Source organism: Phoxinus phoxinus (genome assembly GCF_949152265.1).
Source record: "Phoxinus phoxinus genome assembly, chromosome: 1".
In the NCBI taxonomy this organism is placed as follows: Eukaryota; Metazoa; Chordata; class Actinopteri; order Cypriniformes; family Leuciscidae; genus Phoxinus; species Phoxinus phoxinus.
In genome coordinates, this window is record NC_136876.1 from 954,567 (window position 1) to 1,026,655 (window position 72,089).

A 72,089-nucleotide genomic window follows, 5' to 3' on the forward strand; every position below is an offset into this window, starting at 1 on the left:
GAGCTGTAACTATATATAATGAAGAGGAAGACTGACAGAAACAGAAGATGGCTGATAAGTGTGATCTGTGTCTGCTGGGACTGATCCTTCTCTCTTCACTTCTCACAGGTAAAGACATCTGGATTTTCTCTAAACACATCTAGTGGAATTAGTCTGGAAAGAGTTCATTTGAACATGCTCACTTTATTCTTGCACACATTCACGTTGTGATCTCAGAGTTGTGTATTGATACACACAGATCATACTGTATTATTCCTGATACTGGACATAGTGTCACTCAAACATCTGATGATGAAGATTATCTTCATATTAAGAGTGTGTCAGTGATTTGAACAGCTCTCTGATAAAGACTAATAGTTTATTCTGGAGAGTGTGTTGTTTGCTTTAACCCTCTGGGGTCTGAGGGGTTTTTGGGGCCCTTGAGAGGTTTTGACATGCCCTGACATTTGTGCTTATCTCAGCTACTTACAACATACCTTTGGCCAACACATAATTCTGCTGTATTCAGCACAAACTCTGCTACAATAATATGTGAGCAAGATGGAAGTTACATGTTTGCATTTTATAGAAAAAAAATATTATGCGTGGTTAGTAAGTTTTGGGGAAAAATGTGTCACTGCAATGAGCTCATATAACTCATACTGAATAGTTTGGCACAAGACTTCTGAGTTACCATTCTTGTAGGCTAGAATGTTTACTACAAAATGATGTGAAAATCGTAGGGGTGTTGATGGCCATGAATATGAATGAGGGGAGACAATAGACACTCCCCCAATGGCTAATGCCCCGTCACGGTGCTGTGAGGCAGAGAGGAGCATCTGAGAATGAGAGGAGATTCAAAGCTTCTGTTTTTCAATCTGTTTTATTGTGTGGAGGAAGCCTCTATGTGGAGGAACTAAATGGTGTGCCTCACAAGACCACAGTGCTACCGTACATATATAAACATTCAACTCAATTCAATTCAATTCAAATTTATTTGTATAGCGCTTTTCACAATACATATTGTTTCAAAGCAGCTTTACAGAAAATGCATTTCAGAAATGGACATACAAAAATACAGTTAGTTAATCACAAAAATACAGTTAGTTAATCACAAAAATATAGTTAGTTAATCATAAATTTAGGGCATAACATATCGCCGGCGTTGGGTCGTCTCTTCACAGGCGTCGAGTCGTCTCATCACAGGCGTTGGGGCATCTGAAGTCTCCATGAGAGGCTGGATACATAACTGGAGCTGACGAACTCTATTTGAGTTATAGGGACAGGCGTCCCGAGATAACAACAAAAAAGGCAGATGGGAAATAATTAGCGTAGCTGCTGTTCATAATATGAATGCATTTGATCTGATTTAACTGTAGTATAAAAGGTATGAGATGCATCATGTGAATGCTTGGCTAAAGAGATGCGTCTTTAATCTAGTTTTAAACTGGGAGAGCGAGTCTGAGCCTCGGACAATATCAGGAAGGCTATTCCAGAGTTTAGGAGCTAGATGTGAAAACGCCCTCCCTCCTTTAGTGGACTTAGTTATCCTAGGTACGACCAGAAGCCTCGAATTTAGCGATCTTAAAGAGCGCGATGGATTATATGGCTATAGAAGATCTCTTAAATACACAGGAGCTAAACCATTTAGGGCTTTATAGGTCAGTAGCAATACTTTGTAATTGATACGGAACTTTATAGGTAACCAGTGTAGAGATGATAAAATTGGCGTTATATGATCATATTTTCTTGACCTAGTAAGAACTCTAGCGGCTGCATTTTGGACTAACTGTAGCTGTACATAAACATATAGTACCAGTCAAACGTTTGGACACATTACCATTTTTAATATTTTTGGAAGAAGGCTGCATTTATTTGATCAAAAATACAGAAACAACAGTAATATTGTGAAATATTATTACAATTTAAAATAATGATTTTCTATTTTAATATACTTTAAAATGTAATTTATTTCTTTGATCAAAGCTGAATTTTCAGCATCCTTACTCCAGTCTTCAGTGTCACATGATCCTTCAGAAATCATTCTAATATCATGATTTGATAATCAGGTATTATCAATGTTGGAAACCGTTGTGCTGCTTAATATTTTTTTATAACCTGTGATACTTTTTTCAGGATTCACTGATTAAAAAGAAAAGCATTTATTCAAAATAGAAATCTTTCCTAACAATATAACTTAACACATCCTTTAAAAGAAAGAAAGAAAGGTAGTGTATACTGTTACAAACAGACTCATGGGCGAATGTGAGTCAACAGAGGTCAGTTGCGGTCCAGTTTCCCAGGCAGGAATCACACAGTCTGTGCAACCATGTCCACATCAGGCTCGGTTTTCCATGACAGGACTTGGACCTGTTGCTTGTTTGCCATGGCTCTCTTCGGGACCGGTGCTTGGACATGTTCATTGTCACATCTGTTGATAACACAATCAAAGAAACTGTATTATTATCATTATCAATCACTATGGCCATGGATTAAAAAAAAGACAACAGTTTTTGTAATTTCACACAAGAATAGGTAGGCCCTGCTTGTATATTATGACGATGTAAACACAATTACATTTCATCAGTAAAATATTACGTCTGTGCACTTACTCTCATTCTCGATTGAGAACTGAACGACACCTGCGTGTCCCTCTGCGGTGCTGGAGAAGGAGATCGTGATGCAGACACATTCCTAAACAAATAAAAACAACTGTTAGCATACATTATCAAAAGATGGGCGATTAATGGGTATGGACGCACAATGCATGTAGTCTATATATCTGTTGATGGGCCATAGGACGGAGAAATATCTATTTATGGGCCATAGATCGCGTCACCACGAGTGTTGATGGCCATATAGACGCACGCATTTAGAGCATTTCAAACATTTACACCTGTATTCACAATCATCTGTGGCAACATTTTAGCAAGATACGTGTCATAGGCTAACCAAAACCGAACATTTATATATAAAAATATAATGTAGTATTTAGACAGTATCACATTTTACTGAGACTGAAATATATTTGCACGAAATCATATTTACACCTAAGCAGATATTCTCAAATAACATTACACAAAAGTCAGTATTTTTAGCATGATAATCAGTGTCATAAGCTAATCAAAATGCAGTGAAATATATATACAAATATGTTTAGAGAGTAATATCACATTGAAACGACCATCTACACGAATGTTAGGGATATTGTAAGGCAATCTTTCCTGTAAGATGTCAAAAGCTAATCAAAACTAAGCAAAATATAGTCTGAAAATTCACATGAGTTCTATATAATCAGAAAAATAATTATATAACACTAAACAACTTACTCGAACTTGTGTCCTCTGTGGGATCAATTCTCTTTTGAAAATGCAGCCGTTCTCCGTCTGAGATGCGATCTTTCTCTGAGGTTAGGCACTCGGCCTGGGGCATATAGATCACCTCAACTATTACCATGTGAATATAGACCACCTAAACTATTACCATGTGAATATAGACCACCTAAACTATTACCATGTGAATATAGATCACCTCAACTATTACCATGTGAATATAGATCACCTAAACTATTACCATGTGAATATAGATCACCTAAACTATTACCATGTGAATATAGATGACCTCAACTATTACCATGTGAATATAGATCACCTCAACTATTACCATGTGAATATAGATCACCTCAACTATTACCATGTGAATATAGATCACCTCAACTATTAGCATGTGAATATAGATCACCTCAACTATTACCATGTGAATATAGATCACCTCAACTATTACCATGTGAATATAGATCACCTCAACTATTACCATGTGAATATAGATCACCTCAACTATTACCATGTGAATATAGATCACCTAAACTATTAGCATGTGAATATAGATCACCTAAACTATTACCATGTGAATATAGATCACCTAAACTATTACCATGTGAATATAGATCACCTCAACTATTACCATGTGAATATAGATAACCTCAACTATTACCATGTGAATATAGATCTCCTCAACTATTACCATGTGAATATAGATGACCTAAACTATTACCATGTGAATATAGATCACCTCAACTATTACCATGTGAATATAGATCACCTCAACTATTACCATGTGAATATAGATCACCTCAACTATTACCATGTGAATATAGATCTCCTCAACTATTACCATGTGAATATAGATGACCTAAACTATTACCATGTGAATATAGATCTCCTAAACTATTACCATGTGAATATAGATCACCTCAACTATTACCATGTGAATATAGATGACCTCAACTATTACCATGTGAATATAGATCACCTCAACTATTACCATGTGAATATAGATCACCTCAACTATTACCATGTGAATATAGATCACCTAAACTATTACCATGTGAATATAGATCACCTCAACTATTACCATGTGAATATAGATCACCTCAACTATTACCATGTGAATATAGATCACCTCAACTATTACCATGTGAATATAGATGACCTCAACTATTACCATGTGAATATAGATCACCTCAACTATTACCATGTGAATATAGATCACCTCAACTATTACCATGTGAATATAGATCACCTCAACTATTACCATGTGAATATAGATCACCTCAACTATTACCATGTGAATATAGATCTCCTAAACTATTACCATGTGAATATAGATCACCTAAACTATTACCATGTGAATATAGATCACCTAAACTATTACCATGTGAATATAGATCACCTCAACTATTACCATATTACCAACTATTACCTAAACAGGCATGAGATCTAGTGTTTGTATTAGGCTTGGTCTGGCGCTGCTCGAGTGGCTGCCTGTTGCTGCAGCTCCCGTTACGTGTCTATGTTTTCCTACATTTTAAGTATTTGTTGCGTTAAATCATTACAGTGGAATGGATATCTTGTGGAGTTGCCATTTTCTCGGTTTCTGTTTGGCACTGATGATTTTTTTACCGGGACACTTTGCTTATGGGCTGAATGGTAACGTCAGGCCTATTGTTTACCTTCGCGACCAGCTAATTGCGCTATCCAAGCCTTCTCTACTGCAGCCCGATGTCAGATCCTCGATCCCAGTGGAACTGAAAAGGAGACGAAGGGGTTGTAGAGCTGGCGCCGTTCGGAGAATAAGAAGGAGGAAATATAAACCTTTTCTCCCCTCTATTGTAATGGGGAATGTGAGGTCCCTGGCGAATAAAATGGACGAGTTGAACGCGCTGACGAGGACACAGCGGGAGTATCGAGAGTGCAGTGTTATGTGCTTCACAGAGACATGGCTGCAGGAACATATTCCCGAGTCCAACACCACTGTCTCCGGCTTCCAGACGGTACGGGTGGACAGAGATCGCCGTCTAAGCGGTAAGAAGAAAGGAGGGGGGATTGCTGTATTTGTAAACAACAGATGGTGTAATCCTGGCCATGTTACTGTGAAGGAACGTTTCTGTAGCCCAGATATCGAACTGTTAGCTGTGAGTCTACGTCCATATTATCTGCCAAGGGAATTTACTTGTGCGATTATGGTGGTTGTTTACATTCCACCGTCAGCTGATGCTGACGCGGCGTGTGACGTCATCCATTCAGTTACTGCTGGATTACAAACAAAACATCCGAACGCTTTTATTGCAATCTCTGGAGATTTTAATCATGCGTCTCTCTCTGCTACTCTTCCAACATTTCAGCAGTATGTTAACTGCCCCACTAGAGACAAAAGTATTTTGGATTTACTGTATGTTAATGTCAAGGACTCATACAGCTCTGCAGCCCTTCCCCCTCTTGGAAAATCAGATCACAATCTGGTACTTCTTACCTCCACATATACCCCAATTGTTCAAAGGCAACCGGTTACTTATAGGACTGTGAGAAGATGGACACATGAAGCGGATGAGGTTCTGCAAGGGTGTTTTGAATCCACAGACTGGGAGGTACTCTGTGATCCCTATGGAGATGACATTAGTTCCATGACAGAGTGTATCACAGGGTATATTAACTTCTGTGTGGATACTGTGATACCAACTAGGAGAGTGAGATGTTTTCCAAACAACAAGCCATGGATAACCAGCGACCTAAAGGAGCTGCTGAATGGGAAGAAAAGAGCTTTTAGGCAGGGGAACAAGGAATTAATGAAGACTGTACAGAGGGAGTTGAAAGTGAGGCTGAGAGAAGGCAGGGAGGTGTACAGGAAGAAACTGGAAAACAAGCTCCAGCAAAACAACTCAAGGGATGTGTGGTCAGGAATGAAGACCATCACAGGATTTAAGGTGACTGGCAACCAGGCTGAAGGAAGCCTGGATAGGGCTAATGAGCTAAATGTGTTTTTCAATAGGTTTAGCTCTCCCCTAGCCTCCCCTGCCGCCTGTCAAATGGGCCACACATCACCCCTCTGCTCCTCTGCTGCTTCCCTCTCCCCCCTCCACCCCCCTCCCTCCCTACTCTCAACTTTCCCCTCTCACACCTCCTCAGAGATCAAGACTGGTGATTCACATGGTGCCACCTCCCCTCAACCTTCAACATCATCATCTATATTCACTGCTGAGAACACCATGCCACCCTCTATCTCTCCCACACCCTTGTATGTCTCAAGATGTCAGGTTAGGAGGCAGCTGGTGAAACTGCATCAGAACAAAGCTCCTGGACCGGATGGTATTAGCCCCAGAGTCCTTAAGGTTTGTGCTAACCAGCTATGTGGGATTTTACAACACCTTTTTAACCTCAGTCTGAGCTTGAAGAAGGTTCCACTATTGTGGAAAACAACCTGTCTTGTTCCAGTGGCTAAAAAGTCTGCTCCATCTGCTCTCAATGACTATAGACCGGTTGCTTTAACCTCACACATTATGAAAGTTTTAGAGAGACTGGTTCTGGCCCATCTGAGACCACAAGTTACTACCTCCATTGACCCATTGCAGTTTGCCTACTGCCCTGGGGTTGGTGTGGAGGATTCTATCATCTACCTGCTTCAGCGAGCTTACTCTCACCTGGATAGAGCTGGCAGCATGGTGAGGATCATGTTCTTTGACTTTTCCAGTGCTTTTAACACGATCCAACCGTCATTGCTGCATGAGAAGCTTCAAGTGATGCAGGTGGACACCTCCACAATTTCCTGGATTATTGACTACCTGACAGGCAGACCTCAGTTTGTGAGACTGAGGGGTGGTGTGTCTGAACGAGTGGTCAGCAGCACAGGAACACCACAGGGGACTGTTCTCTCGCCATTTCTCTTCACGTTGTACACGTCAGATTTTCAACACAACTCAGAGTCCTGTCATCTTCAAAAATACTCAGATGACTCTGCAGTTGTTGGGTGTATTAACGGTGGAGATGAGACTGAGTACAGAGATGTGGTGGATCGCTTTGTGTCGTGGTGTGGGATAAACCACCTTCTCTTAAACGTGACTAAGACAAAAGAGATGGTGGTGGACTTTAGGAGGACCAGGAAAACAACACCAAAACCTATTTACCTGCATGGAGAAGAGGTGAAGGTAGTTGACCATTTTAAGTATCTGGGTGTGTACCTCGATAATAGACTTGATTGGAAACGCAACTCTGAGGCCATCTTCAAGAAGGGCCAGAGCAGACTCTACTTCTTGAGGAAGCTCAGGTCTTTTAATGTATGCAGCAAGATGATGTATATGTTCTATCAGTCTGTAGTCGAAAGTGCAATGTTCTTTGCAGTCATCTGCTGGGGAAGCTGCATCAGAGCCAGTGACAGTAAGAGACTAAATAAACTAATAAAGAAGGCTGGCTCTGTACTGGGGTTTGCTCTAGAACCCCTGGAGTCGGTTGTGGAGAAAAGGATGTTGAAGAAACTATTTAACAGCATGGACAACACATCTCATCCTCTGCACAATTTGGTGATTGGGCAGAAGAGTGTTTTCAGCTGGAGACTCCGGCAACTCTGCTGTAGCAAGGATCGGTACAGAAAGTCATTCCTACCCACTGCTATAACAATATATAATAGCTCTTCTCTTGGTAGATAAGAGATCATGGACATTAATGACAGAACAGAAGGACACATGAATATAGGGCATCTGATATTTTAAATTGCACATTTTGTGTAATTATTTTTATTTATTTATTTATTAATATTCTGGAAGGAATTTTTATACAGTATATGTCAATGTATGTTTTGTCTGGTATGTATTGTGTTTGCTGCTGTGACATCGCAATTTCCCCTTGGGGATTAATAAAGTCTTTCTATTCTATTCTATTCTATTCTATGTGAATATAGATCACCTCAACTATTACCATGTGAATATAGATCACCTAAACTATTACCATGTGAATATAGATCACCTCAACTATTACCATGTGAATATAGATGACCTCAACTATTACCATGTGAATATAGATCACCTAAACTATTACCATGTGAATATAGATCACCTAAACTATTACCATGTGAATATAGATCACCTAAACTATAACCATGTGAATATAGATCACCTAAACTATTACCATGTGAATATAGATCACCTAAACTATTACCATGTGAATATAGATGACCTCAACTATTACCATGTGAATATAGATCACCTAAACTATTACCATGTGAATATAGATCACCTAAACTATTACCATGTGAATATAGATCACCTAAACTATTACCATGTGAATATAGATCACCTAAACTATTACCATGTGAATATAGATGACCTCAACTATTACCATGTGAATATAGATCACCTAAACTATTACCATGTGAATATAGATGACCTCAACTATTACCATGTGAATATAGATCACCTCAACTATTACCATGTGGATATAGATCACCTAAACTATTACCATGTGGATATAGATCACCTAAACTATTACCATGTGAATATAGATCACCTCAACTATTACCATGTGAATATAGATCACCTCAACTATTACCATGTGAATATAGATCACCTCAACTATTACCATGTGAATATAGATCACCTAAACTATTACCATGTGAATATAGATCACCTCAACTATTACCATGTGAATATAGATCACCTAAACTATTACCATGTGAATATAGATCACCTCAACTATTACCATGTGAATATAGATCATCTAAACTATTACCATGTGAATATAGATCTCCTCAACTATTACCATGTGAATATAGATCTCCTAAACTATTACCATGTGAATATAGATCACCTCAACTATTACCATGTGAATATAGATCACCTAAACTATTACCATGTGAATATAGATCACCTCAACTATTACCATGTGAATATAGATCTCCTAAACTATTACCATGTGAATATAGATCACCTCAACTATTACCATGTGAATATAGATCACCTAAACTATTACCATGTGAATATAGATCACCTCAACTATTACCATGTGAAACGCCAGAAAAGCGTTATATATTTATGAAGAGTGTGAAAAATGTGTGTTTTATTATAGCGCCAGCACGAGGAGTGTCGTATGCTAAATTATTTAAACTCACTCTGTTACACGATGTTTTCTCAGTGAATAAAATTGATGGGAGAAGATTTCTTGAAGCCAGAGTTTTATTAAAACACAACACAACGCAGAGAGGACAAGAGACCAGTTACACTCGCATCATGTTTATTTTTATTTATTTGGCGAAAGACACAACACTTTGTTTTTATTGTGAGTATACACAAAAAAATAGAAACTTAACTGGATCGAATGATGTAAAACACTTAAATGTAAGATCAAAACCAAAAGAGTATTTTGAATCTCTTTTGCACTGATAAGAAAAAAAGCGAGCAGATCACGCCGGCGTGATTGCCGAGCCCAGAGGGTTAAGTGAGGAAAAATACTATGAGTGAAAACGTCTCAGGTTACGTATGTAACCCTGGTTCCCTGAGAGGGAACAAGACGCTGCGTTGAGACGCGGTGGGAACGCCTTGCGTGATTGCGTCGTGAAGCACATGTATAATCAGTCCAATGGAAAAAGGGGAGACGTCATAGATGGGTGACGTCATCGACCAGGAAGCTATAAAGCACCCCCGAGATCATAACACACTAGCTTTGAAAAAGCCTGAAGCAAGATGATCACAGGCATGCAGGGAGTATGGCAAAGCAACGCAGCGTCTCGTTCCCTCTCAGGGAACCAGGGTTACATACGTAACCTGAGACGTTCCCTTTCAAGGGAACTCGAGCTGCGTTGAGACGCGGTGGGAACCCTATACCCACGACGCCATATGACAAATGCCTGTTGTGTATGAAGACTGTGCGCATACTACGAAACAAGCCCCCTAGACCCTGTAGTGGAGTCTAGGTCCAAGTCATAAAAATGGACAAATGTATGCGGAAAGGACCAGCCTGCCGCATTACAGATGTCGTGGAGAGAAACTCCTGAAATTAAAGCCCAGAGGCAGCCATACTCCTAGTAGAGTGGGCCCGGACAGCCAAAGGTGAAGGCTGTCCAGCCGCTACATAAGCAAGTGAGATAGTCTCAACTACTCGCTTGCTCAATATCTGTCTTTAGCTTTTCCTGATTAAGGTGGAGGACAGAAGGCCTGCAGCACAAATGACCCGCAAATTGAGTAGGGACCTAGGAATACAACCCGGCCTGGGGTGAAGAAAGACTACCACCATACCAGGTGCAAATCCAAGTACATGCAGGCCTCAGCCTCATGTACCACGGAGAAGATGAAATAAGGATCTCTCCTCAGAGATAACCCAGCAAAGAAACATTCATTGCAGAAATCAAGTACTGTACCATAGGGCAGATAGCAAGATTCAGAAGGTGTTCTCCGCACCAGGCAGAGAACAGTTTACATTTCAATGCATATTCAGTCTTCTCGTGGAGGGAGCTCTAGACTGGAGTATGGTCTCCACGACCTCAGTCGAGAGACCTGAATCTATGAGCTGGGCCCCCTCAAAGGGCCGAGCCCACAGTATCCATGACTCCAGATGAGGGTAACTCCCGGGAGCAAAGATATCGGGAAATGCGTACAGGTGTAGCCTCGACCACACCTAATACATCGCATCCAGTCCAAGCGGAGCTGGATGCGTCAGGGATAACCACAAAGGCAAAGTTTTAACCGAAGTTCTCCCAAAGAAGCTCCACCACCTCGGGGTGAAGTCTCCATTCCCCGGGCCTCAGCCCCTGCCTCAACAGGATATCTGCTCTGATATACGAGACCATCAGTGTGCTGTCCAGAAGGATCAGGCACATGGTGACCTCTCGGTTCTGACAGGAAGTATTGAGATTCTTGGAATACCGCCATCACTTCTAGCCAATTATGTGCCAAAAGGAGATGGTCCTGCCAAAGACCCTTAGCCGAGTGACCACTCATGATCACCCCCCACTTGTGAGGGAAGCATCCGTTGATAGCATAAGCGTCGACAAGAAGCCCCCAACACTGGGCCTGGGGCGAGGAACCAAGGTTCTTTCACATGACCGAGGCACGTAGGCATAGCTGCGTGACCTTGATCATGCGAAAATGGATTTCCCCTCGGAGAAAACCCCTTGGTCCTGAGCCACCACTGCAGGGGTCTCATGTACAGAAGGCCAAAAGTAATTACGTTGGACGCAGCTGCCCTGAGACCCAACAGTCTGAAACTGTTCCACAGTGAGTGACTGGCCTAGTTTTACCCCATTTACAGCAAATCATATATAACACCTGGAAAAGTGGTCCTCTGAGCTGGGAGGAGCACACTCTTCTTGGCGTTGAGTCACAACCCCAACATCTTTAAATGAGACAGAACGACATCTCGTCAGCACTTCCTGCTCCATAACCAGAGCCTGCTCCAGTTCCACCACTGTGGGGAGGACCCCTAGAAATCTGGGCGGACGAGAACCGAACTGAATTCTGAACCCTTTTCTATAGTGTGCAGGACCCACTGAGAAATATGTGGCAGTAGTTTCCACGCTGCCAGAAATTCTACTAAGGGCACCAGTCTCTCGAGACTGGCCTCTGGATTTGGTTGAACAGTCACTTCAGTGCCCTGAAGCGGCGAACCGGCAGGGAACAACCGAACTGACCGTTCTACAACCCTCCTCGGAGGATCGTATGGGGACGCTGACACCTCGGTGCCCTGAACGGCGAACCGGCAGGGAACAACCGAACTGACAGCGCTGCGACCCTCCTCAGAGAGTCGCACCCCAGAGGTCGCCGAGGAGAAACGATTTCTCAAAACCGTCCCTCCCCGGAGGAACCTTCAGAAGCCTGATAGCCTCAGCGTCAGGACTTCTTGTCTAAGTTTTATTAGAGATAACGACAGTCCTCAGATCTTGCCTACCTCTAACTATCTTAGTTCCAACGACCCTCCTCAGAAGATCGTTGCAAAAAGCAGGCACCTCGGCGCCCTGAAACGGCGAACCGGCAGGGAAACCGAACTGACTGCTCTACGACCCTCCTCAGAGGATCGTTTGGGGACGCTGACACCTCGGTGTCCTGAAACGGCGAACCGGCAGGAGAACCGAACTGGCAGCGTTGCGACCCTCCTCAGAGAGTCGCACCCCAGAGGGCGCCGAGGAGAAACGATTTCTCAAAACAGTCCCTACCCCGGAGGGGACCACCCTCAGAAACCTGCAGCCTCAGCGTCAGGGCTTCTTCTTCCAAGCTATATTAGAGATAAAACAGTTCTCAGATCTTGCATATCTCTAACTGGCTAGACAGTGACCGCCACCCAGGTCCCTCTCGATTGTGGATGAGCCTGAATGGCGACGCTCTATTTTGCAGCACTTTATGCTGGAAGGAGCTTTAGTAGGCTGAGACTGCTCCCGCCCAGCAGTCTCAGGAACATTAGATCGGTGAGGAAGACACCTCTGGAACGCCGCTGGATAGTTTATATCTTAATTTTGTTGAAAGCGAAGCGTTCAGAGAACAGACATATATATATTTTTTCGTTTACATCAGAAAAACTTCACTCCGTGGCCACCAGCAGGAAAACAACCGAACTGGCAGCGCTGCGACCCTCCTCAGAGAGTCGCTCCCCAGAGGACGCCGAGGAGAAACGATTTCTCGAAACCGTCCCTCCCCCATATAGTTTATCTGTTGCGCGACGCAATTCTCGAATAGCGTCAGTGCTGACTTCCTCACATTCATCCATGTCCTTATATAGTATTTATGATGGCTGGTGGATAACGTCGGGGTAATGATGACGCCGACTCGGGAGAGAGATAGCTAGTAAGCGTCTCTTTAACCCGAGGCACTGTCATACTATGACATTTAATACCCAAAACATTACTTTAGTAGAAGTTTTGGGGATAAACACATAAAATAGAAACCGGTTTATTCCACGATCTCAACTCCTCAGTGTGGAGATAGGAAAAAACGGCAATCCCCGACGAGGAGGCTGAGATATAGAGACTTAATTATATTCTCACTCTCATAATGTTCAGCTGGCCAGAAAACATTTAACTTGGCAATCAGCACAAAATAAAACCTCCTTTTATAAGCTCCTCTTTATACAACAGAGTTATGAGCTGACTTATTTATTTATTCATTGAAAACTCACACACATCTGCTTTATTCATATATATATACACATATATATCCCTTTTTAAACACTAACGATCACCAATTCCTCGGAACTGGAGATCGCAGCACGAGTGTCTCATCCCGGGGAGAAGAAACCGCAGCGCGTGCTTCTCCCTGAGACAAGCCAGTGAATTTAACACGTGAAGGCAGAGCCCTATGCGTGCCCGTCTCAAACCTCGCTGTTAGATCCATTTGCGATCCCCGAGATGTGTGTCGCCGCTGTGCCTCCTCGAAGAACGCCCGGCGGGAGCGAGGTGAAACAGACAACCTCTCGTACCTCAGTCAGCCTCCTCGAGAACTGACTGGGTATGCTCTACTCCCAAACAACCAGCGCAAAGCTGATGCGCGTCCCCACCCGAGATAAAACGAGGGTAGGGAACAACACAACGTTTTGAATTCTTGTTTCTCCATAATATATATCTAGATACTGAGACAGACAAACAATAAATAGACAAAGGATAGTAACACAGATCGCACTTGCTGAAGGCAACAAAGCTAGTGTGTTATGATCTCGGGAGTGCTTTATAGCTTCCTGGTCGATGACGTCACCCGCCTATGACGTCTCCCCTTTTTCCATTGGACTGATTATACATGTGCTTCACGACGCAATCACGCAAGGCGTTCCCACCGCGTCTCAACGCAGCTCGAGTTCCCTTGAAAGGGAACTTCTGCTTTTTATGCTGGTGTGTTTTTGTCACATTCTCCACCTTCATCTCCGTCTGTGTCTGCACTACATCTCCCATCATCCTCCCTCACCTTCACCTGCTCATTTAGTTCATCTTCATCACCTGTGTCTTGTCAATCACCTTCATCTCTGTCACCTGTGTTTAGTTAATTAGTCATTGTTCTTCATCACCGTCACCTGTCGTCACTCGTTATCATCTGTGTATTTAAGTTCCTGTCTTTCACCTTTCAGTTGTCGGTCAATGTTTATGTTAGGGTTTAAGTCTGTGCTCCCTGTTTTCTTTAGTGCTGGGCAGATCGAGGCTTCGTGAAGCAATGAAATAGTTGAAGCAAATGTCTCAACGATGACACCTAATGGTCACTTCTCTAAATGAACTCCTGAAGAGTGCTAGAACTAACTACTTCTCTCAACTAATATCCTCTAATAAGAAAAACCCCAAATTCTTGTTTGATACCATTAATTCTATTGTTTCGCCATCTGTTTCTCCAACTGCGGTGCTTTCTCTGTCAAACAGTAATGTATTCCTTAACTTCTTTGTTGAGAAAATTAAGGATATCAGAGCTAGCATTTTACTTCCTCCTGCATATAAGGCTTGCACTCTGGCTCTTTCCTATCCGTGTTTCTCCTTTAAACTTGTGACATTACTCGATGTTACCACTCTGCTAGGTAAGTTGAAGTCCTCTTATGGCCACAGTGATGTTCTCCCGACGATGCTGTTTAAGCAGGTTTTTGATAGTATTGGCCCCTGTGATGTAGAAATAATCAATACTTCTCTTTTAACGGGTGTGGTTCCTGACTTTTTTAAACATGCTATTGTTGAACCTGTTCTTAAAAAGCCCAGTTTAGACCCATTGCAACCCATGAATTATAGGCCTATATCTAAACTCCCTTTCATGGCAAAGATTCTAGAGAAAGTGGTAACAGAGCAGCTTGCTAATTTCTTAGAGATAAATGATATTTTTGACAAATATCAGTCAGGTTTTCGTAAAAAAAACATTCTACGGAAACTGCACTGGTGAAAGTTTCAAGTGATATCTTGATGATGTCAGCTGATTCTGGGAAGCATACAGTGTTAGTCTTATTGGACCTATATAATATAATATAATATAATATAATTAATATATATATATATATATATATATATATCATAATGATCACTGAGATATACTGTGTTTCAGGAACCAGTGGAGATTATCATGTGTTCATCAGTTCTGGTGAAAGTGTCCGTCTGTCCTGTAATAAAGCTCTTCCTGACTGCAGATCAACTTCATGGAGCTACAGTAACAGCTTAAGTTATTCAGTTTATCTGATTACTGGAGGGATGAAGAATAAAGACACAGAGAGACATGAGAGACTGAGTCTGGAGTCTGACTGCTCTCTGAACATCAAGAACGCCACAGAAGAAGATTATGGAGCATACGGATGCAGACAATCTGTGAATGGAGAACTACAAGGACCTGATGCTGATGTTGATCTGCATGTTCTTCATGGTTAGTTTATGATTATGTGGTCAATTTAAAAAGGGCAGAATCTCCCTTTAAAGGGGAGATGAAGCACTCAATCAAGTTTACATAATTTACAAGATGGATTTCCACTATAATCAAAACATATATAAGAAACGTGAAAAATGTAAGGATATAAAAGAAAAAAGAAAAAACATTTTAACTTTCACGGCCAGGGCGCCGCCATTTTGCAGAATTTGTCACGATCACACACAGGAACAGGAGGATCCAATTGCAGTGGTTTATTAGGGGTAATCCGTACTCACAAAACAGTCCAGGCAAGGGTCAAAATCCAGTAAAGCAATCCAACAGACACAAGAAACAGGCAGAAACAGGAACGGAAGTGTGGGGACATTAAACAAGGACTCCGTGACATGAACTGAGACAGACAGGGTACTTATACACAGACACTAACAAGGAACAGCTGTGAACAATGAAGACAGGGAACAGCTGTGTGAAATGAACATTGATGGGTAACAGACAAAGGATTATGGGAAATGTAGTTATAATGTGGATGACACCGTGGGGAAGAGGACATCTAGTGGACACCAGGAATACACAAACCAGACACTGTGACAGAATTCTAACCTGTGACGTCACGGGGTTGGTTGGCTCTGTGTGCAGTGAATGACAGAGATAGTGAAACTGAAAGAGACATTGAAAAATAGAGATAGTGAACGACAGAGATAGTGAAAGACAGAGATAGTGAAACACAAAGATAGCAATAGTCAGAGTAACGTTAAGTTAGTGAAAGAGACAGTGAAAGACAGGTAGCTGCTTACCTAGCCTAGTAGCCTAATAGTGATGGAGACTGAGGAGCCACAGGACAGAAGAACACGAAAGGGAGGCCAATATTGTATAGCTCCTGTCAAGTTATTGACAATAAACCTGGTTGACTATTAGGAATAACTTATACGACATAAATATGTGTACAACACGGTGCTTTGGCTGCAAACAACTAACATTAGGTACAGTCATTATAAGCTAACAGCTGTAAGCATGAACCAACGTTAGCTTACGCTAACTTAGTGATTTTTTAGTAACATTACCACACAAAAAGACGACGTCTACGTTATATGTTAACTAACTGCACATGGAAACATTGTTTGCGATGTCTGCCATCATATTCCCGTTTCTTGTCTAACAGTTAGTCCAGTAAGTTAGCATGTAGCTATTTTTATCGGTCCATTTGGCGGCGACTTACCAGCTATTGATGGGACGCTCCAGTGTCTCCGCTCGGACATCCTTCAGGGAGAGCATTGCCACTTCCAACACGTCTAATGTTACCTCCCGGCACAGCATAGTAAATGTGCACGCCATGGTGATGCAAGATTGACCACGCAATACATGGTCAAGATCAGCCTCTTGACAGCAGATAGACTCTGAAACGGTGGGCATCGCAGTACAGCAGCCAGCCACGTTTCCATTACCCTTCAAATTGCGCAATTGAAATTGCGAATTGAAAATACGCACAATGGAAACACGTCAATTTCGCAAAAACTCTCGTTTATCGCAAAAAAGTTTTTACGCTCGCATGAGGTGGCTTTTCAGGCAATTCGAAAAAGGAATATTTCGCAAAACTGCAATGGAAACAGTTTTTGCGCATTTACAGTCACCTGACTTAGAAGACGCGGTGTGTTTGGAGTCCGTGTACGCAAATAATAATAATAATAATTATCATCATTATTATAACATTTATTAGGCTACATGTTTAGAAGACGCTTTTATCCAAAAAGGGAACAAAGCAATTCATCAAATGTCATTCATAATACGGGTTAGACAATAATACAGGGCTGAGATTATCAGTATTTTATAAAACAATATTTTGACGCATATCCAAGGGTAGCCTATGTGTGGAGTGTGGAGCGCGCACTAAGTTACATGGCACGGAGGCGCGGGCGTGAACACTTGCATTTTCCTATTAACAGAACAACTTAATATAGCCTACTCTATCATTTCTGGTCATACAGAAAATAATTACACATTATTTGTAACTACTTTTATTTGTGTAAACTCACAATAACAAGAAAACGTTGTGCTTTTGTAAAATAAAATAAAACAATCAGGCGCGTTTTCATGATCTCCGTGAACTGGAGCGCGAGAACTGAAACTAAATATAGCCTATAGGCTAAAGCTTGAAATGTCCACTTTAAAATGAACAAATTCGAATCGAAAGCTAATACATTTTGTTCTGATTAAGTAATCCGTATGAAAGGAGCATTTCTCTCTAAAAGCGCATCTGCTTAACAGCGGAGATGGAGATGTTTTTAGCCGAGTTAGAATAGTTTAATAATATTAATGGCTCTTCTTATTAAGCGCTGCGGGAAAATGTCAATTCCAGGTTCTAATTTGGCCTTAGAAAACCAGTAAAATCAACATGATTTTACATATTAATTTGTGAATATTTTACATGTTTAATAAAGTCGCATAACATCGGTTAATGGAAACGCCGTCATTTCGCAATAGTTTTGTATCGATATTTAGATAATAGCGCAAAACATTTGCGCAAATCTGTAATGGAAACGCGGCTACTGACACCAGGCAGGTAGCGTTCCCAACCCGCTCTTCTCCCCAAACCACCACCGGCTGTTCGACATACCGACGTACCTCTGCTCGGTTCTCACGCCGTATCGGCTCAAATGCATAGGCAATGGGACACACGGGCTCAACAGGTCTTTCAAGTTCGTCTTCCTCCATTTTAAATCAAACGCGCATTCAGTCAGGTAAAGAAATGCTGCATTCTCTTCACTAACCATTGGACCCAACCAACCCCGTTACGTAGGCTGTGACGTCACTTCAAAATGGCGACTCGCTATCTAGAAATTACGAAAATAATTTGTCATATATGTGGTTTTAACAACTTAAAAAAAAAAAAAAAAAAATTAGGCAAGGTGATTTTTGTAATATATGTAGCTACTACCAGTGCCAAAACATGGATGTTTCATCTCCCCTTTAAACTCAGATGATGATTGAAGAGTCTGTGATTTGTGTCTTGTGTTCAGTTTCAGTGTCTTCATCATCTTCATCATCATCTTCATCCTCATCATCTTCATCATCTTCATCATCTTCATCATCATCATCATCATCATTATCATCATCTTCATCATCATCTCCATCATCATCATCTTCATCATCTTCATCATCACAGACTGAGATCAGTCCAGGCCACTCTCTGACTCTCTCCTGTCAGTTGTATTCAGTCTCCTGTCATTATTTGATCAGTTATGAGGGATATGAGCTGTTGTGGGTGAGTCAGACTGGTGTTGATCTGAAGACAGACTCCAGATATCAGATATTATCATTATCATCATCATCACCATATCGCTGTATCATCACTCTGACTACAACACTCCTGAATGAAGATGACAACAGAGAGTGGAGATGTGAAGTTACTCGCAGAGATCAACTCCAGACCTCAGTCAGATACACTGTCAAGTATTCAGGTGAGAAACACTCTTTTCTGACAGATTACTGGAAACTTCCACAGACTGGCTCGACTCTTTCTGATGCCTTCATACGGTTTGGACTGTAAAATATTAGTGGTCAAAGTCATAAACTGCATAACAATCCTTATAATCCCCAATATTGGCCTCGGGTCATACATGATATATTGCATAAACCAGACGAGTATATTAAAGTATGATGGTTAATGCAATATATCATGTATGATCTGTGTAGGATGTTAATGTAATGTTTCGACTTTATTCTCGTAATGTTTTGACTTTATTCTCGTAATGTTTCGACTTTATTCTCGTAATGTTTCGACTTTATTCTCGTAATGTTTCGACTTTATTCTCGTAATGTTTCGACTTTATTCTCGTAATGTTTCGACTTTATTCTCGTAATGTTTCGACTTTAATCTCGTAATGTTTCGAATAAACATTATTCGAAACATTATAAACTTTGTTCTCGTAATGTTTCGACTTTAATCTCGTAATGTTTCGACTTTATTCTCGTAATGTTTCGACTTTATTCTCGTAATGTTTCGACTTTATTCTCGTAATGTTTCGACTTCATTCTCGTAATGTTTCGACTTTATTCTCGTAATGTTTCGACTTTATTCTCGTAACGTTTCGACTTTATTCTCGTAACGTTTCGACTTTATTCTCGTAATGTTTCGACTTTATTCTCGAAATGTTTCGACTTTAATCTCGGAATGTTTCGACTTTAATCTCGGAATGTTTCGACTTTAATCTCGTAATGTTTCGACTTTAATCTCGTAACGTTTCGACTTTAATCTCGTAATGTTTCGACTTTAATCTCGTAACGTTTCGACTTTATTCTCGTAATGTTTCGACTTCATTCTCGTAATGTTTCGACTTTATTCTCGTAATGTTTCGACTTTATTCTCGTAACGTTTCGACTTTATTCTCGTAACGTTTCGACTTTATTCTCGTAATGTTTCGACTTTATTCTCGTAATGTTTCGACTTTAATCTCGGAATGTTTCGACTTTAATCTCGGAATGTTTCGACTTTAATCTCGTAATGTTTCGACTTTATTCTCGTAATGTTTCGACTTTAATCTCGTAATGTTTCGACTTTAATCTCGTAATGTTTCGACTTTAATCTCGTAATGATCTTTAATCTGGAGACGCTGCGTCTGCACATTCATCTTCTGCAGCTCCAGTCGCTTCACCAACACTGACTCCAGTCAGAAGCTCAAACTCTGAGAAGAACTCAAGCCGAACTACAGCAGCAGCTCCTACACAAGGTTCAAGTATTATGTGATGATGATGATTGTAACAGAGACAGGGGTGTGCCAACTGCCACAAAGATGCCTCAAAGATGTTACCAGCAGTAGCAGCACCACTGCTCTGGATGTACCGGCAGATGGAGGCGTAAAAATGAAGTGACGTGATGATGAGGTCAAAATTTCAGTGTTTAATCCAACAAGTGCATCTGGTATTTACAGTGAAAATCCAAAAAGAAAACTAAACAAATAAAAATAAAATAAACTGTTCAAAGTTATCTGCACAACTCTGGCTATGTTAATAAATTGACCCAAAACAGAGCAATAACTTGTACAACCACTCACTCTACGAGCCTCTAACAACACTGAGGTGCCTTCTTAAAAAGGCTAAACCCCTCCTATCTGGACCAAACCATTTGGTAATTAAAGATAATAAAGGAATTTAAGCAAGACCAAACTAAAATAGATTTAACAGTAACAAAGATATAAACTGTTAGAATAATACCAAAATATATAAACATTGAAAACAAAACAAACTCAATTAATTATTAACGTTAAACAATGTTTAACAAAGAATCAAACAGAACCCCAATCTCCCCCTCACACATGAGAACAATTAACTGTGCCTACTATTGGCGGGAAAGAGGTATTCAAAAATGGTGGCAGTTACAGTGACCGGGTTTTGTCTGTTTGGTGAAGTAAAATGTTCCAGTACGTAAGTATGACAATTTATTGTTTTGCAAGTGGTTAATTCCCAAAATTAGGACTCTGAAGAACTGGTTCCTGACACAGTGCATCCTTTAAGTCTTTAAAGGCCTTTTCGCAGTCCTCAGTCCATACTATATTGTTGGGTTGGCTCTTTTTTGTCAAGTTTGTTAGGGTTATTGCCCTGGCTGAGAAATTTGGAATAAACTTCCTATACCAGCCAACAAGTCCAAGAAAAGCTCTAACCTGCTTCTTTGTCATAGGCCGTCCTGCTCCTTTAACGGCCTCCACCTTCCCCACCTGAGGTCGGATCACACCGTGACCCAGTACAAATCCAAGGTATTGGGTTTCTGGTTTGGCGAGGGCACATTTATCAGGGCAAATGGTTAGTCCTGCAGCCTTGATGCGATTCAACACCCCTTTAAGGTGCTTCAGATGCTCTTCCCAGCTTTGGCTGAAGATTATGATGTCGTCAAGGTAAGCTGCAGCATAGTCCTCTGTACCATGGAGGATTTTATCCATCATCCTTTGAAATGTTGCCGCGGCCCCATGGAGCCCAAAAGGAAGGACTCGGAACTGGAAGTGGCCAAAAGGGGTTCTGAAGGCAGTAAGTTCCTTACACGCTGGCTTCAGCGGTACCTGCCAGTATCCCTTGCAGAGATCCAGCGTACTCAGGTACTTCGCCCTTCCCAGCCTCTCCACCAGTTCATCCACCCGTGGCATTGGATAAGGATCAAATTTACTAACGCTGTTCAGCTTCCTGAAGTCTAAGCAGAACCGCAGGGTACCATCTTTCTTCGGCACCAGCACTATGGGACTGCTCCATTCACTTGACGACGGCTCAATAACACCCAGTTGTTTCATGGTCTGTAATTCCTCTTTCATAACAGATAGAAGTTTCTCTGGCACACGATACACAGACTGACGGACAGGTTTAGGGTCCTTGAGGATGATACAATGTTCGACCAAACCTGTTCTGCCAGGGGTATCCATGAACAGCTGTTCAGGTATACATTTCCATAGTTGAAGTCTCTGCTCTTCATTCAGGTGCTGCAAATCCAATTTGCTGTCACCGCGACAGGTCGGTAAATACTGTTCTTCTACTTCCTCTTCACCCTCTATGGCTCTCACCAGCATAGCGATGTCATTGCTCTCTTCTGCTTGGCCTGGAGTTCGATGCGTATGCCATTTTTTCAGCATGTTCACATGAAATGTCTGCAGAGGCTGGTTTCTTGAGGGAATTTCGATCTGATAGGTCACTGGACCTACCTTCTTCTTGATCTGGTACGGGCCTTGCCACTTTGCTAACAGCTTATTGTCAGAGGTTAGAAGCAACAACAGGACTTCGTCCCCTGGTTCGAAGCTTCGTGATCTAGCCGTCTTGTCGTACCAGTGTTTCTGCTGTACTTGGGACCTTAACAGATTTTCTCGTGCCAAGGCAGTATTCTGTTGAAGTTTCTCCCTCATTTTCATCACGTAAGTGAGGATGTTCATTCTCTTTGGGTTGTCTGTCGCCTCCCAGCTCTCTTTCAGGACATCTAGAGGACCTCTTACTTGGTGGGCGTATAGCAATTCAAACGGCGAGAATTCTGTAGAAGCCTGGAGTACTTCACGGTAGGCGAAAAGGAGGTACGGCAGCCATTTATCCCAGTCTTTGCCGGAGTCTGAAACAAACTTTTTTAACATATTCTTTAGAGTCTGATTGAACCTTTCAACAAGACCATCAGTCTGAGGGTGATATGGGGTTGTTCGTACTCTCTTAACGCCTAATAGCTGATAAACTTGTTGCAGTGTGCGACTCATAAAGTTAGTACCTTGGTCGGTCAGAACCTCTTTTGGTATGCCTACTTGCGAAAAGAATTTCAACAAGGCTGAAGCTATCTGCTTAGCAGTAACATCTCTCAAGGGATATGCTTCAGGGTATCTCGTGGCATAATCTGAGATTACTCGAATGAACCGGTTTCCTGCCTGGCTTCTCTCAACTGGTCCAACAACATCCACTCCTATTCTCTCAAAAGGGACATCAATCACAGGCAAAGGGATCAGTGGTGCATATGCAGGAGTCCGACCAGTAGTGAGTTGGCATTCAGGGCATTTTTGGCTGCATTCTTTAATGTCTGTGTACATTCTGGCCAATACAATCTTTTAGAGATTCTCCAACATGTCTTTGCGAACCCTAAATGACCTGACCATGGAATGGAATGACCTAACTGTAACACCTCACTTCTTTGTGCATTAGGTACAACAAGTCGAAGATCTCCCTCCTTAGTCTGCTTATACAGGAGTTCATTTTTCAACACAAAAGCATCCTCAAGTAAAACAGAGTCTTTCTTCTGCTTAACCTGATCAAAACATGTGGCTAGTGTCGAGTCCTCCCTCTGCAGCTGGGCTAGACCATTCGGAATCACAATGTCTGACTCACATAATTCAGGTTCAGCAATATCCTCGTTAGCCTGTTCTGAGGTGCCCATCAAGTCTGCTACCCAATCTCTACGCTGTTGTAACCTGCTGTCTTCTGTTGGTCCTGACTCTGTCTCAATATCAGCTGAACAAAAAGGCAAGGTTTGCAAGGGATCACCTGGGTCTCGTTCGAGAGTTGTCTGCACTGCCTGCTTTGACTGAGCCCTTGTCACTACCCCACACCATTCTGTGTCCTGCAGTAATTCAGCCAACACTGGCATATCTGTGCCAAGGAGGATGGGATAGGGAAGAGTCTCAGCAATTCCAACCTTCATCAGATAAGACTGATTCAGGACTTCAATATACACTTCTGCAGTAGGCAATGGAGTGTTGTCACCATGTACACAACAAACAGTAACTGTCTCCTTGTCACTCCAGTCTTGTCTGGGCACATATCTACTCTGCACTAGGGTATATGTACAACCAGTATCTACCAAGGCTAAAACTGGTCTACCATTTAACAAGACAGATCTAATTGGCTGGGAGTTGCATTTCATGGGGGATGACTGAACTGAATGAGGAACATAACAAAGGCTTGCCGTTTTGGGTTTCTTCAGGGGGCAAAGAGGTCTAGTATGGCCTGACTGACCACAATGATAACAGACAACATCCTCCTTAACTACCCTCTGCGGAGTTACCTGTGGAGCAGTGGCTTTACTCTGTGTGAATCTTAAAATTCTATCTTGAGAGTTTGAACCGCCCCCAAATCCCTCAGACTTACCTCTGGCCGAAGGGAGGATTCCTGCATAGCGGAAGTTTCCTGCTCCTTTCCGGGCTGTGATGTATGCCTCCGCTAGTCTGGCAGCCTCAGCAGCAGTCGTTGGATCACGCTCCTTGACCCAAGTCCTCACGTCTGGGTACAAGACTCGTAGGAACTGCTCCAGAACAAGGGCCTCCATAATATCCTCTTTATTGCTGCCGGAGTAGCGCACCCACTTGCAAAACAGGTCCTTCAGTCTGATGTAAAGCTCCTGTGGGGACTCGTCGGCAGGGGTATTTAGGTTACGGAACCTCAGTCTATAAGTTTCAGCATTGATTTCATACTTTTTCATTATTGCTGTCTTAACAACATCATAGTCTTGTGTACGTGAAGGGTCCATTGCAACAAACGCAGATCTGGCCTTACCAGTAAGCAACGGTATGAGGTGAATGGCCCAGTCTCCTCTAGGCCACTGGTACACCTCTGCCAGTCTCTCAAATGTCAGCAAATAGTGCTCAATATCATCGGAGTCCTCCAGTCTCGCAAGCCGTGGCTCCCGGTCTATCACCCTTGGTGCTGGTTTGTCGGAAACCGCTCCCTGACTGATACGTTCCATGTCAAGTTGCATCTGCGTGACATGGTGACTGAGCACTTTAAAATTTTGTTCCCGTCGGACGGTCTCTCGCTCTTGTCGACTGTCTCGCTCCTTTTGATAATCCATAAAGGACTTGAACATCTGCGCCAGAGCAGTAACAGCGGTATCAGCTCCAGCTCCAGAAACCATTGTAGACTGCACTTCTTCATCTGGATCCTCTTCAACTTCACTCTGGTCCCCATCTGGCCTTGTGCTCTGATCAGGCTGCTTCCTTGTCTTTGGTGGCATTGCAAAAAAAACAAGTATGTCCACGTCACCTCAGCGGTACAAAAAAAACTTCTGACACCAACTGTAACAGAGACAGGGGTGTGCCAACTGCCACAAAGATGCCTCAAAGATGTTACCAGCAGTAGCAGCACCACTGCTCTGGATGTACCGGCAGATGGAGGCGTAAAAATGAAGTGACGTGATGATGAGGTCAAAAGTTCAGTGTTTAATCCAACAAGTGCATCTGGTATTTACAGTGAAAATCCAAAAAGAAAACTAAACAAATAAAAATAAAATAAACTGTTCAAAGTTATCTGCACAACTCTGGCTATGCCAATAAATTGACCCAAAACAGAGCAATAACTTGTACAACCACTCACTCTACGAGCCTCTAACAACACTGAGGTGCCTTCTTAAAAAGGCTAAACCCCTCCTATCTGGACCAAACCATTTGGTAATTAAAGATAATAAAGGAATTTAAGCAAGACCAAACTAAAATAGATTTAACAGTAACAAAGATATAAACTGTTAGAATAATACCAAAATATATAAACATTGAAAACAAAACAAACTCAATTAATTATTAACGTTAAACAATGTTTAACAAAGAATCAAACAGAACCCCAATCTCCCCCTCACACATGAGAACAATTAACTGTGCCTACTATTGGCGGGAAAGAGGTATTCAAAAATGGTGGCAGTTACAGTGACCGGGTTTTGTCTGTTTGGTGAAGTAAAATGTTCCAGTACGTAAGTATGACAATTTATTGTTTTGCAAGTGGTTAATTGAAAATAAATAAACATTTAACATGGTTACTGGTCTTGTTTGAGTTCTTAATACAAAAATCAACAAAGAGAAATGAATAACTCAGTAAACGTTAAACTAAAGGAAAAGGACATGGAGAGGACAGGTACAACACGCAACAATACACAATCAGTGACACACATATATCTGCGTTAACTGATGTTAAAATATGCACAAAACAGATAGTGTTAGGATGTTAGTGTGAAAAGTATGCATGTATGTATGTTCTCAGTCCACTGTGATTATAAGAAGATTCTCCAAAATAAGAGTCTCTAGTCACAGAGCCTCACTGTGACAATGATGTTGTGTATATGTGGCATTATGTGTTGTGTTCGACTTTATTCTTGTAATGTTTCGACTTTATTCTCGTAATGTTTCGTCTTTATTCTCGTAATGTTTCGACTTTATTCTCGTAATGTTTCGACTTTAATCTCGTAATGTTTCGACTTTATTCTCGTAATGTTTCGACTTTAATCTCGTAATGTTTCGACTTTATTCTTGTAATGTTTCGACTTTATTCTCGTAATGTTTCGTCTTTATTCTCGTAATGTTTCGACTTTATTCTCGTAATGTTTCGACTTTAATCTCGTAATGTTTCGACTTTATTCTCGTAATGTTTCGACTTTATTCTCGTAATGTTTCGACTTTATTCTCGTAATGTTTCGACTTTATTCTTGTAATGTTTCGACTTTAATCTCGTAATGTTTCGACTTTATTCTTGTAATGTTTCGACTTTAATCTCGTAATGTTTCGACTTTATTCTCGTAATGTTTCGACTTTATTCTCGTAATGTTTCGACTTTATTCTCGTAATGTTTCGACTTTATTCTTGTAATGTTTCGACTTTAATCTCGTAATGTTTCGACTTTATTCTCGTAATGTTTCGACTTTATTCTCGTAATGTTTCGACTTTATTCTTGTAATGTTTCGACTTTATTCTCGCAATGTTTCGACTTTGTTCTCGTAATGTTTCGACTTTATTCTCGTAATGTTTCGACATTATTCTCGTAATGTTTCGACTTTATTCTCGTAATGTTTCAACTTTATTCTTGTAATGTTTGGACTTTATTCTCGTAATGTTTCGACTTTAATCTCGTAATGTTTCGACTTTATTCTCGTAATGTTTCGACTTTAATCTCGTAATGTTTCGACTTTATTCTCGCAATGTTTCGACTTTAATCTCGTAATGTTTCGACTTTATTCTCGTAATGATCTTTAATCTGGAGGTGCTGCGTCTGCACATTCATCTTCTGCAGCTCCAGTCGCTTCACCAACACTGACTCCAGTCAGAAGCTCAAACTCTGAGAAGAACTCAAGCCGAACTACAGCAGCAGCTCCTACACAAGGTTCAAGTATTATGTATTCTCGTAATGTTTCGACTTTGTTCTCGTAATGTTTCGACTTTATTCTCGTAATGTTTCGACTTTAATCTCGTAATGTTTCGAATATATTCTCGTAATGTTTCGACTTTAATCTCGTAATGTTTCGACTTTAATGTTTCGACTTTATTCTCGTAATGTTTCGACTTTAATCTCGTAATGTTTCGACTTTAATCTCGTAATGTTTCGACTTTAATCTTCAAGTATTATGTGATGATGATGTTGTGTATATGTGGCATTATGTGTTGAACTGAACTAACAGGAGTGATCCACAGATCCAGGAGAAACTGAAGTCAGTGTGACTGCTGGATCATTATACAGAGGTACGACACGTTCATTTATACTGACAGCTTTATAACATTAAACTATCAGTCAGTCTGTAAATGCTTCATCAATAACTGTTGATAGTTGAAGACCCTTGACTTCAGTCATGTCCAGTTTCTCTTCTTCCTCTCATGTTTCCTGCAGTGATTGTGACTATTGTTGGGATCGCAGTGTTTGCTGCTCCTACTGTGATTCTTCTTCAGATCATCTGTGCAAGAAGAGCTGGTGAGTTTGAGCCGCACACAATCTGATGATTCACACTCATCTGATCTGGAACATCTGCAATCATGATAAAACACAGACGAGAGGTCAGTCAATGCTTTTATTTTGCAGGAAGGAAGGACTCGCAGCACCCAGAGGAAATAGAGATGCCGACAATATTACAATAAAATACTGATGAGTTTACAGCCAATCTGCAACAATATTTACAATAGCAAAAACTCAAGAGGATTGGTCATTGTTTTAGTTTCTTCTTCTCAGAAAAATCTTTAAACTGATTCAAATGTGTGTTTTACATATAAAAGCCAGATTTATTCTCATTTATATGGGTTTATAGATATTAGCCTACAGTGTTGAAAGTCATTCTCTTGTGCTTCATATGTAAACTGCTTTAAATATAATATTAAATACAGTAATGGACAGACTCAGACTGTATAATCCTCTCTCTGTTCTGTGTGATGGAGAAGATTGAGGATTCTTGTATCTTGTCTGTTCCTTCCTGGTTTTAGCAGCTTTTGTTCATTTTCTTAATAAACCTTTGCAGTTGTGTTTAATATTTCTCCTTTCCTGAGAGGTTTGATACAAATATGATATTCCCCTTCATGAGCGTCCCACATAGCAAATGTTCCCTATCAGTCGGTCACTACGAGTATGTCGTGACTGACAAATAGGAATCTCGTTAGAGAGGCCAATCTACTTCGAGTGAAACTTAACAAGCCAATACACATTGGCGTGCAATCATTTGCATCAGCTGCGCAGCCTCGCAGCGCGGGTATATAACGAGCAGCTGGTGATTGCACTGTAGCTTTTTGCTTCGGAGCCAAGCACTTCAATGCTTAATCTGCAGAAAAGTGTGACTTCTACAAGCCTCTTCTTGGACCTCTCCTTCCCGGTGCGGGCGTTACAGCACGGCAGCGCGAGCAGTCTTTTTTTACTTTCTCTCTTTCATCTGCTTTTTGTTTTGTTTTTTCTGATATTGAGCAAAACTAAAAAGCTGTTGTAACAGCTGGTAAGGTGCGCCTTCGAGCGCTTAAAAGCTGTTTTCACAGCTGGTAAGACCTGCCAGCGAGAGAGAGAGAGAGAGACAGCGCACATACAGGTGCACATTCCTTTCTGTGTCCGCAGTGACTGCTCCCCTGCGTGTTTCAGCATCAGTGAGAGCAGTCCCTGAAAGAGCTTACACAGATAGAACGCGTCTTTAAAAAAAAAAAATATGTCGTTCTATCTGTGTGTTTCTGGATGCAGTCGTTACCTGGGGTCACGGGATGGTCACGATCGCTGCCACGTGTGTCTGGGCATTGAACACGCGGAGGCAGCGTTCACGGATGAGTCATGTACCCATTGTGGGATGATGACCATCTCGGAGCTTCGGTCGAGAATCTTGTCCCTGCAAAGGGGCGGAGTCCCCGTGCCTCTGCCTCGATCCAATCCTCCTCAGAGGGTTGCTTCGGGTGGTGGCACGGGAGATCTGAGGATTATGGTGAGCGCGCTCCCTTCGGGGAACCAACCCCCTAGGGACCCTCACCCCTCTCATGCTCCGCAGCCAGTTGAGCCTCCATTGGAACGTGCTGGACCATCCACGAGGTGTGTACCAGTCGTTTCCTTGGGGGCTCCCTGCGACGATCAGATGTCGATCGCTGCATCGGAGGGTGGGTCAGACTTCTCCCCGGACGACGACTCGGCGCCGCTGCCCCCTTCGGGTGGGTCAGCGGTGCCCGAGACGGACCCGGAGATGATGGCCATGCTTTCCCGGGCCGCCAACAGGGTCAGGCTCGTGTGGAACCCTCCACCGTGTCCCGAACCCTCGAGGTTGGACGATTGGTATCTCTGGGGGGGCACGTGCTGTTTCTCAGCAACCCACCCCAGTGCCTTTCTTCCCGGAGGTGCATGAGGAGCTCACAGGGACGTGGACGGCACCTTTTACTGCCAGAAACCGTTCCGGTGGCTCCTCCTCCCTCACCACCCTTGATGGCGGGGTAGCTAAGGGATACACGCGTATCCCGCCAGTGGAGCGGGCTGTTGCTATGCAACTGTGCCCGATCTCCACTTGGCGTGGAGAACCGTTTCTTCCTTCCCGGGCCTGTAAGTGCTCGTCGGACCTAACCGGCAAGGCTTACAAGGCCTGTGGGGAAGCTGCCTCTGCCATGCACACCATGGCGTTGCTGCAGGTTCATCAGGCCAAGGCACTGAGGAACCTGCACGAGGGTGGTCACGACCCACTGGTTCTCCAGGAACTTCGCACCGAAACGGACCTCGCGCTTCGTGCGCCGAAAGTTATTGCGCGGTCAGTGGGTCGTGCGATGTCCACACTAGTGGTCCAGGAACGCCATCTCTGGCTGTGTCTCTGGCCCAGACCGGCCATTAGACACATCCTGCCGCGGCGGTCAGCTGCTGCCTCTACCCCACCGCCCGCGGCCCCTCAGTCTGCTCGTCGCCGGGGGCGTCCTCCTGCGTCTGCCCCTGCTCCCGCGCCGCAGCAGCAGCCTCCACCTAAACGGCGCCGTGGAGCCAGTCGCAGGCAGGTCGCCCCGCCCGTCCAGGGACCCGTTAAGAAGACCGGGAAGTCCAGGGGAAAGCGGCCCTAGGACGGGCGACCCGGAGATGGAAGGGACTGCTCTCCAGGAGACGATGATCGCATCGCTCCCTCCCCCGGAAGAGGGCTGGGTAGAAAATCCTCAGTTTCGTTTTGTTTGTGTTCTGCCGCTGACCTCAAAACCAGCGGTACCCACATTTTCAATAAAAGAGCAGTTTCTTACATCTCTGGGTCCGAAGAGGACCCGGAGAGCAGAGGGGGGAGATAATCCTCACCACTCTCATCCGCCTCCTCTATCGCCAGCGGGCAGCAGTGTGCGGTTCGAGAACGCAACCAAGCCGCCTCCTGCACCTCCTGCCCCGTGGAACCAGGTAAGTGTTGCGCAGCACACTCACACTCCGCTCCGGGTCGCCGGAGAGAGCCTCCCGGGCCGAGCCCCTGTGTTCCACCTCGCTGCCCCACTCCGGGTACGCCTACGGTCCCTTTAGTGCCGCTTGTACGGTCTCTGCGAGCCTGGTTAGCGCTCCCCAGTCCGTCTCGCTGGCTCATTCGGACCATCAGGCTCGGCTATGCGATTCAGTTCGCCCGGCGTTTCGGGCCATCCACTCCACTACAGTGAGAGCAGCCGATGCCCATGTCTTGCGTGCGGAGATCGCAGTCCTACTGGCGAAGGACGCGATAGAGCCGGTCCCTCCAGCCTATATGAGGTCAGGACACTACAGTCCCTACTTCATTGTACCCAAGAAAGGTGGTGGGTTACGACCGATCTTGGATCTGCGAGTTTTGAATCGGAGCCTCCACAAGCTACCGTTCAAAATGCTCACGCAGAGACGCATTTTCGGATGCATCCGTCTCCAAGATTGGTTTGCAGCGATCGACCTGAAGGACGCATACTTTCATGTCTCGATTCTTCCTCGACACAGGCCGTTTCTACGCTTTGTGTTCGAGGGTCGAGCATATCAGTACAAGGTCCTGCCCTTCGGGCTGTCCCTGTCTCCCCGTGTCTTCACGAAAGTCACGGAGGGGGCCCTTGTTCCCATGAGAGAACAGGGCGTTCGCCTCCTCAACTATCTCGACGACTGGCTCATACTAGCACACTCTCGAGATCAGTTATGCGAACACAGGGACCTCGTGCTCAGGCACCTCAGCCAGTTGGGCCTTCAGGTCAACTGGGAAAAGAGCAAACTCGCCCCCGTGCAGAGGATCTCTTTTCTCGGTATGGAGTTGGATTCGGTCGCACAGACAGCGCACCTCACAGAGCAGCGCGCTCAGTCGGTGCTGAACTGCTTGAACACGTTCAAAGGCAGGACGGCGGTCCCACTGAAACTTTTTCAGAGGCTCCTGGGGCATATGGCAGCGGCAGCAGCGGTAACCCCGCTCGGGCTGCTTCATATGAGACCGCTTCAGCACTGGCTTCACGGCCGAGTCCCGAGATGGGCGTGGCATCACGGCACTCACCGGGTGGCAATCACACCGGCGTGCCGCCAGACCTTCAGCCCGTGGTCAGATCCCTCGTTCCTACAGGCAGGAGTGCCCTTGGAACAGGTGTCCAGGCATGCTGTGGTATTCACGGATGCCTCTGCCACCGGCTGGGGTGCCACGTACAACGGGCATGCAGTGTCAGGGGTGTGGACGGCTCCCCAACTGCATTGGCATATCAACTGCCTCGAGTTGCTAGCAGTACATCTCGCTCTGAGCCGCCTAAAGAGGCCGCTACAGGACAGAGACGTGCTGGTCCGTACGGACAACACAGCGACCGTTGCGTACATCAACCGACAAGGTGGTCTACGCTCCCGTCGCATGTCGCAACTCGCCCGCCATCTCCTCCTCTGGAGTCAGAAGCATCTGAGGTCGCTTCGAGCCATGTATGTTCCCGGTGTGCTCAACCGTGTGGCCGACGAGCTATCACGAGCTGTGCTCCCGGGAGAATGACGACTCCACCCCCAGGCGGTTCAGCTGATTTGGAGAGGGTTCGGGGAGGCTCAGGTAGACCTGTTTGCCTCCTCAGAAACCACCCACTGCCAGCTGTTTTACTCCCTGAACGAGGGAACACCCGGCACGGACGCATTGGCACACAGCTGGCCCCGGGGCCTCCGCAAATATGCGTTTCCCCCAGTGAGCCTACTTGCACAGACCTTGTGCAAAGTCAGGGAGGACGAGGAGTAGGTCCTTCTGGTGGCTCCCTATTGGCCCACCCGGACTTGGTTCCCAGAACTCATGCTCCTCGTGACAGTCCCTCCCTGGCCCATTCCTCTGAGGAAGGATCTTCTGACTCAGAGACGGGGCACCCTGTGGCACCCGCGTCCAGACCTCTGGAAACTCCATGTCTGGTCCCTGGATGGGATGCGGAGGTTCTAGGTGACTTACCCCCAGAGGTACTTAACACCATCACTTCTGCAAGGGCGCCGTCCACGAGACGTGTGTACGCCTTGAAGTGGAACCTGTTCGTCGAGTGGTGCTCTTCTCGCCGAGAAGACCACCGAAGATGTTGATAGGGTCCGTGCTTTCCTTCTTGCAGCAAGGGTTGGAGCGAAGGCTGTCTCCCTCCACCCTCAAAGTACATGCTGCTGCTATTTCAGCTTATCACGACCACATAGATGGCAAAACAGTTGGAAAGCACGACCTGGTCGTCAGGTTCCTTAGGGGGGCGAGACGATTAAATCCTCCTCGACCCCCTCCATACCCTCTTGGGACCTTTCCCTGGTGCTTCGAGCACTTCAGGATGCTCCCTTTGAGCCGTTGCAATCAACAGACTTGAAGCTTCTCTCCATGAAGACTTTGCTACTGGTTGCACTGGCCTCTGTCAAGAGGGTAGGGGACCTGCAGGCATTTTCGGTCGACGAATCGTGCCTAGAGTTCGGGCCGGGTGACAACCATGTTGTACTGAGACCCCGGCCTGGCTATGTGCCCAAGGTTCCTACCACTCCCTTCAGGGACCAGGTAGTGAATCTGCAAGCGCTGCCCCTGGAGGAGGCAGACCCAGCCCTGGCTTTGCTCTGTCCCGTTTGCGCTCTGCGTATGTACGTGGACAGAACTCAAAGCGTCAGGACCACAGACCAGCTCTTTGTCTGTTACGGAGGCCAGCAGAAGGGAAAGGCTGCCTCCAAGCAGAGGATGGCCCACTGGATAGTGGATGCCATCGCCTTGGTTGCATGCACACTCCACGAGAGGCGTTGCATCCTCCTGGGCGCTGGCACGTGGCTCCTCGCTAACAGATATCTGTAGAGCTGCGGGCTGGGCGACACCTAACACGTTCGCTAGATACTATAGCCTACGTGAAGAGCCGGTCTCCTCCCGTGTTCTCATCCTAGACGGGTAGAGGCACTGAGAGGCCCGGCTCTGTCGGCTTGCTGCACCCTACTGTGCACCCTTATTCTCCAGTGTGAAAAACCTGTGAGTCCTCCAAAAACCCTCGGGCCGGACTTGGCGGAGCGTCCGGTGCCAGGCCTTTATCCGCTGAATCCTTGAGAACCGGATTTAGGCTGGGTCCCATATGTGTGACCCTACGTGGATCCCATATGTGTATATTCTCCACGGCTGCTCCTAAACGGAAGCCTGTGTCTTTCCCTTGGGCTAAGTCACCCACTACTCATATGCTGTACAACCCTCGGGTTAGTCCATATGTTATCTCCACTTAACTCCTTGAGAATGTGGCTTCCGCAGCGTTCCCCTCCTTCAGTTCGGGCACGCTTTCCCAGTGTTATCCAATAATCTCACTGTGTGGGTTATCACAGAACAACAGTGACGGGTTCACTCTGTGTAAGCCTCCTCCTATCGTCCTTCTAGGCAAGAAGGTGTAGAGGCTTGCACAGGGCGCTGGAGGGGGTGCAGCAGCTGTGGCGCTGTAACCCTCGTTCCCTGAAGGAGGGAACGGAGACGTATGTCCCGTCGCCACATCTGCTGCCGCCCGCCGGGGTGGCCAGGTTATCAGGCTTGGCTCCTCAGCAAAAAACTACAGTGCAATCACCAGCTGCTCGTTATATACCCGCACTGCGCAGCTGATGCAAATGAATGCACGCCAATGTGTATTGGCTTGTTAAGTTTCACTCAAAGTAGATTGGCCTCTCTAGCGAGATTCCTATTTGTCGGTCACGACATACGTCTTCGTTCCCTCCTTCAGGGAACGAGGGTTACATACGTAACAGAGACGTTTTCTGGCCCAGCTCCGGGCTGGACAATCACTTTTCCCTTGGCCCAAGTACCGCAAAGAATGACGGCCCTGAACTGGCTCAGAACTGGATTAAAGACAAGGGTCACACATGGGCCATAACTGGCCCGAATCTCAGCCAGTTAATCACCATTAACTGGCCCTGAATTGGGCCAAAACAGGTTTTATTATTAGTACCAATTCTCAGCCACAAGTTAACCAAATCAACACCACCCTTTAACCAGAAACCCCAAAACTGAGCCATATCCCAGCCTAATCTTACTTAAACCATGTGAACAAAAAGTCACAGAAAAATTCAATTCAATTTAAATTTTATCAAACAATAACAAAAGCCAAAAAAAAAATGTATTACACGTAGAACGGTGTAACAAATTAAAATAAGGTTGCTTTGGTTACATTTTATACAGGAAATGATTGCTTATGTGGCACTATTGATTGACTAACTGGCTTGTCAGACAAAAACTTTAAAATGTGTATATATGGAAACTGTGGTGTAAACAGTAACCAATGAACTGTTCAAGTACTGATAATGTAACGCATTCAAAGCATAAAATCTTATTTTCCCTTAAAAAAAGTGCATTTAATAATCTTAAACAGTTGCTTAGCCTACTTATTGCATTGGTCATTTTAAACTAACAACGACCTCCTACAAATACCAAATGCATACTAGTAGCATTATTTCCACTTCCTGCTCAGCTACTGTTCGGACGCTCTTGCTTACTGCTCCGCGCTTTGCTCTATCGCTTTTATATTTTTATATTTTATCTTCTTTTATCAACTAATTTTAACCTCAGCAAATCAGCACAGTGCTCAAACGCTTGGATTACTACAAAAAAGCTGAATTATTTTATTCGACCAGCCTCCCACTGAAAGCTTACATTCCGGGGAAGAGAAAACACAACTGCATAAGGATAAGAGAAAATGCCTCTTCTGGAATCTACTTGCTGCAGTAACTGCCACAGACTTTTACAAAGGATTGCAGTTCTTGAAACAAAGTTATTTGCGGGACCACCAAACCAGACGGAACACACAACAGAGCTCCGTCATGGACGCCCTCAGCATACAGCAGGTGAGCCCCATGAATCTACTGCTCCTCAACAGGCCATACTGAGTGTAGAGAAACAAGCCGATCGACTTACAAATCGATGGCACACACAGGGAGCGAGACCCAAAGGCACCCGAGACATCAGATTGTCACGAGTATCACATATTGCCGCAATAGCATCCTCCACCCCAGATATGGCTCTGACAAGGATTGCAAACACTGGTCTCCTACCACCGCCTATACATCTTGAGAACAGATTTGAAGTATTAATGAATGTAAATGAGAAATCCCCAAACGTGATGAATGTGATCGAACACAGACTGGATAAGCCAGTAGCTAACACTGATGCTAACTGGCGCTCAAGGTCGAGCAGACAGCGGCAATCAGCTCAGAGCGCAGCCGAGCCCAGGACTCTGATAGTGGGCGACTCCATTATCCGACACACTAGTAGCAGGGATAAAACTACGTGCTGCCTTCCACAAGCAACAACTTCTGATGTAAACAGGGAACTTGAGAACATTCTGATGAAACATAAGACTGCAAATCGACTCATCATTCATGTGGGGAAAAATGATATTCATAAAGAGCAGTCAGAACTCCTCAAGAAGGATTTCAATGAACTTTTTGAAACACTTAAAAGACTGAAAGTACAAACATTCATCAGTGGACCACTCCCAGCAAGAGGAACAAACAGGTTTTCTCGGTTGCTTGGGCTTAATACATGGCTCCAAAAAACCTGCAATATAAAAGGAGTGAACTTCATTGACAACTTCAATCTTTTCTGGAGTCAGAGGCAACTGTTCCAACAGGACGGACACCACCCAAACAAACTTGGTTCAAGAGTACTAAAGGACAATATCTACTTCTCCCTCAATCATCCTTATGCAGTGTGTGCCGGTCCACTCAACCTGAATGGCACACACACACCTGGACTCAGTATGGATGACCACAGGACTTCACTCCAGCACCTGAATGGACATGCGGTTGACACGTCACACAAGGACAATGATAACACCACCCAGCCACAACAACTTCTGCTCATGGCTGAGCCCTACCCACAGAGCTCACCACAGACAGACTGTGACATACTAGAACTGCTCCAAGATTCAGCACCCAAGGACGACTTTCTGGAAAACAGCCAGGGAAACCAGGACAGCATATTACAGCCTCCGATAACACCAGAGCAACAGTCCCTCTCACCAGACACGCTATCTCTATCTCCAGCATCTCCACTTCTGGGCTTCTCAGAGAGAATGGAAAAACTGGTGTACGCTGGAACTAAAAACAAATCACTTCTAGTCAATGACTTAATAACCACATACAACCTGGATTTTATGTTTCTAAATGAAACTTGGCTAGAAGACAACTGCAGTGCAACTGTCCTCAATGAAACATCCCCTCCTAACTTTACTTTTATGAGTGTCTGCAGAGCGGGTAGGAGAGGTGGGGGAGTAGCTGCTCTTTTTAAAGATGTCTATCCATGTAAGCAAATATCATTTGGTAATTACCCGTCTTTTGAATATCATGGTATTTTGTTAAAAGGTGCTCCACGCATTTTACTAATCATTGTTTACAGGCCTCCAAAATACTCTTCAGCCTTTGCTGAGGACTTTACAGAAATGTTATCAACCATTTCCTCTGAGTTTGACTGTTTTGCTATTGCCGGAGATTTCAACATTCACATTGACAATGCAGAAAACAATATGGCAAAAGAAATCAAAAAAAAATTTTTTTGAAAAAAAAAAAATCAACAAATGTTTTAAAAAACTTTGATCTGACTCAGCATGTACATGGACCGACACACAATTGTGGACACACTCTAGATTTACTTATCAGTAAAGTTCAGACTGAAAGATGGCGGATGGTACTAGACACTGCAAGAAAGACGCTGACAGCGACCACGCGGCTTTAATGAATGAACTACGTGCGCTAAGCGCAAAAATGGACACTATGCAGACTACAATTGAAAAACAAATGAATGATAAAATGGAAAGTCTAAGTGAGTCCATGGAAAAACTTATTAGTGAGAGTAAAGAAGTATTTAAGCGCGAGGTGGCTAAAGCAGTTAAGGAGATGCAACACGCATTGGATCTGGAAGTGGGAATTCTCTGTTCCAGAATGGAGCAAATGGAAACTAAAATGAATGAGAAAAAAGCTAAGGGTAAGCAGTTTGATCCTGATGTATCGTTGATAATTGTGGGACTGTCGCAAGCGGAGGGAGAAGATGTTGAGGCCAAAGTAAAAACTCTGCTGGGTGAGGGATTGGGCTGTGAGCCGGTGCCAAAAATTGTGGCCGTGGAGCGCATGAGGGCGCAAGGGCGAAATCCGGGACTCATCAGAGTGGAACTCGAGTCAACGCCGGAGAAGGTGGCGGTACTTCGGCGGCGGTTTAAACTCAAGGACAACGAAAGCTACCGAAGGGTGTATGTTTCGTCAGCGAAATCACACGCTGAGCGTCTCATGGAGTTCAATTTTAGGACTCTGCTTAGAGAGATCCCAGCTGCTAAAGACTACTATTTGGCCAACAATGGACGGCTAGTAAAGCGTGGTCAAGCCAGGGGCACGGCGGGACCGACACCACTGTCTTCGGATTGAAGACTTCATGACCAGCCTGTAAGTACGGACTATATTGCTTTAGTTCATTGGAACGTTAATGGATGGACGCTTGCAAATAGTAAGTTAAGAGCGCAACTGCTTCTTTCGTTTGAACCAGGAATTATTTCATTAAATGAGACTCATTTGTCCGCTCTTATACCTGAGCTTCATGGATACAGTTGGATTGGACATAATCGTGTGGCTCATAAAAGGGCTGTCAAAGCCTCTGGGGGTGTGGGTGTATTCATCAAAAAAACTATTTTGGACAATTTTTCTGTAACGATTGTGGACAAGACTTATGACGGAATTCTGTGTTTGCGGTTTGAGCACACGAGCTCACAATATTCATTTATTTTGATTTCATGTTATTTGTCTCCTGAAACTTCGACATGGGGCCGTAATGCTGACCTTTTTTATGCACATTTATTGTCTTTGATTTTTACGGTTGAGGCTGATTCTGTTTATATTTGTGGGGATCTGAATAGTCGTGTTGCGCACCACAGAGATTATGTCGACGAGGATGATATTATTCCTAGAGTGGTGTTGGACACGGGCTTGAACAAGCATGGGGAAAGTTTGATTGATTTCCTTAAAGAGTCGAAATGCTGTGTGGTTAATGGAAGAATAAACCCGGAGTATGATAATTTCACATCTATTTCTGTTAGGGGTAAGGCGGTAGTTGATTATATTGTGACGAGACATGAAGATTTAAGAACATGTAGTGAATTTAAAGTATTCACTCCATTTGAATTATTGGAAAGAACTGGGTCCCGAGGGCTAATAGATGAGAGGAGTAGACCCCCGGATCACTCGATGCTTTATTTACGTTTTCAAACAGCAGAGATGTTTATAAATTATAGTGCTGATATTACATCACTTTGTAAACTACCAATAAGAAACATCAAGGACAATTTTCTTTCGTCTGAAACTTCTGATGAAGCCTTAAAAAATGTTATAGTACAATTAGACAAAGGCGGGGAAGCACAGGATACTATTGATTGCTGTTATGAACTTTTCTGTGGGGTTTTGTATGGGGAAATGAGTCAATATGGGTCAAAATTGTATGGAAAACGGGCACACAAGAAATGGTATCGAATTAAACAACCTTTTTGGAATAATGAATTACATAATACATGGTCAAATCTTCGTGTGGCAGAGAAAAATTATTTAAAATGCAAGGAGCCTGTTTTAAGGAAGAGTTTGCAAGATATATTTAAAACCTGTCAATATGATTTTGATAAAAAACTTAGAATGTATAAAAGGCGTTACAGGAGAGGTAAAGCTTTTGAAATAAAGATTTTTCAAAATACTAATCCACAGAATTTTTGGAAAGAAATAAACAAGCTTGGACCAAAGAGGAATAAATTAATTCCACTTGAAATAGTCACGGAAAGTGGGGGGTCAGTATTCGAGATAGATAAAATATTGGACAGATGGGAGAAAGATTACAGAGATTTGTACACTTGTTCTAGTTCTCACCAGTTCAATGATGCATTTCTAGCTGAGATATGTAAATTGAAAAATCTAATTGAAATTGGATCTGTTATGTTGGAAACACCCTATCTTAGTAGTGTGCTAAATAATGATATTTCCTTAGAAGAAGTTCAGAAGGTAATTGATAGAACCAAACCTTATAAAGCTGTTGGTGTGGATGAACTTTCTAATGAGGTTCTTAAATGCCCCAAGTTGTTAAATACTCTCCACATGTTATTCCAATATTGTTTTAAGAGTGGGACTGTTCCCTCTGTGTGGTATAGTTCAATCATCAAGCCTATTCCAAAGACCACACATGCTGACCCTAGAGTACCTTTGAATTATAGAGGAATAAGTTTGTTAAGTACAGCATGTAAAGTGTTTTCTGGTATTCTTAACAACCGACTAAGTGAATACATTGAAACTAATGGAATTTTGGTGGATGAACAGAATGGGTTTAGAAAACACAGAGCATGTATTGATCATATTTATGTTTTATCATCTGTCATTAGAGCAAGGTTGCAGGAAAACAAAAGTACTTTTGTTTGTTTTGTTGATTTTAAAAAAGCTTTTGATTGGGTTAACAGAGATTTGTTGAAATATAAGTTACTTTCTATTGGTATTACAGGTAATTTGTATAATTCTATCAGAGCTCTGTACAAGGCTCCAGTGGCCTGTGTGCAGATTAATGACATGAGGACAGGATGGTTTCCCACTCCATTTGGGGTTAAGCAGGGAGATGTTCTTTCACCCACTCTTTTTGCGCTTTTTGTGAATGATTTGGCTCAAGAGATAAAGTTAGCAAATTTGGGTATAGACATTGATGGTTTTAACCTCAGTATTCTATTATATGCAGATGATATTGTTGTTTGCACCGATGAAGAAATTAAACTACAAAGAATGTTGGGCATTATGAAGGATTGGTGTAATAAATGGAGACTTTCTATAAATGTGGATAAAACACAAGTTGTCCATTTTAGGAAACCATCTGTGTTGCGCAGTGAATTTGATTTCTTTTTTGGACAAACCCAGCTTATGTACAGCAGAACTTATAAATTCTTCATGAGTCTGCAGGGAGGGCCCTAGGAGCTGTTATTAATAGGATGAAACTTTGCCCTGAAATAAGTTATTCAACATTTACCCAGCTGTTTGACAGTATGGTGGGATCTATTTTGTTTTATGCAGCTGGGGTCTGGGGCTTCGAAGATGCTCCTGAATGTAATAGACTGCAGAGCAGGGCTATGAGGTGTTTCCTTGGAGTGCACAGGTTCACTACTAGAGCTGCGCTAGAGGGAGATATGGGTTGGGAGCCTTGTATGGTGAAACAGAAGGTGGAAGTAATAAGATTGTGGAATCGTTTTATAAAATTACCTGAAGATAGACTTACTCGGAAAGTTTTTGATTGGGATAAAGCTCACAATTATCCTTGGTCAATGGAGGTCCTTGGAATACTTTCATCAGTAAAGCAACATTATATATTTACAAATACTTTACGAGGTGATATATCTCAGGTCAGGCAGCTGTTGTTTAATTCTTATAAAGAGCAATGGCAATGGCAGGTGTTAAATAAGCCCAAATTGAGAAGTTATGTTCACTTTAAAAATGATTACTCCACTGAGCCTTATGTCAAATGTTGGTTAACTAGATTCCAGAGGTCTTTGTGTGCCCAGCTCAGAGCTGGGGTGTTGCCCTTGCAGATCGAGGTGGGGCGCTACAAGGGTGTCCCAGAAGAGGACAGATTATGTGTTTTGTGTGATTTAATGGTTGTTGAGGATGAATGGCATTTTTTTTTTTTTTTTTTTGCCCGTTATATCATGATTTAAGAACGGGTATGTTTGAGAGAATTCAATATAAAAAGCCTGATTTGTTTTGGATGACGGATGGGGATATGTTGAACTGGCTTTTTGAAAATGAAATCTATAGTCTGGCTAGATATGTGGAAAAAGCGTGGAAACTTAGGCAAAGACATTTATACCCTGACCTAAATTGACGTTGTCTTGTCTTGTTTTGTTTGTTTATATTGTGAAAATGATGGTAATGTATTGTGTATGATGTTCATCTTTCTATGTTCTTTGTTTCATGGTCATCTTTGTGTATTATTTTTGTTGTATGTCATTAGTGTCTTTTAAGCCTATTTGGGCTGGGCATGTAAGTGCAAGACACTTTAATAAAAAAAAAAAATAAAAAAAAATAAAAAATAAAAAAAAAAAAAATATCAGTAAGGGTCTAAACATTTCATCGATTGTTATTAAGGATGTAGCACTGTCTGATCATTTCTGTATTTTCTTTGATATATTGATCTCTCCTGCCATTGAAGCTAGATCTGTGTCTGTCAAGAAGAGATGCTTAAATGAGAACACTGGTGTACTATTTATGAAGGCTATATCTTTAACACCAAGCATATCTGCTGACTCTGTTGATTTTCTCCTTGATTCTTTTAACTCAAAAGTTAAAAGTGTAATTGATGATATTGCTCCTGTGAAAGTCAGGAAGAGTGGTAGACAAAAGGCACCTTGGAGAAACTCAACAGCAGTGCAAAATATGAAAAGACAATGCAGAAAAGCAGAGCGCATGTGGCGGAAGACAAAACTTGTAGTCCACTATAACATCTACAAAGACACCATCCATGCTTTCAATATGGAATTAGGCAAAGCTAGACAGACTTTCTTCTCAAATATTATAAACAGCAACTTAAACAACACACGCACTCTTTTTGCTACTGTAGAGAGACTGACAAACCCCCCGAGCCAGATTCCCAGTGAAATGCTCTCAGACATCAAGTGCAGTGAGTTCGCTTCTTTCTTCTCTGAGAAAATCAATAATATCAGAAAGGTGATCAGCACATCCCTGAGTTGCACTGGGGTCAGACAGATCAGACCACAACCTGAGAAAGTAGTTACTATGTCTGATTTCCAGAGGTGGGTAGAGTATCCAAAAACTGTACTCAAGTAAAAGTACAAGTACTTCTAGAAATATTTACTCAAAGTAAAAGTAAAAGTAACAATCTTAATAGTTACTTGAGTAAGAGTAAAAAAGTATCCAATGAGAAAACTACTCAAGTAGTTAGTTACTAGTTACTTCGGATCATAGGCCGATATATATGATATATATATAAAACATGATATTATTTAGATATTTTTTATTTAAATGACTATTATTATCATAATTAGTATCCAATGAGAAAAGTATCCAATGAGAAAACTACTCAAGTAGCTATAGTTAGTTACTTCGGATCATAGGCCTATATATACTATGATATATATATAAAACATGATATTATTTAGATATTTTTTATTTAAATGACTATTATTATCATAATTAGATAGGCTATCTTTGCCACAAAAACAGAAGAGACAAGCATTATTTCTGCCATCTGTAGCCCGAAAATCATTGCCTGTCCTTTGGTTTGTATAATAGTAACTTATACAAGTTGGATTTTTAGACAATGTCGAAATATTTTGTATCTGCAGAGTTTTGCATTTAAAGGCATGTAAAGGGAAACATTGACACAGAGAAGAAAGATTTAAAACTCTTCACATGTGCTCGCGCTGACCGCTACTGAACATCTGAACACAAACGACGATCAAACGCACATCGACGGATCTTCTTCTGTCTGTTCTCCAAAATGTAATCAAATGTATATTTCTGCAAGCATGTTTAAACTGGTCAACAGTGTCTAAGGCAGGCAAAGGCATTTGTTTTCAAGTTGGGTTCGCACGCGACTGCGCAATACACACACATTACCGCGGGATGGCGGGTGTTCATTTCATATGTGGACAATGGTAGCTTATTGTAGGCTATAAAGTAATGTGTCCAAAAAAAACGGGTAATGTCATACTTTGAAGTAGTGCTATCATATCGTAATAATCTGTTTGGTTGTAAAATGTATTACCTGAATGAAATTAAATCGAATATCGTCCTGTGGAACGATATTCGTTCCCCACAGGATATATCGTCCTCAGCATACGAAGATAATAGAGATCTTCATCGCTGGCAAAAATTATGCATTTGCAGATTTGCGTTCACTTGACTGTACTGTAGGTCCACAGCCACTTCATCCAACGCTCTTGATGTTCTTAAATCTTCCTGTTACGACTCCGAGTCGAGTGTGAAATGAAAGCGCTTCAGACGATTCAGTGCGTGCAGGAAACTGAACAGATCATAGGCTACAAACTGATTCGCGAACCGATTTAGACAGATCTGCCCACTTGTTTGATGAAGTCTTTGAACAGAATCGACTCAAAAGAGTGATTCATTTGTGAATTGAGCATCGCTCATGCCCAGAAAAAAGATACAGCGCGCTTGGAATAAACTACGCATTTAACAACACGTATTGCATTAAAATAAAGTAACGAGAGGAAAATCGCTCAACGTAACGAAGTAAAAGTACCGTTTTTTTATTAGAAATGTACTCGAGTAAAAGTAAAAAGTACCCACATTTAAATCTACTCTTAAAAGTACAATTTTTCCCAAAAAATACTCAAGTAAATGTAACGAAGTAAATGTACTTCGTTACTACCCACCTCTGCTGATTTCAAAGAAATTGATGGCAAAATTTTGGAAGAAACCGTACAGCACCTTAAAACATCAACCTGCGCCCTTGATGCTCTTCCCACATCTTTCTTCAAAAGTGTGTTAAACGGCTTAGAAGCAGATCTGCTAGAAGTGGTAAATGCCTCACTTCTCTCTGGAATTTTTCCAAACTCCCTGAAAACTGCAGTTGTCAAACCCCTCCTGAAAAAGAGCAATCTGGATAAGACTCTATTAAGCAATTATAGACCGATCTCAAATCTTCCTTTCATAGGCAAGATCATTGAAAAAGTTGTTTTCAATCAGCTGAACAAATTCTTAAGCTCAAACGGATACTTTGACAATTTTCAATCTGGTTTCCGATCGCATCACAGCACAGAGACAGCGCTCATAAAGATAATTAACGATATTCGCTTAAATACTGATACAGGCAAAATATCAGTGCTGGTACTACTCGACCTCAGTGCTGCTTTTGACACTGTCGATCACAACATACTTCTTGACAGGCTGGAAAACTGGGTGGGGCTTTCTGGGATAGTCCTAAAATGGTTCAGGTCATACTTAGAAGCGAGAGGTTATTATGTGAGTATAGGAGACCATAAGTCTGAGTGGACATCCATGACATGCGGAGTTCCTCAAGGCTCAATTCTTGCGCCACTCCTATTCAACCTGTACATGCTTCCAATGAGCCAAATAATGAGAAAGAACCAAATCTCTTACCACAGCTATGCAGACGACACACAGATCTACTTAGCCCTATCGCCTAACGATTACAGCCCCATTGACTCCCTGTTCCAATGCATTGATGAAGTAAACAGCTGGATGTGCCAAAACTTTCTTCAGTTAAACAAAGACAAAACTGAAGTCATTGCGTTTGGAAACAAAGATGAAGTTCTCAAGGTGAACGCATACCTTCACTCTAGAGGTCAAACAACTAAAAATCAAGTCAGGAATCTTGGTGTGTCTCTAGAGTCAGACCTTAGCTTCAGTAGTCATGTCAAAGCAATAACTAAATCTGCATACTATCATCTGAAAAATATTGCAAGAATTAGAGGCTTTGTTTCCAGTCAGGACTTAGAAAAACTTGTGCATGCTTTCATCACCAGCAGGGTGGATTATTGTAATGGACTCCTCACTGGCCTTCCCAAAAAGACCATAAGACAGTTGCAGCTCGTACAGAACGCTGAGCAGAACCAGAACACATGAACACATCACACCAGTCCTCAGGTCTTTACACTGGCTCCCAGTCACATTTAGGATTGATTTTTAAAGTATTATTAATGGTATATAAATCATTTAATGGCCTAGGACCTCAATACATTGCAGATATGCTCACTGAATATAAACCCAACAGATCACTCAGATCATTAGGATCACAGCAGCTAGAAATACAAAGGGTTCACTCAAAGCAAGGAGAGTCCGCTTTTAGCCATTATGCCAGCCGCAGCTGGAACCAGCTTCCAGAAGAGATCAGGTGTGCTCCTACTGTAGCCACATTCAAATCCAGACTCAAAACACTTCTGTTTAGCTTTGCATTTCCTGAATGAGCACTGTGCCACTGTGCGTCCGACTGTTTGCACTGTATTTTATTTTATTTTAATTTTTTACTCTAAACTGTTTTAATTATTCTTATTTCTTTTGATTATTTTAATTTCTTCTATGTAAAGCACTTTGAATTACCATTGTGTATGAAATGTGCTATATAAATAAACTTGCCTTGCCTTGCCTTGCCTATTTATTTGCAAAGTATGCACAAATTAACATGTACAAAGTCTATTATGATAGTTTTAAAAGAACCGTTGTAGAAATTGAAGTACTGGGCATACAACAAATGTTTTACACTGTACATTTTTGGTCATGCTCAATATACAGACTTACCAAGAACAATGTTTCGTAAATGCAAACTCTTAAAGCTGATCTTTCCATTTACACCACGCATATTTATAATCTTGGCCAGCGAGTTTGTGATTGTTGCTGTCATGATTCTCCAAACTCCATCTCTGGTGTCTGTCCCACCTTTCATTGCCAACATGCTTATCTGTGAATGAACATTTATTTTATTGTTAAAATAAAATGTCAATTATACACTAAAAGGATAGTTCAAACAAAAATGTAAATCGTGGCATCATTTCCTCACCTCCACTTGTTTCATGCCAATTCAAAATTTTCTAATTTACTCACCCAATGCCATCCAAGATATCCATGTCTGTCTTTCTTCAGTGGAAGAGAAATTACTTTTTTGTAAAAAAAGAAAAGAAAAAAAGATTTTCATTGAATATGGCTCAACTTTTTCAAGATTTACCAATATAGGATACTGCTGTAGCTTTAAAACTAGATCATGGAAAGTGAGTGCTTTTAGGCCAGAGGTTCCAAGATTTTTAAGTAAAAAACAAACAAAAAAAACAATAAAACGAACTCTGTCTGCTTTTCCATTAAAAAGCTACCTCTAACACAACTCTTGAATGTAAAAGTGAATGGGGAAATTATTGAACAAGTACCTGAAGTGAAGTATCTTGGAATAATTATAGACTATCAGTTGAATTTTAAAAGTCATATTAAGAAAATTTGCAAAACCATTAAGGCCAACTTGAGCTGTTTCATGATGATAAGAAACTGCCTGACTCTTGATTGTGCTTTTATTTTTTTCAATTCTATGATTCTTTCACATATATCTTATGGCTTAACCACATGGTCCCAAGCTCATCAGTCATCCGTCAAAATCATAGAGTGTCTGTACAATCGAGCCTTAAAAGTTCTGGACAAGAAGGGAATAAGGTACCATCATTGCCAAATTCAAAGTAAATATATAATAATAATAATTTTATTTCCCTGCATCTGGTTAAACTGGTCTTCAAATGCTTAAATGACGCTGCTCCATTACTGCTTTGTAAAATAATAACTAGACAGCAAAGTACTAAAGTCACCACCCGATCAGCGTCAAAAGGCAATTGTAGTATTCCTTTTCGAAGAACATCCTTTGCCCAGGCTGCTTTTTCAGTAAAAGGAACAAAATTATGGAATTCTCTGCCAGAACATTTGAAGTGTATCCCGATATTAGCCACCTTCAAAAAACACACCAAATCGTGGTTAATTCAGGAACAATACTGTACTCATATCTAGTCTTTACACTTTGCCCTGTCTGTATGCTTTTTGTCTTTTTTTTTATTTTCTTACATCGTATCTCATTTGTTTTTAATATTGTTAAAACTGTATTTTTTATCAAAAAGCCCCACTAGGGACAAGTGTCGAGAATTAGCTTTAGCTAAAAACACTATGATACATACATCGGATGGCAAATATGTGGTAAACACTTTTTTAGGACCTCAGTAGGCAAGGGGTCGAGAAAGCATGTGGACGAACTCATGGTCACGACCAATTTCACAACATGGTCTACGCTGACAGAAGCAAAGTTAGAGAAGGAAGTAGAGAGTGAGTTTTTAGGGTGAGACTCGCTGGTCAGCACAGGAGACACAGAGGAAATGGAGCAATAGATACTATGGACTTTCTCACTAAAATATGTGTTAAAACTGTTACACATCTCGTCAGAAAGACAGATACTTTTCTTTTGAGGTTTAAGAAGATTATTGGTCGTCTTAAACAACGTCCTGGCACAACACAATCTGTTGACAGATGCATACCGTGTGTGTGTGTGTGTGTGTGTGTGTGTGGGTTAGGGTTTTTATACTCTCTTTTTCAAAGTACTTACATTTTAATTATGTATTGGTATATAAAGACAGTTTAAGCCAATTTGAAAAAAAAAGTTCTTTAGACAATTCTTACCTACCCAACCTTTAAGCTACATCTTTTTTTAAATTGTCCTCGAGATAAATTAGATTATCAACATATCATATAAGTTACCTTTAAGAATTTGTTCTTGTTAGTAACTGTTAGCATATGAAAAAAACAAATGGCACCATAGGTAAGGATTGGCTCAATAATACTGCGATATAAAAGAAGACGTGGCTGAACAGACAAGTGTCTGAAGCCTGTTTTATGCTTCTGCTTCGTCGAATCGACGGCGTAACCCCGCAGACCGTTCTCCGTGAACCCCTCTCCGCCCCCTCCGCCGCAGCTCGACGTGCACCTCACACACGCAGACCACAAGGGCTGTGATTGGGCCTATCTTGCACACACACACACACACACACACACACACACACACACACACACACACACACACACACACACTCACACACACACACACACTCAGGGCCCTATCTTACACACACACACACACACACACGCACACACACACACACACACACACACACACTCAGGGCCCTATCTTACACACACACACACACACGCACACACACACACACACACACACACACACTCAGGGCCCTATCTTACACACACACACACACACACACACACACAAACACACACACACACACACACACACACGGCCCTATCTTGCACACACACATTATCTTGTAAATAATAATAATTACACAAACTTCAGCATTTGCTTATTCACAGGGAACCATGTTCTTGAACGTGTGTGTGTGTGTGTGTGTGTGTGTGTGTGTGTGTGTGTGTGTGTGTGTGTGTGTGTGTGTGTGTGTGTGTGTGTGTGTGTGTGTGTGTGTGTGTGTGTGTGTGAAGTGAGAACCATGTTCATGAACGCTACGAGAAGTTCTCTATAATCTACAACATGCATGTGTGTAGTGGCATCTAGTGGTGGGGTTGCAGATTGCAGGGTATTAACAAGACCTAATGTTTAAATCAATCAAGGTGGTAATTAGGTCAAATTGTGTATATTAAACTTAATAAGTGTTATTTTTTGTGAAAAAGCATATTAAACCTCTTTTGTTTTTAGTAAACAATTTGTAAATTGTAAATCCCTGGTTAGATTTTTTGTTGTAATGATACACATAAATTGAATGAACGGACATGTTAATGTAATGGTTAAAGGTTTAAAGATGAAAGGATATGTATTTCCACATAAATAAGGCAGAATCAATGTTCTGCACAGTCCACACCCGACTGTGAGCTCAGTAATAAGTTCATGAAGTTCATCTTCTACAAACAAAGGTGAATTATTATTGTGATCTGGATATTGTTTTATGCTCCGCTTAAATAAACACTTGTCAGTGTGTTTGCACAGTGTTCACCGCTGGACCTCACTGTAATGAAGCTCCAGGACAGTAGGTGGCGCTGTGCATATAGTGTGCTGTCCGCCAGTAAACCCACAGGTGAGCAGGAAGCTGGGCACAGAAACACCTTTAAAAGGTCAGAGGTTTCATCATTTAAAGCTTTATGATGTGTTTAATTATCACTACAGCAAATGTTAGCGGATCTTTTATTCATCTTCAGTGTCGGGACATTCCTGGCTAAAACATTATAATCTGGCCATGTGTGTGAAGAAGCGGAGAAGGGGATCTTTCGGCTAGGGTCAGGGTTCACGATGACCTGTACAGATGCAGCAGAACGACAGAAGCGGCAGCTTGGCTGGACTTTGGTGAAGGCCGTATGTAGCGTACACCAGTAGTGCACTGAGTACGCCTCAGGTTATGCTCCTTATACTGGACATAGGGAGCGCGGGCGCAACAACACATCTGGGTTCGGCTCAGTTATTAAACACACTATTAAGTTACATTCATCTTCTTTATTTCCACAAGCAACACACACACATCTCTGCTGGACATAGTTGACAAATGTGAAAAACTCCGACATTGTTTCTGAAAGTCTGACAAAGTTAAATGTGATTTAGCCAACAAGACGGGGAATAATGTAATATAAAGTTAGATTTAGCCAACAAGACGGTGAATAATGTAATATAAAGTTAGATTTAGCCAACAAGACGGTGAATAATGTAATATAAAGTTAGATTTAGCCAACAAGACGGTGAATAATGTAATATAAAGTTAGATTTAGCCAACAAGACGGGGAATAATGTAATATAAAGTTAGATTTAGCCAACAAGACGGTGAATAATGTAATATAAAGTTAGATTTAGCCAACAAGACGGGGAATAATGTAATATAAAGTTAGATTTAGCCCAGGGGTTCTCAAACATGTTGGAGCCAGGGAAAAACATACTTACAGGGGAAAAACATGTCCAAAGACCCCCTCATATTTATAACAGTGATTGAGCCCATAGTTTATATTTTACAGTGTTTGTAAGAGAAAGTACAATATTAAACTGTAGACTATCGCTTCAGACCGACTGTAATAAGTTGTTTGTCAAATAAAGGTTTCCGAGTCAGTGATATTAGATTGTGTGTGTGTGTGTGTATTGGACTCACCCTGTAACTACATGGAACAAGAGGGTACGAGCACGTGTGATGTACGGCCCGCAGTGTGTCTGTCACAGATCAGAAGGACACACACAGGTAAAGTGTTCAACAGGTATTATTGGAGCGCTCTGAACACACACACACACACACACACACACACACACACACACACACACACACACACACACACACACACACACACACACACACACACACACACTCACAGGGTACGAGCACGTTTGATGTACGGCCTGCAGTGTGTCTGTCACAGATCAGAAGGACACACACAGGTAAAGTGTTCAACAGGTATTATTGGAGCGCTCTGAAACACTCTCACACACACACACACACACACACACAGGTAAAGTGTTCAACAGGTATTATTGGAGCGCTCTGAAACACACACGGCCGGCAGAAGCAGAACTGAAGTGAACTGGAAGTGCTGATGAGATGGAGGTTTGATACGGAGTCTCTTGTCTGAAAGCAGGGATGCTGGAGGTCGATAGGCAGACGACAGACTGGAGACTGGAGACCGGAGACCGGAGACTGGAGACTGGAGAACCGGAGACTGGAGAACCGGAGTGCAGGACGGGATGACGAGACGGCAGGTGAGTATCAGGTACTGATGTTACGTATGACACTGAAGCTTCGATGTGCGTATCGCGTATGCCACGCAATTTCTAGTGAAGCCCCGTATCGGGTGTGTATTGGTTTCCCAGAGTCACGTGACCGATGACAAATGAAGCCTCACTTTCTGTCCAATCACGTGTGCGTTTCGCTTTGGGTGTCGGAAGCTCGAACCCCAGATCTTAACCAGTCCTTGTTGGCTCAGTCTGGAACCAGTCCTTGTTGGCTCAGTCTGGAACCAGTCCTTGTTGGCTCAGTCTGGAACCAGTCATTGTTGGCTCAGTCTGGAACCAGTCATTGTTGGCTCAGTCTGGAACCAGTCCTTGTTGGCTCAGTCTGGAACCAGTCCTTGTTGGCTCAGTCTGGAACCAGTCCTTGTTGGCTCAGTCTGGAACCAGTCCTTGTTGGCTCAGTCTGGAACCAGTCCTTGTTGGCTCAGTCTGGAACCAGTCCTTGTTGGCTCAGTCTGGAACCAGTCCTTGTTGGCTCAGTCTGGAACCAGTCCTTGTTGGCTCAGTCTGGAACCAGTCCTTGTTGGCTCAGTCTGGAACCAGTCCTTGTTGGCTCAGTCTGGAACCAGTACTTGTTGGCTCAGTCTGGACCAGTCCTTGTTTGCTCAGTCTGGAACCAGTCCTTGTTGGCTCAGTCTGGAACCAGTCCTTGTTGGCTCAGTCTGGAACCAGTCCTTGTTGGCTCAGTCTGGAACCAGTCCTTGTTGGCTCAGTCTGGAACCAGTCCTTGTTGGCTCAGTCTGGAACCAGTCCTTGTTGGCTCAGTCTGGAACCAGTTCATTGTTGGCTCAGTCTGGAACCAGTCCTTGTTGGCTCAGTCTGGAACCAGTCCTTGTTGGCTCAGTCTGGACCAGTCCTTGTTTGCTCAGTCTGGAACCAGTCCTTGTTGGCTCAGTCTGGAACCAGTCCTTGTTGGCTCAGTCTGGAACCAGTCCTTGTTGGCTCAGTCTGGAACCAGTCCTTGTTGGCTCAGTCTGGAACCAGTCCTTGTTGGCTCAGTCTGGAACCAGTCCTTGTTGGCTCAGTCTGGAACCAGTCCTTGTTGGTGCAGTCTGGCTGATGGGTTTGTGAGGAGAGAGCTGTACTTTGAAAGTTAATCAATGCATTACATTTAAATAACATAGTTGTTAAATAACATAATTGTTTAAATAACATAGTTGAACACAATAATAGTTGTTTCCAATGTATGTATCCATTTCTAAAAAAGAAGAAGAAATATTGATTGATTTAATTTATTTATTTATTATTATTGTATTTTATAATTGTTGACCGTTGTTCTGCCCTTTATCTCAAACCCTTGCTTGAGTATGCAGTCAGATAACGCATCCCGAAGACAACAGACACAGGAACTGTTCCCAAGGTTTACTGCTGCCCACGGAATAACGTAAAACTGTAAAAAATACTAAATCCTAAATGTACAGAGTCAATTACATCATTTGCATAAGCACAGCAAAGGCTTTTTACATCGCATATAGCAACTATACCAGAACAGATTGTGCAATTTACAAAACAAAGAAAACTAAATTTACATCTGGGATATAAGATATAATATAAGAAATAACATCTAAATATGCAGGAATTATAATGTAGCAACATCTACACACCGAAAGTGCCTTCAAACAACTTAAATTAAGGAGCACTGGTGGCCATCACCGCATGCTCTTCTTTATGCTGGACATTTGTGATGTCATCATATAAGGACTTTACTGACACTACATGCAATACCCAACTTTGAACAGAGGGGGTCACTTTAGTACAACTTTTATATCAAATAAATGCAGAATGTTGATATAGAACAGCACAACCGTTGATGTGTCTTATATTCAGTCGATGTAGGAACATGTACAGTCACTCCCAATACACTTCTTCTTCTCCTCACACTTCTGCGGTGGAAACCTTCTTCTTCTCTCTTCTTTCTTGGCTTCTGTTGGACAGTGTGTAGACCAGCACAAACACAGCTCAAATGCCACGTCTGGTGCGACCGTAGAAGTGGATAAATACCTTACAGAGACAAACATACAAAGAGCTGAAGATCCACTTGAATACTGGAGAATACAGAAACATGTCTACCTCCATCTATACACATTGGCATTACAGAATAATTAAAAACTTTATCACCTTTCTGCCACATAGTTACATAAGCACTATCACTGCTGTGTGTGTGTGTGTGTGTGTGTGTGTGTGTGTGTGTGTGTGTGTGTGTGTGTGTGTGTGTGTGTGTGTGTGTGGAGAGAGAGTAGGCCTAGATCTTATTGAATCATATAAGCTCATTTTAGATTTTATTGTCACTTTAATGGGTAAAATAATTGATTTAATGGACAAATCAAACACAAACGTGTAAGGCTTTTATTTGTACACATAACATTGAAAGGATGGAGTGTGTTGTGGTTGCTTCATCTGACAGAGCTTCTTACACAGGCTTCGGCTGCTTTATTTTATATAAGCACCAGATGGCGCTGTTCTCGACACTCTCGAAGCTTTGAATCTTTTCCCGGAACAGTCACGGCCTCATTGCTTCATGAGGCTTCATTTCCCCATCACTAGTGTCAGGAGTCAGGTTAGTAGATAGTAGCTCAGTAATCCAAGCGAGAGTCAGGGAGTCGCTAGTGTAACAACGAGACCAGACAAGCAACTTCTTCTTCTTCTTCTTCTTCTTCTTCTTCTTCTTCTTCTTCTTCTTCTTCTTCAGTGCTTGTGGAACGAGTGGACGGAGTGAGGAGGTCTGGTGCTGACGATGGTGTTTCCCTGACAGTCACACTTTCCCTGGAACTACTTGCAACTAGAGTATATTTCCCAGTATTTAAAAAAAATGCAATAGTTTTAGCTTTACTTGCCTTGAAACATGTAAGCCAAAACTTAAACATCTGCACTTTTGCTATACATTTTTTTATTTATAAATGCATAGATAAGTACCCTGTAATTTTTAGAGAAAAAGATTGGTGTATAATAATAGTAGAGTAAGTACCCCTTAGTTCTATAATACAGTATTAATATTTGTGTAATTCTCCTGGTTGTTACGCCTTTATTCCCCAAACTTTACATATTGTTCCCTTATACTGACATGCAAGTACTTTATAGCTACACTATAATCACAGAAAGTTATGCTCTAAATTCGTCTTAATTACGCAGTACTTTACGGGCTGTAATCTAAAGCGTTACTAAAAAGTTTTATAACAAAGGAAGTCAAGGAATGTTTGAATAGGAAGAAGTTGGCATTTACCGGTATAAATCATGCTAACATTAAATTAAAAATAGTCCAAAAGGAACTGAATATATTACCGAAGGGGGCGAGGAAGAAATATAGAGATACAAAAGAAGATAATTTTGCTACAGGGAATTCAATAAAACTGTGGGATGCAAGGCAAGTTTATTTATATAGCACATTTCATACACAATGGTAATTCAAAGTGCTTTACATAAAATAAATTAAAATAATCAAAAGAAATAAGAATAGTTAATACACAGTTTAGAATAAAACATTTAAATAAAATAAAATACAGTGCAAACAGTCGGACGAACAGTGGCACAGTGCTCAGTCAGTAAATGCTCAGCTGAACAGAAGTGTTTTGAGTCTGGATGTGAATGTGAACAGTAGGAGCGCACCTGATCTCTTCTGGAAGCTGGTTCTGGTTCTGGTTCTGGTTCCAGCATAATGGCTAAAAGCGGACTCTCCTTGCTTTGAGTGAACCCTTGGTATTTCCAGCTGATGTGATCCTAATGATCTGAGTGATCTGTTGGGTTTATATTCAGTGAGCATATCTGCAATGTATTGAGGTCCTAGGCCATTAAATGATTTATATACCAGTAATAATACTTTATTTTTGATAATAATTTTATTTTTTTAATCATTCGGAAATGTCGACAGATGAGCGCATCAGTGCGCGGAGCAACAAGCGCTCTTAACACCGGCACGCATGCACGTGTCTCGTTGTCACGGCTACATAAACAAATGTCCGCACACAGGAAGACAGATGTTATGGTAATATTTTACATGTATTTTAATCACAAAAATGAACGTTTGCATCAAGTGAAAGCATCAGGCACATCGGCTACCTACATGATAAGCTGTTTTAAATGTAAAATGTTCAATGCCTTATCGCGCTGATGTGGGCTCGGGTCGGGTATCCATCCTCTATTTCAAACACACAGCGCGACTGAGAACATTCACTGAAGCATCGAGCAACAGTTCACACACACACACACACACACACACACACACACACACACACACACACACACACACACACATTACTACACTCCAATCGCTGAGACACTAGAATAAATCAATCAAGCGCAAGTGAATCTAGTGAGTCGACTCGCGAGCTCCTCACGCACCCTCGACTGATATCATCATCACGAGCGAATATACGCTCGTTATTTAAGTTATAAACGTTAATGAGTTCATTTTTACCAGTAAAACCTCCGGGAATGACCCACGCTTGTTGATCTCCGGACGGCGCCATCTTCGTTAACCCGAGTCACGGAAACAGAGACGCAATGGCTGCTGGGAACTGTAGTTCCACTGAGGCATTGCGCTGTGTGTGGAAATGTCGTCAGCAGAAGAATATGAGTGTATTAGGAAAGTTTCTGCTGTGCTCTAAAATTACTAGAAATATCGTAAAAGTTGTTCATTCGACTCACTCAGGTCTTGTGTGTCTTGTGCAAGTGTGTTGTGATTGTCAAAACTTTTGGTAACTGAACAAGTTTAGTGAAAGTGTCACGGGGTGACAAATAATCCCCGGAACTAATCCCATCAGAGAAGTGTTCCCGCCGGGGCACTTTCAGTGTAACACTGTCCCCGGGCCGGTGTGTGTGTGTCTGTTGTCATGACAACTGAACGGCAGATTGGCAACAGGTGCGGAGACTTCACTTTGAGTGCCTGATTGAGGTGGCGCCAGTGTTTGGAGAGGATAAAACACAAGAGGAAGAGAAGGCTGTGTGTTCTCTCTCCGCGTTGTGTGGTTGTTTCTTTGTCTTCCCCCGGCGATCTGGTGTGGTTCTCTCCCGTTGGGAAATGTTTGTGGAGTGTTGCAGCTGAAGGACCATCGTGAAAGAAGAGGAGTGTTGCTTGTGGGATCCGAGGGCAGTTGTGAAGAGTGGAATTCGTCGTCTGGACTGGGAAAGAGTGAGATGAGTGATTGACAAATTGAATCTCATAAACGCATGTTTTCTACACTAAATTGGATACTGGTTTGAAGTGCTTGGATCACGTGGTATACATCGCACTGAGTGAAATATACTGATTCCTTGTCGATCTCTAGCCTCCCCCTCGGCCATTGAAACCAGCGAAGTGAAGCCGCTTGTAGTGGTGAGGAAATTATTCACCGCATCTGTCCCAACTCTGACTATCATCGGCTCTTCAGATCGAGACCTCTGGGTGAGTGTTGGCCTTATTTTGCACTTGAAGAGTGGATTTGTAGTGCTGAAATTGACGTTTCCCATCACGTTGCATGTTTGGAATTGGACTGTCGTGTGTGTGTGGAAGATTTACCTTTTATCGCCGTGCACTCCCCATGTGTTATGCTGGTCTACCGTCCATCATAAGAGTCTAGCAAGATCGATTGCAGTCACCTGTTGGAGGTCAGAAGGAAAAGCCCCCGTGCGCACACTACACGTGAGAACTGTTTACCTCTGTTTGAAGTTTATGCTGCCTGTCCCAGTGAGAGCCCGGCTCAGCTTATGACTCTGTCTCCTGCCACCCTTGTGAGAGCTGTTCACCTCCATTCGAAGTGTTGATTCCGTCTGTTCCAGTGAACGGCGCTCAGCTTGTGACTGTGTCCCCTGCAACACACGTGAGAACTGTTTACCTCTGCTTGAAGTTTGTGTGCTGTCTGCCCCAGTGAAAGCCCTGCTCAGCTTATGACTCTGTCTCCTGCCACCCATGTGAGAGCTGTTCACCTCTATTTTGAAGTGTTGATTCCGTCTGTTCCAGCGAACGTCGCTCAGCTTGTGACTTTGTCCCCTGCAACACACGTGAGAACTGTTTACCTCTGCTTGAAGTTGAATGCTGTCTGTCCCAGTGAAAGCCCTGTTCAGCTATTGACTCTGTCTCCTGCCACCCATGTGAGAGCTATTCACCTCTATTCGAAGCGTTGATTCTGTCTGGGCCAGCCAAAGCCCCGCTCCGCTTGCGACTTGAGTCTGCCGTAGCCCTGAAACCCACCTGTATGGTGCGAAGTGCCCGCCCTTTACAACTCCTGTGAGCCCTGATCCACCTACTCACCTGCGATACTCACCTGCGATACTCACCTGTGATACTCACCTGTTCAGTGAGTTGGCACCAGCGCCAGAAGGAAGTAAGCCTGACCCCCCCACTCACCTGTGATACCCACCTGTTCAGTACCTACCACTGTGAGTTGGCACCAGCGCCAGAAGGAAGTAAGCCTGACTCATTTACTCACCTGCGATACCCACCTGTTCAGTACCTACCACTGCGAGTTGGCACCAGCGCCAGAAGGAAGTGAGCCTGACCCCCCACTTGCCTTGGATTCCTGGGAAGAGGAAGGAAGAGGAATTTTAGATTAGGATTTTCAAATTGTTTTTATATTTAATAAAGCCTGTCATTCTTTTTATTCCTGTCTCCTGCCTCCTCCTTTGACACGCTCCTCAGGGTGATCCTGGTCTAGGGGTGGGTGCAGTCTGGCTTGGCCCACCTCGACCTGTGACATATTTTGGCGTAGTCGGCAGGATTCACCTTGAGTTGAGCGATCAGAGGTTGAGATGGCGGAGGAGGAAGAGCCTGGAGCTCGGCAACCTGTCATGCCGATTTTCATGGGTGCCCCATGGGCCTCGAGGTACGGAGGCCCGGGGTCCGAAGTAAGTCTGTCCCTGTGGAAGACCCAGGTGGAATACCTGGCGGGGCTTCAAGGTCTGAGTGCTCTGCAGAAGGTCCAGTTCGTTTTGAACTCTCTGGAGGGGGAGGCGAGAAGAGAAGTTCAGGCAGCACCAGAAGCCAACCGTGCGACGGTCCAGGCTATCTTTGAGTTTCTTACGGGGCAGTATGGAGATGCCACTCCGGTAGCTGCTCTGAGGACGAAGTTTTTCAATTCTCGCCAGGGTCCCCGACAATCCGTTCGGGCATTCGCCTTGCAACTGCGGGAGCAGTTTTCCAGGCTCACGGGAAGGCCGGACCATGGCTTGGGGGAAGGAGAGGTGTTGTTGCGAGATCAATTCCTGTTGGGGCTGCGAGAGGGTCCCGTACGACAGAGCCTGCGGGTGCAGCTTCGGAGAGGGCCAGACATGACTTTCGAAGAACTGAGGCAAGAAGCCCTGGCTCTTGAGCGCGACCAGGCGGAGCATGTGGAAACCCCCAGCTGTTTGGCTACCAATGTCATCGAATCCCCCTTGGCCATTGCGGCACCCGACTGGAAGCAGGCCCTCCGGGAAGAACTGAGGCGAGATGTTCAGGAACAAATGTCCGAGTTGTCCAAGTCTGTCATAGAAGAGCTTCGTCGGGAGCGCCTGCAGCCACCTTTTCACTCTCGGGAACGGGCTTACTCCGACGGGAATCGCCCTTCCGAACGCCGTCCTCCCCGGCCAGCGGGCTCCCGATTCCAGTGGGACGAACATGGGCGGCCCATTTGTAATGGCTGTGGAGAGTCGGGGCATTACTTTCGCCAATGCTCTGCCCGACGGGCATCACAAGGGGGTTTTTAGAGTCTCCCGCCACTGTGGGTCAAGTGGTCGGGACCCCCGTATTAGACCCCTCTTCTTCCACATCCCCTCAGGGTCGCTTGATAGGCCGCTGCCCAGTGGTGGTGGCCCAAGTTAATGGTCAGGAGATACATTGTCTCTTGGATACAGGCTCCCAAGTGACCTTATTCTCTGAGAGTTTGGCCCATGAGCTGTTTGGCACCAACGGTAGATCGCCTGTGGATGCTCCCTGGTTGACGCTGCGTGGGGCAAATGGACTGGACATACCATACGTAGGATACCTTGTGACCGATTTGGAGATCCATGGAGTTGTAGTGCCTCAGAAGGGGGTGGTAGTTGTCCGAGACCCGTGTCTAGGGTCCCATCGTGCCCTGATTGGGATGAATGTCATCTCGGATTGCTGGGAGGAGCTATTCCGAGGTAGACCGGCGCGAACAGCTGTAACCCCGGCCGGACAGGAGTGGGACCGTATCAGGGCCGATTGCCGCCGGATATGTCTGGCTGAAAAACAGCATGACCGGGAGAGCACGGGAAGAGTGGCCTGCCGCTACGCCCTGTCTATCCCAGCTCGAAGTGAGGCTGTAGTCTGGGCCAGGCTGCCCCCTCGACGTTACCATCCGCAAGAGTGGGTGATGGTGGAGCCCCACGAAGAGGGTCCCAAGGTGGAGATAGCTCGAGGACTGGCAACTGTTCAGGGAGGCCGAGTCTCAGTAAGGGTGAGGAACACGAACCCCTTCCTTGTCCACCTATATCATCACCAATGTTTGGCCCGGGTGACCTCAGTAAGACCGCAGCAGGTTCGTGAGCAGGGCGAAGTCAACTTTAAGCGGGTGAGTCCTACAGTGGTCGAAGTGGCTTTAGCGCGGGCCGGTCCAGGAGTGGAGGAGATAGAAGGAGGATTGCCTGCTCACTTGAAGGGAGAGTCGTTACGGGGTGACGGGCTGGAGGAAGAACAAGTGGGACAACTGGAAGAATTCTTGAGGGGATGGCAACACCTGTTCTCTACTCATGAAGAGGACTATGGCCGCACGGATGTGGTAAAACACCAGATTCCCACTGGGGACGCTGCACCGAGCCGAGAGCGCTACCGACCTGTACCCCCGACCTTGTACACGGAGGTCCGTACCCTGTTGCGAGGAATGCTTGACAGAGGGATTATCCGTGAGAGCAGCAGCCCTTGGGCCGCACCAATAGTGTTGGTCCGTAAGAAGACGGGTTCCTGGAGGTTTTGTGTAGATTACCGCCGGTTGAACCAGGTAACCAAGAAGGATGCTTTCCCGTTGCCGCGGGTTGAAGATTCGCTTACGAGCCTCACTCAAGCTGCCTGGTACTCCACCCTCGATTTGGCCAGCGGTTATTGGCAGGTACAAATGGACGAGCGTGACCGGGAGAAGACGGCCTTTACCACCCCTTTCGGTCTCTATGAGTGGGACCGTATGCCGTTCGGCCTCTGCAACGCTCCAGCCACATTCCAGCGGCTGATGCAGCGTTGTTTGGGCAGCCAAGTGATGGATACCACCCTCGTCTATCTGGATGACATCATCACTTACTCTCCCGATTTCAAGTCCCATCTGGAACATCTTGGGCAAGTCTTCAGCTCCCTAGAGCGCTATGGGCTGAAGTTACAGCCGGACAAGTGTCAGCTCTTCCGAAAGGAGGTTAAGTTTCTGGGGCACGTGGTCAGTGCGGCGGGGATCTCCGTCGACCCAGAAAAAGTGAGGGCGGTGCAAGAGTGGACAGCTCCCCAGACAGTGCGCCAAGTTCGGTCATTCCTGGGCTTCGTGGGCTACTATAGGCGATTCATTAAGGGCTTCTCCAAAATTGCCAAACCCATTAACCAGCTGTTGGGAGGCACGGGTCGAGCACGGGGTCGAGGGTCCCCTTCCATTCAATGGGACCCCGCCTGCGAAGCCGCTTTCCAGCAGCTCAAGCAGGAACTCTTGCAGGCCCCGATACTGGCCTATGCCGACTTTACTCAACCATTCATCCTGTACACCGATGCTAGTCAACTGGGGTTGGGAGCCGTGTTGGCGCAGAAACAACAAGGAGAGGAGAAAGTCATCGCCTATGCAAGCCGAAGCTTACACCCCGCAGAGAAGAATGACTCGAACTACAGCTCCTTTAAACTCGAGCTACTGGCCATGAAGTGGGCGCTGGGTGAAAAATTTAAAGATTACTTGTGGGGAGCCAAGGTACGAGTTGTCACGGACAATAACCCGCTGGTGCATCTACAAACGGCCAAACTAGGGGCATTGGAGCAACGCTGGGTGGCGCAACTGGCCAACTTTGACTATCAGATCCAGTACCGGCCAGGGAGAGAGCACACCAACGCTGACGTGCTATCCAGGTTACCGGGTGAAGGATCGGCAGGCCATACACCGGCCTCAGGACTGGGGTCCGATGAGGGATTAATGGTGGGAGTTGTAGAGGCTCCAGGGCAGACGCCTGAGGACCCCCCTCCGTGTTGGGGGTGGGACCCACAACGATGGAGACTGTGGCAGGGCGAAGATGGAGATGTGTTGCGGGTACGGACATGGTTGGAACAGAAGACCTGGCCCGAGGGGGCGGAACGTCGAACTCAGACCCGAAGTGTGCGAGGCCTGCTGGGACAGAGGGAAAGGCTCTACTTGAGGGATGGGGTGCTCTGTAGGACGCTCCAGGACCCCGGCCGAGGAGAGGAGGTTTGTCAGATCGTGGTCCCCGAAGGACGGAGGCAGGCTTTGCTGGAGGCGTATCATGCTAGGATGGGACATCAGGGGCAAGAGAGGACATTGGCCTTGTTGAGGCGACATTTCTACTGGCCTGGGATGGAGGGTACCACCAGGACTTACCTTCAGAGATGCCCACGTTGCACCTTGTTCAAGTCCAGGAGGGAGAAACGGGCACCGTTGGTCCCGATTCAGGCCAGGGCACCTCTGCATATGGTGGCAATGGACTTCCTCACCCTGGGACGGCCGGTGGACCAGATCCAGAATATTCTCGTTGTCACCGATCTGTTCACCAAACATGCTTGGGCCATCCCCACTATGGACCAAACTGCCCTGACCACTGCTAACGCCCTCTGGAAGTACGTGATCCAGCCATTCGGATGCCCTGAAATCCTCCATTCAGACCAAGGGGCCAACTTCGAGTCAAAGGTGATTCATGAATTATGCCAACTGTACGGATGTAAGAAGACCCATACGACCCCTTATCATCCTCAAGGGAACGGGGGGTGTGAACGATTCAATCAAACCTTGCTGGGCTTGTTGGGAACCTTGGAGGAAGAGCAGCAGGGCCACTGGGCTGATCGGCTCCCAGCTGTGATGCAGGCGTACAACAATAGCATACACAGTACCACCGGTTATGCCCCTACCTACCTGATGTTCGGCCGACATGTGAGGCTCCCAATGGATATGCTCATGGGAACCACTGGGGGAGAAGAGGGAAGTAGTCTGTCCGACTGGGTAGCGAACCATCACCGACGCCTCCAGTCCGCATACGAACAGGTCGCTGGCCGGATTAAAGGTGCCATGTGTAAAAATTGAGGTAAAAATATCCAAAAAATGAGCTACATGCATCAAAAGAATGAGAAGAAATAATGGCAACGATGTCATTAAAAAAATGTCAAGTTATAGTGCTGCAGAGATATCAACCTTAATTAGCATTAGCATTACTAGCCACGGCCCGACAGGTGTCGTAATACCAGTTTTGGCCATGGGAGGCGGTATGCGGGGCACATAACCACCAGCCAACCTGCAATACACGAATAACTCGCACTGCTTGTGGGCGTACTTGAACCTGATGTCTATCGTGTGGAAAGTACAGCCCACTACTTCATTTCAATTCAGGGAAGAGAGCGGAAGGATGGCTGAAGCCTTTGGCAAGAGACCCCTACAACCACCGCGCTCTGATCAAGCACAAATCAAATCAGATAAGAAAAGGACCGCTCGTCACGGTCCGGGCTCGAAAGCGCGGGGGACGGCGAGCGAACTGCAGCGCATAGCCCTGTTTTACAACGTTCAGCACCCATTCTGACACGCCCGGGATCGCTCCCCATGCTTTCGCACGCATAGTTAGGGGCAGAATGGTCTCCGTGTTCTGACCGCCGCACTGCGCGGGTTGGAGAAACTGAAACGGAGGTATCAACACGGCGCGCGCGCCCTCGTTGTCTGAAGAGTGCTGCTCGCTGACGACAGCAGCCGCTGCTTCACATTCAATGACTCGGTCGCTAAGGACGGAGAACAATTTGTGGCGCGAACAGGTAATTTGTAGCCTACTGTATCTTTCAACAGTGTTCGTGTTTTTTTTTACTATAGTAGAGATGATCGGTTCACGTGCGCTGTCTGATGTTTACTGCATCACTCGACATGGAGAGGTTGGGTAAAGTAATAATTAAAAGAGCTTCACGGTTATCAGATACAAGCATTCAACGGCCCTGTAGTATATATATATATAAATATAGGTTATTTGTGTTTGCGCACGTGATATCAGGAAGCAATGTAACGTTACCTGTAATACACACATGATGGCGATGCGCAAATCGAGTGTGTGTGTGTGTGTCACAAATCATTATTGTTTCTTCAACTTATTAAAATATCTTACTTTACTGCAACTATCTGTTTCTGCTTCTTTATCATATTTATAGTGTGTGATTTATAAAATACCATATCCTACATCACATATTTTGATATGTGAGGTATACTGCCCCCATCTGGTATGGAATGTGGAGTATGACTTGATTTTTTTTGCCAGACAATTACACATGGCACCTTTAATCAGGCGGCGTTAAAGAACAAGAGATTGTATGATAGGACGGCCCGAGAAGCCCCGCTACTGCCCGGGGAGAGGGTGCTGCTACGGGATAATCGTCGACAAGGGAAGGGAAAATTGAGCAACCGATGGGAGGCCCAGCCATACGTCGTTCAGCGACAACCCCATCCGGACCAACCTGTATATGCCCTACGGCCCGAAGGTAAGACGGGCCCCGAACGGGTGTTACACCGTAACCTGATCCGCCCTTGCCCGAATTACCCAAAGCCAGTGGTAGAGAACCCACCGGCCGAGACGACTTGGACGCCCCCGCTGATAGGATGGGCAGTGATCCCGAGGGGCCTAGGCCTAGGACCACGACCTGAAGCACCCATCTCTCCACCCCGGCGTTCGCAACGAGAGAATCGGGGTCAGCCTCCAGCCAGGTATGGAGACTGGGTGTCTGGAGAACGTTCTCGGGACTAGAACGGTTTGGCAGGGGGGTATGTCACGGGGTGACAAATAATCCCCGGAACTAATCCCATCAGAGAAGTGTTCCCGCCGGGGCACTTTCAGTGTAACACTGTCCCCGGGCCGGTGTGTGTGTGTCTGTTGTCATGACAACTGAACGGCAGATTGGCAACAGGTGCGGAGACTTCACTTTGAGTGCCTGATTGAGGTGGCGCCAGTGTTTGGAGAGGATAAAAGACAAGAGGAAGAGAAGGCTGTGTGTTCTCTCTCCGCGTTGTGTGGTTGTTTCTTTGTCTTCCCCCGGCGATCTGGTGTGGTTCTCTCCCGTTGGGAAATGTTTGTGGAGTGTTGCAGCTGAAGGACCATCGTGAAAGAAGAGGAGTGTTGCTTGTGGGATCCGAGGGCAGTTGTGAAGAGTGGAATTCGTCGTCTGGACTGGGAAAGAGTGAGATGAGTGATTGACAAATTGAATCTCATAAACGCATGTTTTCTACACTAAATTGGATACTGGTTTGAAGTGCTTGGATCACGTGGTATACATCGCACTGAGTGAAATATACTGATTCCTTGTCGATCTCTAGCCTCCCCCTCGGCCATTGAAACCAGCGAAGTGAAGCCGCTTGTAGTGGTGAGGAAATTATTCACCGCATCTGTCCCAACTCTGACTATCATCGGCTCTTCAGATCGAGACCTCTGGGTGAGTGTTGGCCTTATTTTGCACTTGAAGAGTGGATTTGTAGTGCTGAAATTGACGTTTCCCATCACGTTGCATGTTTGGAATTGGACTGTCGTGTGTGTGTGGAAGATTTACCTTTTATCGCCGTGCACTCCCCATGTGTTATGCTGGTCTACCGTCCATCATAAGAGTCTAGCAAGATCGATTGCAGTCACCTGTTGGAGGTCAGAAGGAAAAGCCCCCGTGCGCACACTACACGTGAGAACTGTTTACCTCTGTTTGAAGTTTATGCTGCCTGTCCCAGTGAGAGCCCGGCTCAGCTTATGACTCTGTCTCCTGCCACCCTTGTGAGAGCTGTTCACCTCCATTCGAAGTGTTGATTCCGTCTGTTCCAGTGAACGGCGCTCAGCTTGTGACTGTGTCCCCTGCAACACACGTGAGAACTGTTTACCTCTGCTTGAAGTTTGTGTGCTGTCTGCCCCAGTGAAAGCCCGGCTCAGCTTATGACTCTGTCTCCTGCCACCCATGTGAGAGCTGTTCACCTCTATTTTGAAGTGTTGATTCCGTCTGTTCCAGCGAACGTCGCTCAGCTTGTGACTTTGTCCCCTGCAACACACGTGAGAACTGTTTACCTCTGCTTGAAGTCTGTGTGCTGTCTGCCCCAGTGAAAGCCCTGCTCAGCTTATGACTCTGTCTCCTGCCACCCATGTGAGAGCTGTTCACCTCTATTTTGAAGTGTTGATTCCGTCTGTTCCAGTGAACGCCCGCTCAGCTTGTGACTTTGTCCCCTGCAACACACGTGAGAACTGTTTACCTCTGCTTGAAGTTGAATGCTGTCTGTCCCAGTGAAAGCCCTGTTCAGCTATTGACTCTGTCTCCTGCCACCCATGTGAGAGCTATTCACCTCTATTTGAAGCGTTGATTCTGTCTGGGCCAGCCAAAGCCCCGCTCCGCTTGCGACTTGAGTCTGCCGTAGCCCTGAAACCCACCTGTATGGTGCGAAGTGCCCGCCCTTTACAACTCCTGTGAGCCCTGATCCACCTACTCACCTGCGATACTCACCTGCGATACTCACCTGTGATACTCACCTGTTCAGTGAGTTGGCACCAGCGCCAGAAGGAAGTAAGCCTGACCCCCCCACTCACCTGTGATACCCACCTGTTCAGTACCTACCACTGTGAGTTGGCACCAGCGCCAGAAGGAAGTAAGCCTGACTCATTTACTCACCTGCGATACCCACCTGTTCAGTACCTACCACTGCGAGTTGGCACCAGCGCCAGAAGGAAGTGAGCCTGACCCCCCACTTGCCTTGGATTCCTGGGAAGAGGAAGGAAGAGGAATTTTAGATTAGGATTTTCAAATTGTTTTTATATTTAATAAAGCCTGTCATTCTTTTTATTCCTGTCTCCTGCCTCCTCCTTTGACACGCTCCTCAGGGTGATCCTGGTCTAGGGGTGGGTGCAGTCTGGCTTGGCCCACCTCGACCTGTGACAAAAGCATACAATGTTAACATGGTACAGTGACTGGTAGGTTACTGTTTTTATTATTGCTGGATACAAATTTCACGATTTCAATTCAATTCTTGTGATTTGAATCCGATCTTGTTTCAATATCGATTATTTTTGATAAATATTAGGTACAAAAACAATCTCACCTAATGCTTATAGAGAGCCCTGTCAGATTTTATTATTATTAAAGGTTAAAAATAACAACTCAAATGAAATATAAAAGGGTTTTTATTATAATAATGTTATAATATTTTAACGATATTTGTAAAATATATATAATAAATATGTAATATAGTGCACATATTTAGCATAATACTGTCTCTAGCTAATTTCTGTAGGCAACTAGCGTGCGCTGGTCATTAATGTTCCTGAGGTAAATGTGGCATATTGTCCTCCAGCTGTTATCGACTCTTTCTGCGGTGAACAACACTGATTATAGATATTATGATGAGGATATACATCTCAGTCATTTGTGCTGTATCTTTCCACATACCTCTATTGTTCATCCGTGTGTATGTGCTATGATCTGTGTGTCGGTGTCAGTGTCCTCCTTGCTTCTCTGCGTGAGAACATGGATGTGTGTGTGAGAGTGTGTGTGAAAATGGATGTGTGTGTGAGAGTGTGTGTGGAGTGTTGATTGCGTGTTTCTCAGCCTTGACAGCCCTGCATAAAGTTACATTTAATTTCCATAACACACTGTTCCTGCACGATATTAGCATTGGCCAGCAGGGGTCGCTGTGTGCATTCAAAGCCTGGAGAAATCCTCCACTGTTAAACACATCAGGCTGGAAAGCTTTAAAGCTTCATCTCTCCATCACTACCTTCAGGTTCTCTCAGCTCAACAGTTATACGGTATATTAGCAATAATGATGATTTCATCCTTCATTCTGAGCCCTGTCTGAAACCACTGGTTTTCACTTAGACACGGATGAGCTTTGATTGGTGGTTCCCATCATGCACTGCAACATTAGGCTTTATGTTTATTGTCACCAGTGATGTCTGTGACACAAAGTAACTGTAGTCTGCCTAAGTATATTAAAATGTAATGTAACTAATATATATATATATATGTGTAATCTGATAATTGAATCCAGATTCCATGAACCAGTCACTAGCCCGGGTTTACATCCAGCACTCAACACATTACATGGGGGTTTTGTAGAGGAAAGTTGAGTCACTCAGAGTCAAGAGCATTCAAGACCACAGAGCAAAATCCTCAGTGTTAAAGTCCACAGTTCAGAGTCTATATGAGCCGATCTACAGAGAGGACAAAGTTACACTGTATAGTGTCACTATATAGCAGCGGGTTTAAACACTCAGTGGATCAGAGGAAGTGAATAACCATAGGAGGAGCTGATGATGTTTAAAGGAGGAGCTGATGATGTTTAAAGGAGGAGCTGATGATGTTTAAAGGAGGAGCTGATGATGTTTAAAGGAGGAGCTGATGATGTTTAAAGGAGGAGCTGATGATGTTTAAAGGAGGAGCTGATGATGTTTAAAGGAGGAGCTGATGATGTTTAAAGGAGGAGCTGATGATGTTTAAAGGAGGAGCTGATGATGTTTAAAGGAGGAGCTGATGATGTTTAAAGGAGGATCTGATGATGTTTAAAGGAGGATCTGATGATGTTTAAAGGAGGATCTGATGATGTTTAAAGGAGGAGCTGATGATGTTTAAAGGAGGAGCTGATGATGTTTAAAGGAGGAGCTGATGATGTTTAAAGGAGGAGCTGATGATGTTTAAAGGAGGAGCTGATGATGTTTAAAGGAGGAGCTGATGATGTTTAAAGGAGGAGCTGATGATGTTTAAAGGAGGAGCTGATGATGTTTAAAGGAGGAGCTGATGATGTTTAAAGGAGGAGCTGATGATGTTTAAAGGAGGAGCTGTAACTATATATAATGAAGAGGAAGACTGACAGAAACAGAAGATGGCTGATAAGTGTGATCTGTGTCTGCTGGGACTGATCCTTCTCTCTTCACTTCTCACAGGTAAAGACATCTGGATTTTCTCTAAACACATCTAGTGGAATTAGTCTGGAAAGAGTTCATTTGAACATGCTCACTTTATTCTTGCACACATTCACGTTGTGATCTCTGAGTTGTGTATTGATACACACAGATCATACTGTATTATTCCTGATACTGGACATAGTGTCACTCAAACATCTGATGATGAAGATTATCTTCATATTAAGAGTGTGTCAGTGATTTGAACAGCTCTCTGATAAAGACTAATAGTTTATTCTGGAGAGTGTGTTGTTTGCTTTAACCCTCTGGGGTCTGAGGGGTTTTTGGGGTCCTTGAGATGTTTTGACATGCCCTGACATTTGTGCTTATTTCAGTATTACCATGTTATACTTATGTGATTTCTTACAACATACCTTTGGCCAACTCATAATTCTGCTGTATTCAGCACAAACTCTGCTACAATAATATGTGAGCAAGATGGAAGTTACATGTTTGCATTTTATAGAAAAAAAATATTATGCATGGTTAGTAAGTTTTGGGGAAAAATGTGTCACTGCAATGAGCCCGTATAACTCATACTGAATAGTTTGGCACAAGACTTTTGAGTTACCATTCTTGTAGGCTGGAATGTTTACTGCAAAATGATGTGAAAATCGTAGGGGTGTTGATGTCCATGAATATGAATGAGGGGAGACAATAGACACTCCCCCATCAATGGCTAATGCCCCGTCACGGTGCTGTGAGGCAGAGAGGAGCATCTGAGAATGAGAGGAGATTCAAAGCTTTTGTTTTTTAATCTGTTTTTATTGTGTGGAGGAAGCCTCTATGTGGAGGAACTAAATGGTGTGCCTCACAAGACCACAGTGCTACCGTACATATATAAACATTCAACTCAATTCAATTCAATTCAAATTTATTTGTATAGCGCTTTTCACAATACATATTGTTTCAAAGCAGCTTTACAGAAAATGCATTTCAGAAATGTACATACAAAAATACAGTTAGTTAATCACAAAAATACAGTTAGTTAATCATAAATTTAGGGCATAACATATCGCCGGAGTTGGGTCGTCTCTTCACAGGCGTCGAGTCGTCTCTTCACAGGCGTTGGGGCATCTGAAGTCTCCATGAGAGGCTGGATACATAACTGGAGCTGACGAACTCTATTTGAGTTATAGGGACAGGCGTCCCGAGATAACAACAAAAGAAGGCAGATGGGAAATAATTAGCGTAGCTGCTGTTCATAATATGAATGCATTTGATCTGATTTAACTGTAGTATAAAAGGTATGAGATGCATCATGTGAATGCTTGGCTAAAGAGATGCGTCTTTAATCTAGTTTTAAACTGGGAGAGCGAGTCTGAGCCTCGGACAATATCAGGAAGGCTATTCCAGAGTTTAGGAGCTAGATGTGAAAACGCCCTCCCTCCTTTAGTGGACTTAGATATCCTAGGTACGACCAGAAGCCTCGAATTTAGCGATCTTAAAGAGCGCGATGGATTATATGGCGATAGAAGATCTCTTAAATACACAGGAGCTAAACCATTTAGGGCTTTATAGGTCAGTAGCAATACTTTGTAATTGATACGGAACTTTATAGGTAACCAGTGTAGAGATGATAAAATTGGTGTTATATGATCATATTTTCTTGACCTAGTAAGAACTCTAGCGGCTGCATTTTGGACTAACTGTAGCTGTACATAAACATATAGTACCAGTCAAACGTTTGGACACATTACCATTTTTAATATTGTAGCGTTTCGCTACTAGAAGTAAACAGACGGATTCTTTCTCCTTCTGAGGCTTTATTCAAGAACTGCAGGGTTACTGTTATGGCCGTAACCCACGCCGTACATAACATGAAGAAGAACTCTAGCTCGCTTCTCTGGCTGTCTTAACTCACTCCTCTTCTCACTTCCCGCTCTGAACTCTCTCTCTAGCCCCTTAACTCCGCCCCTTAAAGTGAACCAGGGACTAACAGATAGAACCACTTCTTATTCGATTAACACTGTTGAACAACATCACATTAACTAGTGTCTTCCAGCATTTATAATGACATTACACTGCCCCCCTCTTAATAAGAAGAACCCTCGTCCACGAGGGGGCAAACAAAGTCTTGGCCGCATATCAGTTTGAATGTCTGAGCTTGCAAGGGGATGAGGGGTTGGGGCACGGGAATCAGTGGAAAGTCCATGGGAAGTGACTGAATGTGGGGTGTTTAGTGTAGGGGACTCAAGAGCAACTGGGGTGTGGGGCACAGGCCTGGGGTCAATGTTGTTTTGTGAGGCAAGGGGGGTTAGATTTCTTTTTTCAAAAGAGACGGCCAATTTACCTCTGTACGGGGCCAGCCTGTCTCTATGCAAGGCTACCTTCCTGCCTCTAGGCGGCATCTGCACCCTATACACTACCTCTCCCACCTTCTCTAGAACCAAGCAGGGGCCCACCCAGTGGCAGTCAAGCTTCGGGGAGCGTCCTCTTTTCTTTCTCGGGCTGTACACCCAAACTGACTCGCCAGCCTGGAAGTCTCTTCCCTTGCTCCTAACATCATAGTTCCTCTTCTGTCTCATGCCAGCCTTTTCCAGTTGATCCCTGGCAAACACATGGGCTGTTTCCATCCGATCCTGCAACCTCCTTGCATACTCTGGTCCAGCAGGTACAGCCGGCCTGTCTGGGGGTTTTCCGAACAACAACTCTGAGGGGGTCCGAAGCTCACGCCCCAGCATAAGTAAAGCAGGGGTACACAGTGTGGAGTCCTGTACCGCAGATCTGTAGGCCATGAGAATGAAAGGGAGGTGAGTGTCCCAATCCCGCTGATGGTCAGCTGTAAGGATAGCTAGCTGCTGGCCCAAGGTCCTATTAAATCTTTCAACCAGGCCATCGCTTTGGGGGTGTAGAGGCGTTGTGCGAGTTTTTTCCATGCCAAGCCGATCACATAGGGCCGCAAACAGCTTGGATTCAAAATTTCTCCCCTGATCACTATGAATGACCTCTGCTGCACCGAACCTGCTGAACATCCCCTCCACCAGTGCATCAGACACCGTTTCTGCTTCCTGGTTCGGTATCGCATAGGCCTCAGGCCACTTTGTAAAGTAGTCCATAGCAGTGAGGACGAACCGGTTACCTCTCTCAGTAACAGGGAAGGGGCCCATGATGTCCACAGCTACTCTTTCCATTGGTGCTCCTACAGCCTGCTGTTGAAGTTTGGCATGAGACTGATCGAGAGGGCCCTTATAAGCTGCACAGGCATCACATCTGCGGCAGAAATCCTCCACGTCCCTTCTATGCTGGCCCCAGTAGAACCACTGGCGAAGGCGACGGAGCGTTTTGGACACCCCGAAATGGCCGGACCCCGTACTCCCATGACAAGCGGTTAACACTGCTTCCCTCAGTGTTTTGGGCACTACCACTTGCCATCTGTCCTCCCCAGTGGCAGGCTCCTTCCATGCTCGCTGGAGTACTCCCTCACTCAGCCGCAGTGTGTTGAATTTGGACCACAGTCCCTTTGTGACCAACGAGCACCCCGTAATATTCCCCCAATCGGGTCTCTGCTGTGCCACCAGCCAACGTAGAACAGGCCTCAGATCCTCATCCTGCTCCTGTTCCAACTTCCACTCTGGTGTATCAAACAACCTCAGTGCTCCACATGAAGGCTGTGCTGACTCGTTCCCCAGACACAGTTCCCTCTCCTGCGTCTCTCTCTTCTCACAGTGACGGCAGCCCTCGGCGGCACAGGGGCGGCGAGACAAAGCATCGGCGTTGGTGTGGCTAGACCCGGGTCTATGAACTACTACGAAGTCGTATGACTGGAGTTCTTCCAGCCATCGGGCCACTTGACCTTCCGGCTCCTTGAAGGACATCAACCATTGAAGAGCAGCATGGTCTGTCCTTATTGTGAATGGCGTGCCGCACAGGTAGTATTTGAAGTGTCTCACTGCCATTACCACTGCAAGGAGCTCACGTCTGGTAACACAATAGCGTTTCTCACACTTGTTAAAGACCCTGCTAAAGTATGCCACCACCTTCTCCCCATCTGGTCTGTCCTGCGATAACACTGCCCCCATGCCGACGTTGCTTGCGTCCGTGTCTAAAACAAAAGGCAGT

The 72,089-nt window shown here is 44.1% G+C and overlaps 1 long non-coding RNA gene across 2 annotated transcripts; it reads left to right on the forward strand.

Moving 5' to 3' along the window:
* The first annotated feature begins 18,868 nt into the window (after positions 1 to 18,868).
* On the forward strand, positions 18,869 to 28,210 carry LOC306999484. Of its 2 annotated transcripts, XR_013797866.1 has the most exons (6): positions 18,869 to 19,059; positions 20,239 to 20,328; positions 27,095 to 27,184; positions 27,493 to 27,540; positions 27,686 to 27,766; positions 27,875 to 28,210. It is a non-coding gene; the product is annotated as an uncharacterized lncRNA (long non-coding RNA). The 2 variants fall into 2 exon arrangements; XR_013797865.1 differs by having other exon boundaries at positions 27,493 to 27,766.
* Positions 28,211 to 72,089: the final 43,879 nt, after the last annotated feature.